A 67419-nucleotide genomic window follows, 5' to 3' on the forward strand; every position below is an offset into this window, starting at 1 on the left:
GTTTAAAAGAATTCATAGCTAAACAAATACTCATTTCGAAAGATATCCGAGTGTTGTCATTTTTCTTCTTCTTCCAAGTCTTGTTGTATGAATTGATGCCATGTTACATGTCTCTTGTACCCCTACAATCTTTATTAGTGACCTTGTTTAGTGAGCCCATTAATGTATGGAAACGTTGCAATTAATATTACCACAAAGTAAATGTGTCTTTCTCCCAATATAAAATAGTCAAAAATCAATATAGTAAAGCCTTGCAGCAATGTGGCACTACATGCATCCTAGCTTACGCTAGATCAGAATAATATTATCTAAAATGATAATATGTTTTAAAGTAAATATGCCAAAACACTTGTATATCCCTACAAGCACAACTTCCATATAATACGTGCAGACTTGATTCTTCTTATAGACTTGAGGTTCTGCCTAAAAGTGGACCTCTTTTAGGGAACGTTATCTTCGGGATTTTCTGGCCCATCTCTCATTTCCTGGTGTTGATCTGCAGCAACTTCAATCGTCGTTCTGTTTGTCATTGTCAACACATTACTTCACCTTTTGCTGTGGTCCTACCGCCTGACCTTGATGAAATTCTGCATTTGGTTATTTTGAACGACACGTAGACTTTGTCTTTTCTACTCTGCTATACTATTATTTGATCTATAATCTGAATTTTAATTGGAATAATGTGTGCGCGTTTGTCAGCGACAGTTTCCTGCGTATTTTGCCCTTTTGGCTTATTAACCCATAGTTTTTTTTTTACTTTTGGTGTTGAGTTAAAGTAATTTGATTTGCTCTTTCGGGAAAAAACAATTGCAACCTATTTGCTTTGGTTGTTGGTAAATGATGTATTTCTTACGAAGTTGTACATTCCTTGTTTTGAAGTTAGATTGCAGTGTTAGCCCTTCTTATGTATGTTTATAATTCTCAGATTAACCATTTTCCTTTGGTAATAATGGTACGATTTCCTGTATTTCAACCAGTGATGGGCATATATTTTGAATTAATTGCCATAAAAGTCTGAATGCGTTGTCCAGCGTAATAACTTTTAATTTGCCAACGTTCAGCATATACTTTCACCTCCGGTTAACTTTAATAGTTGTCTAATAAACAAATAGTCCACACAATTTTCCATCAAGATGGGACTAGGGCACTGGTGGTAGGGCCATCATTCAAGGTGGTTCTAAGATGTTTTCTGCTTCAGTGTCAAGACAATATTTGAACAACGTAGAGCATTTCTCAGTGTATAGGAAACCGAATTTAACTTTCTCTCTCAGTATTTGTTTTTAGTTTGACTATATCATGGTGACACTTTTTGACAGGTAAGATGACTTAGACCTGACATTATGTTGGCATCGCAAGTCATTCTCCATTTAATTTATATTTGCGAGAAGCGGTTTGTTTTTGATCGTAGGAAAGGATTATATTTCATTAAAATTGTACACGGGTCAGTCCATTTCCATTTAAACTTTGTTTTCCAAAATTAACATGCTTTCATATGGGTCATAAACTCATATAAATGCAATGTTTTAGGCATGGCATGTTTTATGCATCACAATATAGATATTCCCTAGTATCATGAACTACCGTCAATTAGATTGTGAATTCCATCCTCGCTGTTTTAACAATCATTTAGCTAAATTCTCTGCATTTTATTTGTGTACTGTACATAAGATTTGTACATTTGCAGCTGCAGTCCTTATCTTTTAAGCCATTGATCTGCTTCCTTATGAAGCGACTAAAATATTGTTGGCACAACATTGCACCTAAAACGATGTTTGTCCGCTTGTATCAAAGTTCTGATGGCTTCCGCAATGTCAGTTGTATACGTCTGACGGAGTTTTCTCTTTAGCTTGCTGAATGTTCAAACATCGAAGGAACCTGAAAACGTAGCTTGATATTCGAAGAAAACACCATATTAGTTATATTATTTAGTGCGTAGTCGCCTTTGATTGCAGTAGTAAATTCATATAGGCCAAGGTACCATCCTTTCTGAACATGATTACAAATACTTCATGGTAATCGTTGTTAAGTTCAAATTTTCTTTTGTTAGCATGTGTGTTTCATGTCTGCGAGATTTAGAATGCTGTACGCAGGTGTATATTCTGTTATTAATGATTTATTTTCATAAACAAGTAAAGGGTTTGTACCTTCTACTCCATTTAAGGTCTCACCAACTGCGGCTTGAAGTCCTTTCGCTGCAGGGTAAGACCTGAATATAGGCCTACGAATATTATTCGGTAGATATGCTTTATGAACCTTGTTAGATATATTGGCAGTGGATCGGTCTCGACGTAGTAATATACAGCATTTATATCGAATTTTAAGAAGACAATTGATCAATTTCGACATAGTACCACATCACAGGCAGTCAACAGTGTAGTTTTGTGTTGAAATAAATTCTGATTCATTTGCTATCTTTCGTAATAGTGCTACCATTATGTGTACTATGTGCATATACATGGAATAGGTCCCACACAGTTTTTGGTAAAGTATAATTCCTTGAAGTGTTCGTTCTCTGCTTCTCCCATTTTAAAAACCTGTAAAACGAGTTTTTGGTGCATTTGTACTGTAGGTTCAGCGTTTTCTACAGCACGTATTTAATTGCACACTTTTGAATCTTTTCAAATCGGACCGATTATTCCTCGCATAGATTTTAAATTGCACCTTTTCCTATGCTTCAATTGCTTACTGTGGGGATAATCTGCAGGACAATGGCTGTTTCATATCCTACATATTTGATGTACATAGTTCATGTCAGATAGACTATTGCTGGCACAATGGATGATTTCGAAATCAATGAAGTTGTAAAATAGGCAATATGTTTATTTTACACGGTATCTTGAGATACGGACTTTAAAGTTCTCTTATCCATGACATTGATGCTTGCTTCCTTGTCATCCAGTTTTCGTATTGTTTTAACAGTCTACTGTGACAGTGGCTTTTGGCAGCTTATTGTTTATTTATAAGTTCACGCTAAATATATACTAGTGTTTTGATATGGCGTCAAAACAATTTAGCTGAACATATTGTCTCATAGTTTTATGCACATTTCCTTTATTTATCTGCATATGATGATAGTGTGGTTCTTCCAGGTGATGCTCAGATGCATGACAGACAGGCTTCTGTGGTGGTCCCAAGTAGGCAAGTTCTCCAACGCGCTCACCGTTACGGATCACTGCTATCTCCCCTCAGTCTCAGTGGGATCTAGTCTGGGGTTCAGCCAAAGAGATTTCAACATTATAATACATCACTGCATCATCAATGTCAAAGAACACACACGTTTCAGCCACTGCGTCTGGAATGTATCTGATTTACCGATTTAATCACTGTGCACTTCCCTGGCTTGTTGGATTATATAATTCTCATTCGCTCGCTTTGTTCAACTTTGCTCAAAGTATTAATGCAGTGGTTTCACGTGTTCTTAATTTTCTTTGTTTTCTATGTCGAGCGGCGATTTGAAAATGTCATACACCTTCCTTCCAGGATAATAGTGCAATTGTGACAGTTTTGTCTTATAATCAAGCGGCTGCAATCATTACAATAATACTAACAAAATATCCCTTCAGATATATAAATTCAAACAGATCACCATCACAACGCTTAGAAATCCCAGTAAGTACAAAGCCATATAATATGAACACAAATCCCTCACCTAATAGCTTTTAAAGCGCACAAGAGTGTTTGAAACGTAGCTTTCTGCTATTCTCATCTACAGATTGTGAAAGCTAATTTAAACTGTCCGCGTTGACCTCATTATCCCACTGTACAGACAAAACGTGGAGAGATGGTGACGAAGAAGTACAGGCACATAAAATACATCGAAATGAATAGGAAACATTATACACAAGTCCCCAACATTTTATATATATGGAATGGAAATAAGAATACATCATATGATGCATCTGTAGCAATGGCTGCGCAACGAAGCTTATCCACACTGGGCATGCCTTGAACGTTGTTAATTGTAAGAACAAATAAGCATAATACAAGTCCAACACCAGGACATATACAAATAATTGCTCGTGACAAACCTACAACAGCCAAATATGGAACAGGAAAAAATAACTCCTCAAAGAATAATATATAGAGCTTGCATAATCCCAAGCGCATGTTTCCAGAATGGAGTATAAGTTGGGCTATATGTTAGACATTATTACATTTAAACTACACCATTAAACAGCACAACCGAACCAAGTTTACCCGATAAACAGCCACATGTGCACAATTTCCAACACATCGAACCCAAAATGCACAACCAACCGTATATCAGGGACACTATATTATTTTGCTAAACTGCTACTTTCCTTAGGAAACATCCACCCACATAAACAAATATTATTAGCAACTCTAAAGATTTTCATAAAACCAAAGACCATCCCACCATATATTCATCTCTTTTTATCACACAACCAATGACTACTGACGGTCAATTGTTTCAAAAAACAACTTTGTTCACCAACAGTCAGCATTTTTGTGAAAAAACAAACAAGAACAACAAACGTTAGAACAAAATCAAGATATTGTTTCTACATTGATCAAACAGAAGAAATCTAAGACGTGCTATCAAGTGACATGCCACAGTTCTACATATCAAACTGTAACAGGAACCTCAGCGTGATGGAACCTGCTTTCATTTGGGTTCGTTTTGACTTCGGTAAGCATTGACTTGGATATGTTTTAGCTTGAACACCTTTACACTGGTATACGCTTAGACCTGAGTCCAATGTGCATTGCATAACAACACTGATTTGTGGTGGTCAAATCAAACAATAATGCGGTGGAATATTCCAAAGACAATCAAATGACTTTTCACAAAGATGAGATAGATTTGAGCCACCGATCCGACAAGGATTGCTGTGAAACGTATTGTATAAGCATTATGGTTTTGGTACTTTATGATTGCTATGACGTACTTCATGATGATAATATTCACTTTCAGTGTATGTATTTGTTAGTACAACTAGTGTTCATTATCCATGTCTTAAAACCATGCAGCCAGGTTAAATTGGGTAGACGATATAACCACTATAACGGACATTAGCTGAAGCAATATTGAAACATATCTACTTTACACTCCTTAATTTTGACCTACATTTATCAGACCTGACAACACCTGAAAAAGTGTCTTCTTTCAATCTTGGTGTATCATGTAATCATTGTCTTAGATACTTTGTGCATAAATACTGATTGATCCGTTATTGCGAATATCAGGTTAATCACCACTAAGAGTGATTTGACTACATAAATCTCTAGCATAACTGCATTTCTTTTATTAATAGAGACAAAATGTCATATGTTTATGTGATATAACAGTTTAAGATGTTGGACTTTGTATGGAAATGCAAAGCTAACACGCACAGAAAGTCCAACAATGATGAGCACTAGAAAATTGAAGCAAATCTACAAGAGAAGAACTTGTACTTTTATACAACTTCAATTCTATATGACAAAGTCCAAATCATTTCAAAGGTATTTTGAAACAACACCTGTCAGTGTAATTTACAAGGAAACCAAAGCATTTGCCTATGAAATGACAATAAAGCATTCATGGAACAATAGTTTGATTTATAATTCTACAGATATTCAAAGAATAGTAATTTGTTCAAACATCAGATATTGTACTGTAACTATCAAACTATAATATATTTGAAAGTATGTCTGCAAAATGTGTTGTAAATAGTCGTATATATGTTCATAAAACCCGGTCTGTACCTTAAACTTTCATTCATGCTAGCATCCATAAAAAGTAAATTTGGACTGTAATGACCTACTTTTCTGTGCCTCAGTTTTCGATTTTGAACCAAGGAATGCAGGGACGCGTCCTATAGCATTCTAAACAAAATCATGTGTTGATTATTCCTACAAAGAGACATTTTGTACATATGAGCGTTACAGAAGAGAAAATCATTAACTGGTATATGTGGATGGAAAACACACATAATCTGATTAAACTTGAGATCTGATGGATGCTTAAACAAGATCTTCCTATGTTGACTTTTTGATTCACCCATCAAGTCTTGAATTTAAACTTGTCATTCACTTCATATTGGCACTAATGATAACTCTCATCAGCAAAAATATAACTGTATCTAGTCGCCTGCAAAATCTAAATGGACCAGACATAGTGGCAAAACCAGAAATACTGTTGTGGTTGGAGGGGGTCTTACTCACTGAATATGTAAGGGAAAATGATATGTAGCCCATCAACCAGGATCCATCCAAGAAGAACATCAAAGTTTCCCAGAACATAAACATTGTTACTACTACCCCATCTCCCTTTCGTAAACCACTTCTAATTTGTGAATGAGTAACAGCTCGTTTGCATGCAGCGTTTATATACCTGATCCATTTCTACTTTTATAATTTACCACTGTAATTCTGATGAATAAGCATATTTGCTTCATTCATGATCACTTTAAAATCTGATAATCTTATATCACAGGTGATCAAGCCAGAATTTCCAGAACAACCATCATAATTATTCCAGAAGTCTGAATTTACAGACATCACTCTCATAGTGGAAGGAAAAGAGCTGCACTTTGCCAAGCATCCATTAATGGCAGGATCTACAGTGTTTGCCAATATGATTAAAGAGAGCGAAGGCAAATCACGGCTGGTATTGGATGATGTACCTTACTATGGCATGATTATGTTCCTAGAATGTTTACATCCAAAATCTTTACGGTTCATTACACGTAATTAAATTGCATGTTACAGTAGAGATGTATAACAATTTAGAAAATCTCATCCATCACCCTGGAGGTGGGTGAATCGTGGTGGATATCTGTTATGTTTCGAAGGCACAGTAATGAAATGAGAGTGGAAACGATCTTGCTTAGATTTTATTGATGTCTCATAACATTTCTGTTAAGTAGGATGCATATAAATCTTTTGTACTACAAACATTGTGAGAGAAACTTTTAATTTTTAATGTAACCAAATACTAATAATTTAATGTGCATTTTGCAAACAATAAACATTAAGGAATAGCATCCATATTTTATGCAGATATTATATGGAATCAATAATTTGATGTAATGATATATTCAGAATATAATTAATAAATTTGTTTACATCATCAAGTAATATTCTAGGATTGTACAAATCCAAAACATTTAAGAAAGATATTGATTGCATACATTGCATCTATCCTACATAACATTGTACCTACATTCATGACGTATTAGAGCTTCCAACACTTAACACATACACACACACACACACACACACACACACACACATATATATATATATATATATATATATATATATATATATATATATATATATATATATATATATATATATATATATATATATATATATATATATATATAGACACACACACACACACATAAATATTGAATGTTTTTTCTGCAGGGCTGAAGATACCTCACTTTTTTCTAACTTGCCCTCCAGAGAAGTAAAATTAAATTTCACTGCCAAGAACAAAATAAACTTAACCATAACAAATTTAAATCGCAATGTTCTTTTTTAACAATAAAACATAATTTTAACAGCAGAGGGCTTAACAGACCAAGTGAATTGAAGGAAAGTGCGATCTCAGCATAAAAACATCCCAACAATATACTCACGCTGACAAATGCTTGATTGCATAATCTCAAATCATTTAGATAAAGTAATTGAATAAAAACAAAACTTCAGAAGAATGTGGTAAATGACAGAGCCTCAGTAGGGGGCTGCGAAGATGTGAAATTATTAATCGTGAGGAATTGGTCACGGCCCCTCTGCTGCTGTACAATTTTTAAAATATTTGATCAAAGTTATTTGTTAAAGTAAAATATTTTGTATATCATGGTTGGAGAACCACATTCAGCTATAATAGCAAGAGAACATTTAGTTGCATTAAGGAAATTAATTCCTGTTAGAGAATCTGTCAAAAAAAATACGAGCGTATCAAGATGAAAAACTTGGATTTAAGGATTTTACAACAGAATTATTCGAGCCAGTTACTAAAACCACCGAGCGAGTCGTTTTAGGAGATATTAAAGATCCTGAAGTGAGAAAAACAGGAATTCTACATGTGTTAAAGAAGATTGAAGAACAAACTATACCTCGGCTTGTTCCTGCTCCTGTAATTGCAGAAGCCGCTGAACCGGGTCGTAAATATAGAAAGGAATTTAATGATCGAGGATTAGCTGTTATAGATCTAAATCCTATTATTAATCAGCAAGATTTTGAAAATTTTGTTTTTTATACTTTTCATGCTTTTTCAGATAGAAATAGAATATTAAAACCGGATGTTGATGTTAAATCACGTTAAAAATTTGCCGAGTGGGTATATAAGGCGAGGTTAGGTGTTGATAGAATAAGAGATAAAAGTAAACCTGGTGGAAATTTTAATGTGTTTATGAGGGGATTTAATAGAGCAAGAATAGAAGCATCAGAAGAACCAGAAGAAGTAGAAGAACCAGAAAGATTAATTTTAGCTCCAAAAAAACGATAATCTGAAGAAATACCTATCTCTCCACAAAAACGAAAACCGGAATATGATATACCACCAGATGATTCAATGATGCATGGTTCAAAAAGACCCGAAAAAAATTTTAAAAAATCAGTAGTACAAAAAATTAGAAGCAGTTATGATGATATAAGAAAAATTGCCGCAAATTTTAAAAATCGCAAAAAATATCTCCAAAAAAATTATTTGAAAACTGTTAATGAAGACGATTGGATTTCTGCATTATATTTTACAAATAAAAAAACACAAGTTGATCTTAGTGACCCAAATTATAAAAATTTTAGAAGAAATATATATCAAAGGGAAATTCAACCTGAAGAAGAAGTTATTCCATAAGAACAACTCCATAGGGAAAAAATTGAAGTTCCACCAGATACATCAAAATATAATGAATCATTAATACCTAGTATGTTTTTTAAATCATCAATTACAGAAATAGTTAAAAATTATGATGATTTAAAAGAAATCGCCTCAAATTATGAAAATCTCAAGGAAAAATATCTCAAAGGGGGATATTTATATGATTTTAATGAAGATGATTGGATATCACATTTATATTTTATACATAAAGGTGATACCAGAGTTAATATTAATGACCCAGAATATATAAATTTCAGAAAAGAAATATACCAAATGAAAAGTCAACGTGAGAGAGAAGAATTTGAAACACCACGGGGTTCACCTATCCCTGGCGCTACCGGTAGCGGTTACAACACAATCTGCCCTAACAGTGTTGTTAACGACGTGTCTCGATTGGAAGTACTTATTGGAGGAAAACGAGCGGGAAATAATTCACGTGAAATAACTAATGAAGCAGCAGATATTTGCAAAAGATTATTTAGCGGCAAAATTATAGATGTTCAAACTTGCAGAAATTTAATCGATGAAATTATTGAGGGGTATAGCGATTAATTGTTAGATAAATAATATAAATAAAGATGATAGTTCATAAACATCACCGAAGGCCAGCACAAGTTCGTGTCGTTAATTCCAGATTGCCTGTGTATAAGCTCGTTCACGGTGGCGGAATTTCTAGTTTAGTTACAAGAATTGCACCTAAAGTCGGACCAATTGCCAAACAATTAGCAATGAAAGCAATTGGTTTTGTTCGCGATAAAGCTAATACTGCTATTGGTGATTTAGTTCGTAGTACTTTTAGTACCATTAAAGATAAAATTACAAAATTAATGCGAAAAAAAACCAAATTACCTAGCACCGCCGTGATGCCCAGCGATATCAGTAAAATTATTAATGGTGCGGCGAATCAGAAATTAGCTGAATTAACGAATAAAATGGAAATCGCCCAACTGGCAGACACTCAACCAACAAACACTAGCTTTATATCAGGCAGCGGTATCAAACGAAGCGTTTGACATGGATGAGTCAGTCAGCAAAGACACATCGTTGCGTGATCATCAATATTTTTCATATGACACGGTAACACCAAATAGTCAAAATCGTGTTGAAGTTCAAATTCATGACATGACAAGATATTTTCTTCCATCCGAGGCATTTATCGAGGTTGTTGGTGAAATTGTTAGGGCAGACACTAACGCTAATTATGACGCAAATGTTAAAATTGGTTTTGTAAATAACGGAATTATGGCATTATTCAAGAGTGCCACATATATGATTGATGGAAGAGAAATTGAGTCAATTACTAATGATGTTGATTTAGCTACAACAATTATAGGTCTATCGAGATATTCAGATGATTTTACTAGATCGGCTGGCCCTAGCATGATGTTTACCAAAGATAATTCTGATCATGCCGATCATGTGCAATATATTAAATTACTAACACCACAAGTTACTGGTACTAATCCACAGACTGATGATATTGAACACGAGGTCAGACCGGCTGTTGCTAATTTTGATATCATAAAAAGTATTAATCCCAATTATAATCTAGGTTTTGCCACACGAAAAGCAATGTTGACAGGAGCTAGCAGAAGTTTTTCATGCGCGATTCCCTTATCGCATATCTTTGGATTTTGCAGAAATTTCAGAAAAGTAATTTTTGGAGCGAAACACACTTTAACTCTTATTCGAAACGGTAGCAATAATGTCCTTTGGAGGGATGGTGACGCTGACGGCAAAGTTAACATAACTAAATTTACCTTATGGATGCCAGCGCTAGTTCCATCAGTAATTGAACAAGAAAAATTAATGTCATTCATGGATAGTGGTGATAAATCAATAATGTCGTGGTTGACAACATCAACTGATACAATATTAACAAATGTTAATGGCGATTACACCTGGCGTACTGCAGCTCAACAGGGCGTTTCGGCACCACGACACATTTTCATTGCTTTTCAAAACAATAACAGATACGATCAAACTCACAGTCACATGATATTTGATAACGTTGCAGCTACCAATGTGTCGTTGAGAATAAACGGACAGCAAGAACCAACTGAAGAAATATTGATAAATTTTGAAACATATTCAACAGCTCGTGCATATCATCGAATATTAAGTTATATGGGGCGAGATCAAAATATTGATACAATTGTGTTGAATACGGCCATGGTGGACTTTGGAACACTAAATACGATCACGCAAATATGATATCAGTTGATATGACGGCGTGTTATCCTGGAAGTTTTTTAGGGTTAGGAGATTGCGGTGAATATTTTGCTAACATTGGTCATCCAACAAGCGAAATGACCCGTGTTGCGATTAACGGACCGTTACCAAATTTTCCTTTAACGGGTTTTGCTCGTGTTGTATCATTTAAATTTGCCGATAATTTGCATAAAATCTGCTATATTTGGTTTGGAAAACACTTCACATGTCAACTTTGGGTTAATATAGCGCTGCTGCAATATATGTTAGATTCAGCCATGTTGACGTTATAGACGGAATGTCACCTCATGATTGGTTGAAGAATTTTGTTGATTATTATGAAGAAGTTGAAACTGACTTTAGATCCTTAGATATGTCACTAACTAATTTTAAGAAATTAATTCGACTACAACCAGATAAAATTCAATGTGACGTAATGAGAAAAATAATTAATGAAACATCAATGACAGATTTTCTAAATTTATGGCAGCCCGATCATTTAGTTGTTGTTAGCAGAAAAATTGTTCGCGATGAACTTCAACAGAAACTTTTACAACATCACAGAGAGAAATTTCCAACACCGCCAGTGCCATTATGTTATCGGCCAATTGATACGCGACGACAAACTATTGATGTTGTTTTACCAGGAGGAGAAATAAAAAAGTTAGTTTTAAATGATATTGTCACTGTTGATATTAATCTTGTCAATGACGCATTAAATGCTGAAAAATCACCGTGGAAATTAGGATACGCCATGACGATACAAGGACTAACTATTGATGGTACTGTTTGGATTGTCGATGACAGAATTATGTGGTCAAATTTGGTTTATTTAGCTGTATCACGAGTTAGAAAATTATCTCAATTGAGACGAATTGTTCTTGATGCAGCGGTAATTAACGATGAAACGTGCGAAAATATAATTAAGAAAAAAATATTTAGTTATAATCGATATGACAGAAAAAATAATTATGAATCTGACCTTGACGTGGACTTTATATTGACACTTCGACGAGAACAAAATAATAATTGCGCCATTTGTAATTGCGTGATGGCCTGGCAGTATCAAAAAATGATCCATGACATTTCACCGTCAACAGGAAAAATAATGATATCGGTCACTTGCGAAGTAATGTTAATCTTGCTTGCTTGGAATGTAACAGAAGAGTTATTATTTAAGTGATTCTGGCGGTAATTGAGTGTCAGCGGGAATTACTTCTAGTTCTTCACGAGTAAACCCACGCTGAGGTGCCAGCGAATCAAGAACATAAATTGCAGGTCTTCCTGATGACCTTGTTACGGCAGATATTTTGTGTGTTGTCACGCTCCAATTTGGGTCAGTTGCTCTTTATCGGCCTCATTCAGCTTCACCTTGCTTGTATAAATACCTAACAATAATACTACCTAATACAGGATCTTTTGAAAAATCTCGTCTAATTATCGGAATATTTAATTTTTTAATCGCTATTGCTGGCTTCATCTTTATTGTTCTAGTTTTTTCATTATTGATCGCATTAACAACTTCAGGTAACCTTGATATCCAATTACTTGATCGTTTGTCTGAGATAAATTCTTTCGCATATTGATATCCAAATAACCGCTCAGCTAATGTTTTGTTAAATCTTTCGACAATTGCTTGATTTTTGTGAATTCCAACACCACCTCGTCGTATATTTGTGTTATTTTTTTCATTAACGATAAAACAGAACCAAAACATTCCCTGCCAGGATCAACCTGAAGCAAATTTGGCTAGGTTAATGGTCCTCGTTGATAAATTCTGTTAAATGCGTCTGATACTTCAGTTGCTGTTTTGGTTGCTAACGGCATTGCTTCTTTATATCTGCTAGCGATATCAACAACAGTTAGCACATATTTGCAGGTTTACCGTCAACCGTCGTGAGGCAGAAACATTATATCAGCTTGGTGAACTTCATTTGGTACACTGACATCAAAATGTGCGTGATTGATTTTCTTAGGTGGAGGAAGATAAATTTGCCAGATTGCCTGTTTGGCTAACCAATCTGCAGCTGTTTGATATTTTACTTTAGCAGCTTTGGCAAGTTTAGCAATTGCTGCCTTTCCTCGCCGATAGCCACGGGGAGAATAATATATCAAATCCATTATTAATTACTCGCGCCGAAAACTAATTTACCTTTCATCCCTGTTTTTATTAACCACGAAGCAAGTTTTTCTTTGAAATTTTTATCGGGAATTGCATTTAGTGCGTGAATTAATTTTATGTCAGCAATATGCCGTTGCGCCAAATCTCCGCTACGATAAGCTAAATCATGAACATAACAAGCGCCATCAATTGAATTTACGGGAACTTCACCAATTTTCGGATTATTATTTTTGTCTAATCTGATATCGAGTCGAGTGCCGGGACGGCAATAATTATAACCTGGCATATGGTTTTCTCCGGGGCATTTTGCCCAGGGCAATCCTGGCAGTGATGCTAATCCTGCGGCAATATCACCTCCGTGTCTTTTTTTTTTTCGCAGTAAATTTAAACTTTTTTGTTTTGCAAATTTCACACCTGCCTGTAATAGCAGATCTGTTGTTCTTTGTAACAACCTCGTTTAATTCCAATGTTGGAGTTCGCGTGCGACATTTAACACAAAATAAATCCATGAAATATTAATATATCATGAATGTAATTGATTTTTCGGCTACAAAAAAAAACGCGAGCAAGTTAAACATCACGCGGCATTACCAAATTCAATCAGGATGATAATAATTGGTCCGTCCGGATCTGGTAAAACTCAATTATTGCTGAATTTGATAATGAGGTGGTTGAAGTGGGACAAATTATATTTAGTTGCCCCGTCTGTTGACGACCAGCGCTGTTATCAAGTTTTAAAGGAATTTAGCGATAATGCATCAGAAATTGGTGATACTATCATTGAATTTATTACAGATATTGATGAAGCGCCATCAGTTGATGATCTTGATGGAGAAATTAATAATTTAGTCGTTTATGATGACATAATGTTAGACAAACAAGCAAATCCATCTAGGATATTTTCTCGTGGGCGACATAAAAACACAGATGTTATTTACGTAACGCAGAGATACACGCAAATACCAAAGGTAATTAGAGACAATTGCAATATTTTGGCAGTATTTAACGGAGTTGACACGCACACGCTACGAAATATTAACCAAACTTGGTGTAACGGCGACATGGATTTTGTAAAATTCAAAAATTTATTTAGTCGTGCGCAATCGACGCCACATGGATTTATAACGATAAATTTGCATGATCCACGATCGAGATATAGAACTGGACTTGACCAAATATTTTAACAATTGTATAGCAGCAGAGAGGCCGTGACCAATTCTTCGTGCTAAAAACAAAACCAAAATTTATCTAAATGGGGGGGGGTAGTAAAATTTGTCTGCGTGGGTATATTTTTGTGATGTACTATGTGTATGCGGCAGATTGTCTGTCTTAATAACATCTCCCAGCAGCGTTTATTTTGACATTTGGGGCCTTCCTGGCAAATGTTTCTCGTAGGAGAGTTTTATTTGGCGAACGGCCCTGGTCTGTTAAGCCTCTCTGTTGCTTAATTTTCCATATGGACATTTCTCTGAGAGAACACTAATTAGAACATGTTTAGGCATTTTAGTCAGTGATCAGAAAAACAAAAAATGCTGTAATGGTAATAGTAAATAAAATAGTAATAGTAATACACGTAATAGTAATAACAATCATCATTATATACGAAAGCTTTGAGGTGCTCTTTTTGGAAACAAGCCAGATATTGTATCATGTTCCAACATTAGTTACCATATATTACAGTACCAACATAGCATTACAAAACCTGGGACAACAGAGATCTCAGAGATGACAAAATGCACATAAGTCGGCATGCCTTTCCTTTCTGGATGCATTCAAATGACAACAGCTCAGTCATCCATTTCTAAAAGTGAGCACTGATCTTGAACTGTGCCAGCTATTAAACAATTTCCCAGTGATCGTAATGGGATTAAAGGAAATTGAATAGGTTAGATCATAGCAACGATAATAACATGGATGTTAATCGACTGTCGATGCCAGTTTTCGATAAGTTTGATCAAAAGAATAATATCATCGTCATGCATGTGTGCTTTGACACCACTTTGATAAGCTTTAATAGGCAGCATTAATACATAATTTTAAAATTCCTTAGGTACTATTTGAAATACTTGCATGTTTTGACATATTGTATTTCAACGACGAGTGAAAGATTTGGGGATATATTTGTATGTCACAGGTGTTTGACTCACATATTGATGATTACATATCATTACAAAAGTCAGCTGTATTTTGGTATCGTGTGGAAATGTACCTTTGTTTTTTTCAAGGATTATCATGGGTACTAATCCGATGACAACTTTACATGATTTATTTTCTGCCAAGCACAAGGCTGTATATAAGCAGGATTTTTCCTAGACAAGCCAAAAGATAGTATATACATCTGTAAAATGTGTATAAAACTCATATTCAAGGTAATACATGTAAAATCCTAAAATAACATGATAAGAGTTTGTATAAATTACATTTCCTCAAACATTCTGAGATTTTCTTGGGTGTTATCATTACACAGCTTCTGTCTCAAAGGGTATAAGTCAATACACTTCACAAGAATGAGTTCTGCATGTCATGTAGTTGAGTGTCACCTTTTAAGTGGCGTACATAAGTCACAAATGTTTGTACAATATCCATTTGATACAACGACATCTCATTTCTTTGACTTATTATATATGAGGAATGCGATTGTCCAATAGTGGATTTGATGATCTGAAATTTAAAAATAGAGTTTTCATTCACAATATCTTGCCAAATATCATCAACATGCTCATTTATACAATCTATAAAGTGACATTAAAGACAGTATATGGAATCTTTTATTCGGACATGGGTGAATGCAAGGCAGCTTTTTGCTGCCTTCGGAGACTATGCATTACACTTTCTAGTAATATGACGTGGCAGATAACAACCGAATACTTTCCATAATTGTATGAGCACATTATGTGCACGGAATATGGTGCTGTAAGTTTAAGATTATGCTACAATTTTAATATGGAAATGGAATCGAAAATATGATGTAACTTGTTGTTTGAGAGAATTCTTGTAATTTAAAACGTTTTGTTTTGGATGTAACTTCTGCAGTAAAAACTTGATTGAAATATTTGGTGCTGTAATGTCAACTCCGATTTTATCTATATTTTTTCAAACTGTCGTTATGAACGGATGTACGGCCATGATATGATGCTCTAATTTTATTCAATTTGCTCTGAAAAGGGAGATTTGTTAATGACTTATTTTAACTGAGGAATGATCAAAGAAATGAAGTGACTCAGCATTGTTTTCGCCTAATTCTTCTTTGTAAGTCGAATGAGGCACTATTGATGAGCACTAGCGGCAGAGCTAAGTTTCATTGCAGCATGATTAGTATGTCAGGGATTTATTATTTGTATATTGAAGCAGGTGAAAGGGAAAATCCTAATCTGTCCAGTGGGTTCTTTAATGGAATCCTCACAGTTTCTATATTGCCCTGTTTTTATGCTTCTTTGTTTGTTTAGAAGATATTCTAAATAATACATTGCTGCGAGTTGTCCAGGCAATGTATTTATCCAGAACTGCACATTCTTGAGATCTGAAAGGCCCACTGTCCGGGCAATGTATTTTTCCAGAGTTGCAAGTTGCAAAAACACTTTCAGAAAATAATATATAAAGCTAGGCTTCTGATATTTACACATCATACTGTGTGTGTATGCATATAATTTATATATATATATATATATATATATATATATATATATATATATATATATATATATATATATATATATATATATATATATATATCATTGATATATCTTAAATGGTGAGGAATTAAAGGTAGAAAGTAACTCAGAATTTATTTATCCTACCTTGATTCAGTGATTGTTTGATATTGTTTGTTGACTTTGTTCTTAAAGAAATTCACATCCACATGTAGTCTACTAATTATCTTTCATACTGAAAATTAGTGATGTTGTCACCTTTATTTACTGAGAGATAATGCTATCATAGTGGAATTCTTACTGTTTTTAAAAGAATCCCATGTAAATATGAAAACTATCAGGTTTTGTTAGCAATGGCTTGAGCTTTTAGACAACTAAATTATTTTTTTTAATATTGTGTCCTGTTGAAAGGTAGTCAGAATTAATGATCAATACTGCATAATAAAATGCTCTTTTTTTCAGTTACAAATTTAGCACAGGTGGGAAGTATTGCTTACAGATATAAGCACGAAGGAATTCTATATAGATGTGAGGAATTTATTGTAGAAATATTCAATCGAAAGTCGCAATCTCATGGTGGAATGTACCCCAACTTTTTTTCCATCTGAAAGTTGCCGATAAATGTAAAATGAAAAAGGCAGTCCAAGCCGGAGTGCTGTCAGAGAGAGTCGAGAAAGCCTATTTCGGTGCACATCCCAAGGATGGCACAGTTAAAGGCTATGAAAATGACAAAGATTTCATGCAGTTATCATCAGAAACAAAACTTCAATTATTAAGCAGACGTTTGAAGAGCCTAGAAATCTGACCCATGAAGAGCAATTTTTTAATGTAATAACCCACATCAATCAAGCTTTCCAGACATTGTCATTATCACAATTTTCTTTTCTACTCAGTAGATTTGCATAATGGTAAAAAGTTGATATCTCATTAGTTTTAGAATTATAAATAAAATCCTCACTCGCATGACCCTCTAGGAACTGACCGTTGTTGGAGGAACAGATTTCCTATTTCAACTTAGATACAGGGTTTTGATGCTTGGGATTAAAATGTGACTCATTTCTAAAGCATGCAAATTAAAACCTGTGCATGTCATGATGCCCATTGAATGGGACTCGAACTCTTAACTAACATTGATTCACCTCTGACATAATTTCCTACTGACTGTGTGCAGTACCAAAAATAATTACTGTTAGCACAAATGATCAACATTAGCTAGACAACAGTTTACGCGTTATCAGTTAATGAAGGTCGCACCTATGTAAAAAAGAATACAAACTAGGCAGAGCTAACATTCATTTATGTCACGTTTAAATGTACATAACTGAACCTAGGGCGGATTGTTTCTAGATTATCTTTGACGATTGTGACAGAGGAAAATGAAATCAGTTGTATTTGATTGGATTAATGTATGATGAAATGTTAGCTTTTGTTTCATTGTCTATATAATTATAATCATGTTGACGAAACTGGAAAATAATGTGTCTCGCAAAAGTAACTTGTCAATGTGGTCAAACGTTCTTGTGGTTTTTTTAGCAGCTAATTTGCATCAGTTGGTGAAACTGTGAAAACTGTGAATATTTTAATTGATGTATCAGTCTGCAAGAAGTAACTGGACATTACGCTTGTTACGTGTTTAGACTCAAATAAACAGCAACAAAAGAACGTGTGAAAACAACAAGCTTTGAGAAATTTAACAAACAATATAATTCCCTGGAACATTTAGAAGTCATAATGAAATGTTATAATGAATTCAAGTTCGATTCCCGACGACGAATCCAAGACGGAAGGTGATGACGTGTGTTCTATCCAGTAAAGTGCTATTGTTTACAGTTCCTTGTAGAAATACAAAAAATAACACTCAGGTGAGAAAATAGAAGAAAACTTTTAAAAAATGTCTTTGTCCATGAATTATGTATGAGATTAAAAAGAACGAAATTACACACAGTGTACGTGAAATAATACATTGTCATATATGGGAAAATGCATCTGTCATTAAATTATATATCCTCATGATGTGCCTGATGTCAATATCATATTCCTGTTACAACGAACTCGACCTTCGTAGACTCTGATTTTTATTTTTCTTCTTGCCGATGAACGTAAAGAGGTTGATGACACGAAACTCAAGAATCAAAAAAGGAACTGAACTAATGTAACTTTCAAAATGTTGTATTGCCAATATATAAGCAAATCATTCCTTCTCGAGTGCTGAACAATTTCTTTGGCGATTCTTTAATTTCTTAGAAAAATAATACACTGGCTGATCATTTTCATCATATACAATCAAAACTGCTTCAACCCCAACATCACCTGCATCAACATACAGTTAAAAGGATTGGTTGAAATTTGGAGCTGTAAGAACAGGTGCACTTTTGAATATGGCTTTTACTTTATCAAAAGCCTTCTGACACTTTTTAGTCCAAAACTTGTCAGGGGTTCAGCAAGTATAGACAAATTGTAAACCAAATGCCCGATAGTATCCAGTCATACCTAAACATCACATCAGTTGCCTCTTACTAACAGGCACGGGAAATTCAGAGCTAGTCTTGACCTTAGCATAATTGGTTTAACTTCTCCATATGCATTGATATGTCAAAAAAAACTTACACTAGCACGGCAGAACTCACTTTAAGTTAAACTAATTGTCGAACATGCATCAGTGAGTCTGTCAAAACAAATTCCGAATTGTTGCTAAATGTTCTTTTCAGGTTTCGTTGTAGATGATGACATCACAATTTTCTAGACCAAAGGTGATCATATTCATGAGACGTTGAAATGTACTTGACGACCCTTTCAACCCAAACGGCATTATTTTATATTGCTAAAGTCCATCTGGAGTCACGAATGCCAAAAGTTCCTTTGTTTTTTCCGATAGTGGAATTTGCCAAATCTTTTCAGCAGGTAAAATTTGGTTACATATTTGGCATTTCCGATCTTATCAATACAGTCATCCATTCTCTGTAATGGAAATGAATATGAATATGTTTTTGCCTCACTGTTCACCGTTTTATTATCAGTGCACATACGGAAAGTTTTATATGGTTATGGAGTAGGTATGAATGGTGAACCAGAGTCCTTTTTACTGGGCTCTATAAAATCATTCTCCAGCAAATACTGAAATTCGTTTTTCAAGTATTCCTGTTTCAGAGGGTTCATCCTGTACGGGTGTTGTTTCACAGATTTGGAATTTACAATTTCGACGTCATTGAAAACGTTGTTCGTTCTGGTAGGAACTTCTAGAAATAAATGCTCATAATAAAATAATAACTGGTTGAGTTCATTTCTTTCTTGCACTTGCGAATGTGAAAGTTTCCAGTCCAGATCTTTCATAATTTCTGAATTCGAAGATTTGTCACTCCAACATTAATAGAACCCGATGATACTCCTCAACTTAAATATTCATTGAGTGGGACTGCTACAACTAAGTTAATTGCATGTTTAACCTGGCTCTTTTAATATGCTCTTTTAGCATGACTATGTGGCAGAGTTGCCTTTGTTTTCGCCTCCCAGGACTATTTATTGTGTAATTTAAACCATTTATTTTCCTGTCAACTGTGTAGGGATAATAATACTTGGCCTGAAGAAGATTTTGTGTTATGGGCTAGAGAGATTGGACTCTGTCACCAGTCTGAAACCTCCTTTCGTTCGAGTTTTTATCCTATCTTCACTTCATTTTTGATTGAGTAAAGTGCAGATTTGCTCTTGCAATCTCACAAACCTTTGACAACTTATACTTAAAATTAAAAACATAATCAAGAAGATAGTTTTCAGTATCTTCATTAAAAAGAAGTTTATGTTTCAATAACTTCAATGGTCCACGCACAGTGTGTCTAAGAACCAGGTCAAAGGGACTATAGCCTGAAAATGCTTGAACTGATTCCCTAACAACAAATATCAATAAAAGAATGCCTTCATCCCAATCTTTTCTCGTATAAAAACAATATGATTGATTCATATTTTTCAAAGTATGATGGGATCCTTATAATGTCCATTAGCTCTCAGGGTGATAGACAGACGATTTGAATTGCTGGATTTCTAACTTGTGCATAATTTGCTGAAAAGTTCCAGACATGAAATGTGAGCTTTGATCAGACTGGACGGATTTGGGAAGGCTAAATTGAGTAAAAAAAAAGACTTTATAAAAGATTCTGCTATAGTTTTAGATTTTATATTTATCAAAGGAATTGCCTCTGGAAACCCACACATATTGGTCAACATGTATTGGTTACCTGACTTGGTCTTAGGTAATGGACCAACACAGTCTATCATAATTCTACTAAATAGTTCGTGAAAGGCATGAATAGGTTCTAGATGAGCCTTAGGTATCTTCTGATTGGGTTTTTGTATCATTTGACAAGTATAAGGTCTACAGTATTTACTAACATCTATTTTGATTACTGGCCAATAGAAGTGAGTCAAGATCGAATAATAAGTTTTAATTATCCCTAAATGACCAGTTAAAGGAGTTTCATGGGACAGACTAAGTATTTCCAGTCTGTACGGTTTTGGAACTTCAATTTGATAGTTCACTGACAACTCATCACCAGCAGGTACCTCGAGAGGTCTCCATCTGCTCATAAGAATTCCATTTTTAATGAAATAACAGACATGAACTTCAATATATTCAGTTTCACTAATGGCCCTTTGAAACAAACAGAAGATCTCCGGATCTTTTTCCTGTTCGACGACAAGTGATTATCATTTGTCGCCATGATTAGAATGAAGATAATAAGTCGTGAAAAGAAGATCACTGTGATCAATACCTTCTGATTGATCTAAACAAGAAGCGAAATTGACCTGATCAAAAATCAGACGAATACATGTGTCAGCTAAAGGAATACTTTCTTTATCAACATCATTGGCATCCGCTTTCTTTGCCATAACTCTGGTAACTGCACAAGCTGTAAATAAATCAGGACATACTTTTTCAGTCGGATGTACTTTCTGATCCAAGCAAGGCTTGTCATTTACAAGAGGATTAACCACAATCTTGTCTCAAGCTAGGTAGCTGCCTAGTAATAAATTAATGCCCTCAACGGATAAAACATACACTGTGCCGATTGTCATGGGTAATGAGAGTACGTCTGATGACAAATTTACACAATAGAGAGGAACATTAACAATGCCGTGCTCTACTTCCCGAATCAGTACACTCTTATTAGAAGAAGACTTCTCAGAAGAAGACAAAAAGAACTTGACAATAAAATACACTGAGAAGCTCCATTGTCCCTTATAATTTTGATAGGAATGGAACTGGCCGAATCACCCAAGAGTGATATACAACGCATCGATATGAATGGTTCATAATTCACCATAATAAAATCAGACTGGGGTTTATTAGACCCAACAAATGTATTGCTTTCAATACATGACTGTGACCTTAACCTCTTAGAAATAAGAGCATTTGGAATAGGTCTGTCTTTATTATGATGCCTATTGTTCAATTTGTAGCAATCATAAATAACGTGTCTTTTTGTCTTGGAATAGGTACACGTAGGAAGAGACACTGATCTTGAATCAAGCTTATCAGAAGCTTAACTTTTAAATGTTGTGCTAGTTTGAGATTTATAAGGACTTGTATTAGGCTGAAATACTTTTCAGCTTGAAGACTGTTGAGTGGAAATCTTATTTACAAATAACCTTTATGAGTTAAAGAATATTCATCAGCGGCTCGAGGAGCATTTTCCAAGGTTTCAATCTGATATTCCTCAACATTAAGACTTAATGTCACTATGGATACAGTTTAGGATTCTTCACGTAATACAAGTTGTTTGAGATTTTCATGATCTCGTTCACCTTTCTTGCCTAAGCAACATCTATCAAATAATTGCTGTTTTTATAGCAAATTCGACATGAGTTTGTCCAGCTTCTTTTCTATAGTTTCTGAATTTTCGCTGATAAGCTTCAGGGACTAATTCATAATCCCTTAATATGCATTCCTAAACCGCATTATAGTCGCCACTTTGTTGAACTGACAGTGAACTGTAAATATCACTAGCGTTACCAGTGAGTACACATTGTAATATTTGAGTCCAATTCTCACTTGGCCATTTCAACGTTTTCAAAACGAGTAACATGTTTGCCTACTCCTTTTTCTCTGAAAGGGGGCACTAACTTAATATATTTTGCACGATCAAAACGTAAATTTGGATCGGAACCATGAGTGTGCTGTTCACTTGTCAGTTCCATTTCTTTCATTCTGCGTTGATAATCACTATCTTACTCCTTTCTTTCTTCTCTATTTGTTGTTCGTGTAAATGCAGTTGCATCTGCTTTTCTTGTAACTGCAATTGTCTTTCTTTCTCTTTTTCTTCTACTTGTAAATACATTTGTTTTTCTTTCTCTCTTTCATTTCTCTCTCTCTCTCTCTTCTCTTTCTTAAAATGTCACTTTAATTGTTCTTTTTGTAATAACTTTTCTTCGTTTTCTTTCCCCAATTTCATCTGCTCTTTCTTTTTCTCCAATTTCATTTGTTCGTTCTCTTTCTCTAATTGCAACTGCAACTGCATTTGTTTTTCTTCTTTACCTTTCTGAAGTTCCAGCTTCATCAACTCCATTTCTTATTTCTTTATGAAAATTGTTCCTAGGTAGGATATGAAAGAAATATTTCCACTTTTGATGACATTTTAGAAAAACCTTATCGATTTTACTTAGGATTTTAAAAACATGACGAACTCGAATTTCAAGAAACCAAGTTTTTTGTAATATTCAATTCAAAATTCATGAATCGAGGACGAACGCCCAATCCTTATGCTACGTGTTTGGGATCGAATAAACAGTAAGTAAATATAGAGTGACTAAAATCACTATAGACAATCGTATAAAACCTGAATACTGCGCAAAACTGATGACAGATGAGGGTCACGTGATCACATTCTAGAAAGTCGTAGAAGGAATCTACACGTCTAATTGCAAGTACATCAGAACAGTCTCAATTCCACGATTATCGTTCACACATTATGAATAAAAAAGGAGTTGTTTACATGACTCCCAATCAAGCTGAGTAACTAAGTCAGAAATAGAAACAGTGTTTATAATATTACGTATCGAAAAGATTCATGTCAAACTGAATTTCCTGGAAAATATCAAATTCCTAGTAAACAAAGTTACATTATATTCATAGGTAATGAAATTTTTTTGAAAAAAAAACAACCTTAAACTTGCAAACAATTAAACTAAATCAAATATATAAATTAAATCAAATATACTTAACACGCTAAAGGATTTATTTCCTACATTGGAAATACTCAAGACTAAATAACCAGGTGGAATACATTTGTTTAATTAGATATATTTATGAACTGTCATATCACATTGTCCATCAGTGGAAAGGATTCATGCACATAACGATAATTGTAATAAGTAAATATGGGTAGAAATGAATTCAGCTATGATGTGATACGTTATGTATTTTGATATTTTCATATTTTTTAAAAACTAAATGTTAAGACAAGCAAGCATTTGTTCTCTTCTTGGTATTGTTTCTAAACCTGTTTGATTAAAATGAATTTGTTTTTAAATATTGTAAAAATGAATGAATGAAGAATAAATACAATCTAAGTTATCATGTAAGAAAGAAATCGAGCATCTCAAGAGAAAACTCTTCCAAGCCACAGACGATTTACAAGAGGTCATTTCTTGCCACTAAAATATATCGGCATCAATGAGAAACATCTCGTTAGTAAAAATTGTAATTTAAAACAATAAATAAATGCCAATGTCAAAATGATTTCCATAATAAAACATAGCGCAATTCATTCTCTAACTAGACGATACAGGATATGTAAGTAGTAACTTCAAAGTTTCAAATATTACTATAAATTAAAGGAAAATAAAACAAGCGTTTAATGCAGAATAATAATGTGATTATTAGGTCATTAGTTCCAATCTGCAACACAAGTCACAGCTGCATACTCTTCAACTCCAGAGTAACTCTTAGAGAAGTGTAAAGAACAGACACGGTTGAAAGAGTTCAGGTCAGAAGTAATGTAAACTATTGACTGATTTTATTTGGCTGAGTTTCCATTCTGGAGTAGTAGAAATTAGAATTTTTGTTAAAATTACTGCTGTAGTGGTCATTTTGGATACATGAGCAGAAATACTTGCACTTGGGACCAAATAAATTCTGGAATGAATGTGTTAGTAAAGTTGATTTGCAATTATCCAAGTAGGTTTAGGTAAATAAGGAAAGTAAAGTGTGTCTATAGACCGATGGACCTAGGTTGATAGAAAACAGGCCATTGCAAAAGCTCATATGGTCTACTACCATTACAGAATAAAACATTTTTCTACATTTCTCGCTATTATAAAGTTCCTTTCTTTCATTTTCAAGTCTGATATATCATGATTCCTAAGAAGATGGGTGATTGACATTTGGGCTTAAGATGCCTAGAATACGAACAATATGGTGATCATATGATTTATCGCCACTATACCATGGTTTGTGAAGCCCTTAATAATTGTTTGAAAGACTTTTTCAGGACTTTGTTCTTCTTAATGTCAAGATTGTCATGATTACAGAACAATATGTTCAAAAATGAAAATTTTATTCTCGATTAAGATCCTGGAACAAACTCTATGGACTGCTTGAACTTAGTGTACCAAATAATTATCTTGATTCTGGCATCTGAAGAGCAGAAGTCACTGTCACAGTACCTCTGATAAGGACTAATGGTTTATGCGTATAAAGTTCAAGTTTACATACATTGACCAATAGTGTGTATTGCAGAGGCCCATTAGTCAGTAATCACCGGTGTCAACCAAACCCTACATATTGGACTATTGCACACTGGACGAACGTACGATGTGCAGTTCTCAGGACACTTGCTGTCTTGCAATTGAATTCAGTGTATGACAGAACCTTGTCGACACAACCAAAATGAATGAAAAGTATATCCAGGCCCACTGTTCCGTGACCAGTGGATCCTGGTTAGTGGCAAATCACGAGTCATCAGGACATGCTGTAGAATGTTATTCGATTATAAAGAGTAGCGTTCAAACACGCAGCAACAATGGAATAAGTGGTTAGACTTTCCGCCTCATACGTGGGTTGTCACGGGTTCAAACCCCGGGCGTGTCACACCAAACACTTATTAAAAAAACTACAAGAGGCTGCCTCACTAGGCACCCAGCATTAACAGATTACAGTTACGTGTGTTCGGCCAGGTGTCATGATAATGTGACTGGATGGGACATGATGCTACATGCCTGCAATATGGTACGCCAGTGCTGGTCATCACTATAATGCCACACTGTAGACATCATATCGATATGACTGAAAAAAGTTACGTTAAAAATCCAAATCACACAATCACAAGTCATAAAGCAAAATGCAACTACATATTTTTATGAATTGCGATCATTCAAATAGTGGTGATGCAGATATATAAATGAGGGACTATATTATATTGCATGATATTATGCCAGAAATTGTCACACTACAATCTTTACCAATTTTCTGTTTGATATACTACTACAGATTGGTCCAATGGACTACAGACTAGAAACACACTCGCTGGTATGATGGAAAAAGAATGCAAAACTGTTTGATGGACTAGAGACTATACACATTGTATGGTTCGATGGACTACCGAACACAGACCACAGACTGACTGTTCTGATATAATAAATACTGGAAACGCTAGCTGGTCCCATGAACTACCGACTGAAAATCACTAGACTCTAGAATGTACATATTGGCTGGTTCGATGGACTTCAAACTGGCTGACCTAAGTGTTTGCAGATGGTACAACATGCCTGTTCAGATAAACTACAGACTAAAACATATGGTAGTCCACATCTGAAATTAAATCGTCTGATACTTCAGACCTCTCTTCAGACCATGTTAACATTTGAAAACTATAGCAATCACATATAAGTGGTTAAAGAACGAAATATCCTTCAGTAAACAGCAAATTTGCAAGCCTCACAAGCATGAAATATTTCTGTTTTGGTATGAACATGTCACCAGCAATGATTATTTAAGATGAGTTATTTAAACCACTTGGCCACAAAAAAATGTATCAATACTGAATTCTCTCAATACACATATGTATATATATGTATGTATATATATATATATATATATATATATATATATATATATATATATATATATATATATATATATATATATATATATATATATATATATATATATATATGTATATATATATATATATACACATACATACATACATACATACATACATACATACATACATACATACATGCTAACATACATACATACATACATACATACATACATACATACATACATACATACATATGCATATCCAGATTACGTGGGAATAATGGAAGTGGAAAGATAGTTCCACGGGAAATGATATGAAAAATGTTTATTCCAGCGAATTGATTATATTAGCTTATTCTGAAATATGAGTTAATTAAAAATATGCAAACTATGGAAATTTAACATTAGGGCTACATTATTTGCTTTTGGGCCTATCTGTCCTCTAATGTGTACACAGGCAAATCACGACTGTTCTCTTGTAAAGTATCCATCAAAAGATTACTGCGGTCGTCCCACAAAAGGTAGATATGACGGTGAGGAAACCACCTAGTATGTTCTAGGTAAGTGGAATCGTTCTGCTTCCACTGGTGTAGTGACTTGACATTATCACCTTCGCCCTGTAGATAAATCAGTCTCTGGCTAATCATTCGGGGTAGGTCAACCCAGTTTTTCGGGCATTTTCCTTCATAGCTTTGAATGATACTGTCAAAGTCGCAGTATTCAGGAAAACAAACAGGGAACGAATATTTTCTTTTTACAGACTCAATTCGATGCGGTTAAGGTGAAACCAGCAGTAGTTCGCTCAGGTATGGATGACATCCGTAGGGTGGTAACTGCATGGTTTCACTTGGACAATGGCATAGACAATGAAAACCACTAAAGTGATAACGTGTTCTGTCAAGATGGCATCGCTTTCGCATCCGTCACGTTTGAAGCGGACAGCATCACTTTTCATGGTAGGCATGGTAGTAATAGTCATAGCAATTTCCCAGGATGTGGTATTGAATCGCTGAGGTCACAACGTACGGCATCCCTGCCATAACAGGGACAGCATCGAACTCCACTTAAAAATCAACGACCTTGAATGGTGTCTGTTGGTTAGGATTCGTCTGTCTTCTTTGGTGTTGGTAGTCAAAATGAAATATCGTTCTTGGACATATTCTATCTGTGATGATGTATCTAGCTTGTAAAGCTTTCTTTAGTATGTCTAGTTTTTGAGGTCTTTTTTTCTTCGTGGACAATGGTACCACCTTTTATAAGGTACCGTCATAGATGTACCGCAGTAGGAAAGGTGGAAAGGCTATAGAAAGGTAAGAACAATGCGGTGATCATCGCTTATATTCCAGAATAGCTAAATATTTATAGAGGCATCGATCCTTTCGCAACTTCAGACCACAATCAGACCACAACTGAAACACTGTACTTCGTATCGCAATCCTGTCTCATGTCACAAGTTAACAAGCTCTGTTCTACCTATAACATTCGGAATAGTAATCCTTCCCTAACAGTAGGCCGTTTTATAAACGTTTCCATTCGACTGGCACAATCACAATATTTAGGCAAGAAGACAGAAAAATTGTATTGTTTGAACTAGGATTTCACAGTTGGTCACTCACTCAATTCTTCCTGTGCCAAATTCGTCCTTATTGTTGGTGGCCATCGTCCTGGGACCATTTTTATTATACAGGCATGTCTGTAAGGTAAAGTGAAGTGATTGGGAAGCCGCACTTCCTTGTGGTATACGATTTGATACACTTTTTCCAAAGGCCGGGTGCCGATTTGATATATGGCTAAACGTACAATCTTGTGAGGTTCGAATGTGGTCACTTTAAAATCTAGATCCTCTCCAGATTACAAGACTTTTTTAAATGCCCCAAAGTTCATCACTTGACTGGTGCGTTAATTGAGAGTCAATCCCTTCCCTTTACACTCCTTATTCACTTATCCTTATTGGTCCGTTTATTCGCAGCCGTAATATTTGGGATTGCTTCTAGCAAGACTTAGAAACTTGTGGTCTGGGAACTCGTCCGTATAGTTTCCCTCGATGTGACGGTGACGTTGACCCAGGCAAGCGATGTAGATGCAACTGTCCGAAATAGGGCACAAGATATCTTGACTGGTTTAACGCTGCTATGGTGACATTTGAAAATTCGTCAGCGTCTACAAAGTCTCGGTCTTTTGCGTAATTGACTAAGTTAAAATCCTGTATTCTGTATTGGGTAAACACGACCCTTTTGCAGCAAGAAACAATTTACCATCACTTTAGCGAACGATCGCCTTCTTTAGTTTATCTTGATGTGGTCTAAAGTGACACTTTCCTGTTCCAAGTAAATCCGTTTGAATTTTTATTGGTCTTCGGTAGTTTGGCACCAGGAAAGATAGCCTACGGCTTCTTGTTTCAGTCTCAAAAAAGGCATTCCCGTAGACCACGAAAATGTCCTTTTGAGTCTCGTCGCCCTTGTGGTACTCTTCCGTCTTCGGAAAGTGCAAAAAATTCCACGCTGACCCACGTTCCTATCAAAGTGAGTTTTTCCTGGGTATGATGACAAGGTTTGTCTTGGTTACACGTTACTGCACAAGTACGGCAGAAAGGAAACATTAGTTTCCATTGACAATGATAAGCTAAAACGGGATGATGCAAGTTCGTGTGAGGCAAGACTTTAAATTTAATCAATATTGTGTATAGTTGAATGTTTTCCACGTCGATGTGTTCCGTTAGCAAGGATACAGCGAACACATTTCTAGGTATTTCATTTCTTCTCCTTTCTCCTCATCCGCTTGTTCCATACAAACTGTCCCGGGGGTTAAACAGGTCCACCAGCTTGTAACTTTTCACGATGCGTTTAAACTCGGAATCAGTTTTCAAACAGTGATCCTACTCGTGTTCCAACATCTCCACCACTTGGTATCCGTATTTTTTCTAACTGTAAGCGCCGTTGACAAGTGGCAGCGTACAAGTTTTCCATGGTCCGTTGTAAAAACTTATTTTTGGTTTCACGGTGAAACTAACATGTCCGACATCCGTGAAATAAGCAACCGTTAAACTCGTACACGATCTTAAGGTTTTCTAAGTCCCATCCATCCATATCTGTCAGAAGAAAAGCATTGGTCTTCAGAACCTAAAGCAAGACAACCTCAGAAGAAACGAAATTCAAGATACATTATATCATTGTCAAGAGACAGGACATTGTTCTTCAGACTGGCCTAACAGAAGCAGGAGAAAGAGAGTGATCCCTAACCGGAAGAAGACGAAGAACACAGACACGTCCAGAATGAGAAGAAAAGAAGACAAGAAGAAAGTCAGGAAAAAGAAAGAACAAACCTGTGTTATTGAAGAAATTCAAAAAGCGAAGAGAGTGAAAAGACAAAGAAGAAGCTAATGAACTTTTCAAAGCGATGTGTTGTTGCATTGGATTGTAACTCTTTATAGAGAACATAACAAAAATAGAAATGCAAGTGTCTCTTGGTTTTGATTTTTATAATTATAAGGACATACACTCATGCAATCACACACGTCCACCATGGACTTTGAGTTTTAATTCAATTTGTCAAACATTTAGTAATCCCGTTTCGATAGAGATGGGTGGCCTTGTGAAGGACTGTTGGGTGTTTGTTTTTTAAAAACAAGCTCAGGAACGTAAAGTAATGAGCTTTAACTGCCATATCCCTTTTCCAAGGCCAAGACCTACGTTTGGACCTGCTACTATTGATGTAGGCGTGTGGACGGGGTTGTACTGTTTGGCTTGGGAAGGTCTTTATCTTTTAAGTCGTATAAAAGAGGTCTGGTACATTTGATTCAGACTCCTTAACTCTGGGAAAATGTCTAAGAGTACTGTAACCGTTTTACTTGCACTGTCCTCCTTCTCTCCTAGGCTTTGTTTCTTCTCTGCTTCTTCTTCCTGTCGGTTTCTTCTTGTCTCTTCTTCTTCTCGCTGTTGCTGTTGAATGAGAAAGGCTTTATGTGCGTCCTTATGATGTTGCAAAAATTTCTTCAATTCTTCCTTCTGTCTCTGTTTAAAATAAATCCTCGACATACGGTGAAGAAAGAGAAGGTGGAGAAATTGCTGGTACCAGAACAAATTCTTGTGAAAAAGAGAGAAGTTCTACTAAATCCCGATTAAAATCGGTCTCTTCTGGATGTATGACCGTGTTAGCTTTGATACCACTGCTATGCCATCACTTCTCGTCTCCACGGCTGATGCACCCCAATTCACCGTCTTCTTAATTTTGCGTCATATTCTAACAAAAAAGCATCGATTTACTGCGCATTGACGCTAGCGCATCTATATAGGGAATGTGACGTCAGGGGCAGCTTTCTTCGGATAGGAAGACATACTCCGCATTCTGACGAAATTTCGTAACGCTTGCTTTTATTGGTGAAAGAACTCAGTTCGTTTCGATGCGCTCTTCCACTATAAATAACCGCAGTTCATTTCATTCTCTTTACCTGTTCTCGTCACAAGATTAGGATTAACGTATAATCGTCTATCTTCCTATCATCTCTGCTGTTCAACCCGGACTATTCCATGTATGTCAAATTACCACGGGCTATCACCCAGATGTTCAATTCAACTCTTGGAAACGAAGGATATATGTGGAGAGACAAGGCTGTCTGACGAGAATCTTAATCTACGGACCAGAGATCAGATGAAGTTTGAGGAAGAGAAAACGATACGTGATATGCTCTCTGTGTTAACTATGTAGTGTTAACATACAAACCAAAACCCCTTTTCAGGGCCACTTCATTGCCTGGAAAAGAATTACTCTCTGGCCTAAACATTCGTGTTGCGTGTTTGTGTATTTGTTTCTTTGTCTATGGCTATAAGCAGATATGTCCTGCCCCGCCAAGTGTAATATAAACTTATATATCCACAACGTTATAGCTTTTTATTCCACTGTCCCTGTTTCTCCCGAGGTCAGCCACTTGCAACATTGTTGCCAGTGTCCAGTACCATGACGTCACATATGTTTCATTTCCCTTTTCGCAACACAGTCCAAATACTTTTTGTCGTTCTATAGTCCCACCCATGTTAAAATTCACCATGTTAAGTTCCCCTTGTCGCCAAATTACAAAAACTATATTTTAACATTATAATTCAATTGTCGATAAAGTATCCCACTATACTACTGTCAACTCGTAGAAGACAAGGTAAACTTATGAAGTACGTGGAAATCCAACATGAAGATTTAATTTGGTGAATAACGAAACAATCTCTGATTTAGTACCATCTAGTACAATTAGAAACGACATAATAGCACATTATGTGTCTGAAAATGACCTTCAAAAACTGATTAGTGTCTTGGAAGGTTTAGATTATGGAGACCTTTAGTTTCAAAACTATTGGTTGTATGAGCATACATTGCTGCTAAAGCGATCAACCAGCAAATTATTGATTAAGAACGTTTAATAGTATAGAGAGACTAACATGCAGATCATAATATTGCAAGTTTTATAGAAAACAATGCCTCTATCTCCTCTAGCGCCAAACATTTATTAATTTACAGTTTCTTTTAGGAATTCTAAGGATGTCTGGAAGACATTAGAAGTGAATTTGTAATTTGTTTCTGTTATTTAATCAAACTATAACATAAAGTTTCTCGATAAAAGATGAAATACAATGATACAGACATATGTGACGTTTTGGGAAATCATTTCCGACGGTTACAATAACTTGTTTTTTTGTGTGTCAGAATTATGTTCTGTATTTTGTAATTGTGTCATAAGGAAATGTATGTAATACATTCACTTATAATACTGTAATTTTGTCCCAGTTTCCGATTATATGAATCGCTGATCTTTAAAGTGTCCACATATAATGAATTTCTTAATTGCCATTCACGTATTATTTTTCATCGGCTGGTAACAGGGTATTGTTTCCTTCACTGGTCAATATAAATGCCATTTCATTCGAATACATATATTCAAAGTTCTAGTCGGCATCATAGTGACGATAATAAGAAGCAATCGATCAAAGATATAAAGAATACAATACAAGAAGGTATTACTCATGTTACGTTTAGGCTGTTACAAAACGCAACAATCACAAGAGTGAAGACAACAAGCTTTGTAAAATTTAGCAAATAATTTATTTCCATAGAAAAACAAATTAAAAATGAGACAAAGAACTTACAGTTTTACGAATCAAATCCACAAATAATCCACAAATAATCCAAGAATTGAAACGTAGAGGTCCTAGTAATAAAAAGTCCTAATGAAACTATAAATAAAAGACTATGAGAAGTTCCTGTGTCCCTTAAATGTATAATATGGGATTGGCTGAAACACCCAAGAGTGATATAGAACCTTTCAACATGAATGGTTCATAATTGACCTTAATAAAATCACACTGGAGTTCATAAGACGCAACAAATGTATTGCTTTCAATACACGACCGTGACGTTGACCTCTTAGAAATAAGAGCTTATGTAATTGGTCTGTCTTGCTTCTGATGCTTATACTTCAATTTGTAGCTATCATAAATAAACAGAAAGAACGTGTGCTTTCTTCTTGCAACACGTACACGTAGGAATAGATAAGGACTTTTTTATTATTCGAAGCTTGATTTCTAAAAGAGATTTCGAATGGTTTGTATTAGGCTGAAATACTTTTCTGCCAGAAGACTGTTAAGACACCATATGAGCTAATACTCGTCAGCTGCATGTGCAACATTATCCAACGTTTCGACCTTATGTTCAGCAAGATTAGCTTTAAAGTCACTATGTTCTTGAACTCTTAAAGTAATACAATTAGTCTAAGACTTTCAAAATCTTGATCAACGTTCTTGGCTAAATATCGTCTGTCAAATAACTGCTTTCTTTCTCTTGAAAATTTGATATGAGTTTGTCCAGTTTTTTTATAATTTCTGAACTTTTGCCTATAAGCCTCAGGGACTAACTCATAGCACTTTAAGATGCATTCTGTCATGACATTATAGTCAGCACTCTACTGTGCTGACAGAGATGGATAGATATCTCATGCTTTGCCAAAAATGCACACTATAATAAACGAGAACAATGCTTCTATGTCTATTTCAAATTTTTAGCAACTATTATTTTTCAAAATAAGCTCTAGAAGGGGCAACAACATAATATTTTCACTGACATCACAACATGAATTTTCATGTGAAGTGGGAGTGTGTATTTCACTTAAAAGTTCTATTTATTTTATTCTAAAATGATATACCCTCTCTTCTCTCTCTCTCTTTGTATTTGCATTTCCATCTTGTTACATGTCTGCACATCACAATAACACTGAGCTGGGGTGGTCCCTTCAAACACTAGTGCGGTTTAGTATTCCGAAGACAATAAAAGGACTTTTCATAAAGATGAAATAGTTTTGAGACACTTACCCAGCAGGAATTACTGTGAAAAGCAATGTATAAGCATTTTGGTTTTAGTATTTTATGATTGTTATGACGTAGTTCATGATGTTAGAGATTCACGTTCAGTGTATGCATGTGTTAGTACAACTCGTGTTAAATCTCCATGTCTTAAATTCGATGATCCCGGTTCTATTGGGTAGACAATATCACCACTATAACGGACATTAACTGAAGCGATATTGAAACCTATCTACTTGACGCTCCGTGAATTTGGCATACATTTTGTAGTCCTCCGACTAACCACTTATTGCTGAGCGCCTAGCGATTCAGCTGTTATCACCACTTCTATAAGTCTAACCACCGGAGCGGTCATCATTTACCTTCAAATGGATATACTTATGTATTTGCGATTGCGCGCGCGCGTGTGTGTGTGTATGTATGTGTGTGTGTGTGTGTGTGTGTGTGTGTGAGAGAGAGAGAGAGAGAGAGAGAGAGAGAGAGAGAGAGAGAGATTTGTATTTATATGATTAGTTTGTGTGATTCGAACCAGAGACCTTGCTCTTAGCACTTAGGCCACCGGAGCGGTTGATATTCTTATATCAACATTGACACTTAAGAGTAAACATATTTCATATATCATACACTGTTAACTTCATTGTGTAGCAAATAAACTATGTGAATTCACAAAACTACTTGCTGATCTTTTGTGGACCCCACATATTAGTATAGGAAAGGAAAATCACACACAGTGCTGGAGAAAAGGAGAGTTACTATCCACAAATTACTAACATTAATCTGTGGTTGAGATTTTACTATTTTATATCAATATTCTGTTTTCTATTACCATCACATTCCTTGGTTTAAAGGATTGTCATTCCGCTAGATGATACAAATTAAGGCTAATAAAGCTTTCAAATAAGCTGATGTTATGAGGATAAGCTGCATTTTGAAATATGGTTAAATGATTGATAACCGATGTTCTGAAATTAAACTGATAGAAAAATAGCTACCAGTGTCTAAAGAAAACAGAATTGGTAATAGTAAAACAAGGCCGATTATACTACTATGCCAATAAAAAGGCTGTAGGTTACTCCATTTTAAGTAGAACAGTTATATGGAAGGTACATTAGTATAAGAATCTTATTAATTGGCAATCCGCCAATTCGGTACTTCATTAATCCCTATTAAAGATTACAGTTTTTCAATATGCACGTAACCTATGGTTTGGATGCTAATAATTCAAACTTGACCTATTTCGGAGACTTAGAAATTTCAACTTGTGTATTTTTGACGCATTAATTTAGGTTGTAGCCTCAGTATGAATTACTTTTATTTCGCCTTAGTGTACGTTCTTAGTAACTGTGCGCTCTCCGTAACAAATGTATTGTAAGTTCCAGTTATCGATATATACTACACTACTGTTTACACTTTATCGGCAAATATTATTAGATCGGAGTAAGGTAAGTATGAACGGGGCATAATTGGATCAAGATTATATTGATTTTAGACTATATTTGACGTTTACGATAGAGGAAGAGAAAATCTGTTACGACTTGGATAGACTCCATATCACATATCAGTGTTTGCTTGAGTAACCAATAGACTAGAATCGATTAGACGAAAGTTGAAAATATGGCAACTTGCACAGCAAAGGTAAGTGGACAGACTTTAATTGTTTTATTAGCAATTTCTTTGCTGCAATCATTGAAAAGTTTAATAATTTGGATGTTAATTAATCATGTACCATTCAGTAAGACCTTACCAGGCAGTATGCTCAGTGGTTTATTTCATGCTTTGGAATTATTTAAATTAAATAGCCAGATCGATAAACTTTGTAGTATAATATTAATTTGGGAAATGTTAAATCATAATTCCTCGGTGTAGTATATTTCCGTTTCTTACTTCGACTCGGAAACTACCTATCAGTCATACATAATTGGAAAGCGAAACACTTATACCAAAATCGATGATGAACAAATTTGTCTCACTGGTTGCTTGAAAGTATGATACAACTTACATAAAAACTAAACCAAACCAGCAACAAAAGCAAAAAATCTTAAACATCAGATCGCTCAACGAATAACGAACAGTTCCAGCTCAAACGTAAATAACTCTTGTGATTTAACTTTTGAAACTTCAGATTGTCCCTTTGGTTCCTGAGACACTGCAGTCAAAGGTCATATGACTTCAGTTTTATATTCTCATGAACCCTGTTGTTTTCACCACCCCACACTTTCGTCAACAACCCAAACCTAAGTTTATCATAACCCCTTCCTTATGACTCATACTGAAATCATTTTTTTAAACGTCTCGCTTCGCCTTCAGTCAAATAATTGCAATAGTGCTCACGTTTCAAGCGTGTATACAGCATGCTCACAATAAACTTGGTTACCCACGTGTTAAAAATGTATGGTCTTAACATAAGTAAGCGAAAAAGATAAATTAACTAGTTTAGAAAACATTCAACATATAATGTATTTCACTAGAATACAGATAGATAACTTAATTAAAAAAATTCCATTATTGTGAACTCAGTAGCAAATAATCCTGTAAGTTCTAGTTCAAGCCAAAAGTATAGTTTTCATTACAATTTTAAATATTAAATGAACAGATGTGCCAACAGCCATTACTTTTTGCGTTGAACAATCCAAAATGTCCTTGAAGAAATTCACAATAATAGAAAACTAGTGATTTATTCCGAATGGCAATAAACATTTTCTAATTCCAATAAATATTTTAAATAAATGATATCTCCCAAAGTATGTCTACATCCAACTGAACTTTAGAATAAAATAATTATGTTTACTATAAAATGATATAAAATCCTAAGACTCAATAGGATGACCAAGATTTGGTACATGCTTCCATCACATTAGACAACACCTTCTCTTCTGAAACGACCGCTCCGGTGGCATATTGGTTAGAGCGTCCTCATCGGAAGCGGAAGGTAGTGGGTTTGATCCCCGGCCGAGTCATACCAAAGACTTATAAAAATGGTACTAACAGCTGCCTCGCTTGGCGCTCAGCATTAAGAGGTTAGTGCTATGACCGATCGGCCTGGTGACAGGATAATCGGACCGGGTGGGACATCCTGCTCCATGTCTGCGACATGATTCCCCAGTGCTAAACATCACTATAAACTGTCACACTGCAGACATCGAAGCAATATAAAAACTTGTTAAAGCTACGTTAAAAATACAATTTGCACAACACACACTCTTCTGGAACATTCTGAGGTACGACCTCAAGCTAAAATAATATGTAATAAGTTGTTTAAAAATGACAAGTAAAATCTGCAAGCATGGACAAAAATTCAACAAACAACTTAGATATAAATAAGGCAAGTAAACTGTGCTAGTGAAAGACTGAAATTTAAAAGTCCAAATGACAAGTGTGTGTTATAAGAAGAGTTCAAGATTTGTGTGTGGTGTTGCAGCAGTAGATATAAACCTTGTACTTAAGACTCATATTGTTGTTTTACTGAGCTGGAAAATGAATATTTCAGGACACTTATTGTGTATTAATTTAGCGACAAAATTCAATTTGTATTAATTTAGTAAATTAACACACTATTTATATATAAATAGTGTAATATATAAACATATCCTGTATTAATTTAGCAAATGAGTACACTTTCAAAGGCAAAAACCATTGAGAATATGACATGTTTTATATGCTTACAGATATTAAACGTTTAGTGCATATCTGATGAGGGATATTAGTGAAGTTAAGTACAATAATACTAAATTTAATTAGATAATTGTTCAATAATATTATATCAACGTTTGGGCATACCATATCTTTTGTGATCACTACTGTTGCAGGACATAGTTAACATGAAGCTCCCTCTTTTGAAGTTTGCATTGATTATGGACATGCAAAATAATGGTAAGAACGTGAGAAACTGATTCATATAGAAATCTGTCTGTCTGAATATTGTAGGAATGAAGGGAATGCATACCGTATTATGGCACAAATGGACTTGTTTTCCTTTCATGCAAAATGTATATCGATGCAATCTACTAATCAGAATATTTAAGTCGACTCTTTCGGCGTTTTTATTCTGTCACATGTATGTACTTATTGGAAGGAAAGAGAACATGTGAAATGTAGTATTTTGCATCTTTGTTTTAATCCGCAACTATTAATGGCAGGCTTTTTTAAAAACTGATTAAGCCAGAGATCACGATTGTGCGCAGATGTGCTCATTGCATCGTTGAGTAATGAGTATTCTTAAAAACGGAGTCTATGATGTTGTGTAAAAACTTAGTCATGTCAAAACGTTGGTTGCGAAGCAATGTGTGCAGTTTTACTCAGACCGTAGTAGGGACTGATTGGGATAGTGTTATGGGCTGACGGGGATAGCGTTATGGGTTGATTGGTATATTACTATGGGCTTATTGAGATGTTGTTACGGGCTGATTGGGATGGTGTTATGGGATGATTGGGATGGTGTTATGGGATGATTGGGATGCTATTATAATCTGATTTGGATAATGGTATGGGCTGATTGGGATAGTGATATGTGATGATTGAGATGTTGTTACGTGCAGATTGGGATAGTGTTATGAGCTAATTGGGATGTTGTTATGGGTTGATTGGGATAGTGTTATGGGCTAATTGGGATGGTGTTATGGGCTGATTGGGATGGTGTAAGGGCTGATTGGGATGCTATTGGGGTCTGATTAGGATAATGTTAAGGGTTGATTGGGATAGTGATATGGGCTGATTGGGATGTTGTTATGAGTTGATTGGGATAGTGTTATCGGCTGATAATGATACAATTATGGGCTAAGAGCACACTTAGAGCATGTACATCTATAACAGGCATATAGTATAGCACATACGTTTACCTCTGACCACCCCAAAACAAATATAATAAATAAACACAAATAACAAATAGAGTTTTCGTTCGGATAAAAGAAAGGCCTCCTTAGGATAATACTTCTTTGGCTCAGAATGGTCACAATTAGCTTCAGTTACAAACTCACGGCATTGATACACCCGAAAAAGAGATAGCAAATATCAACGCCTGATGTAAGCCAAAACGGTTTGGCAAATCTACCGGGAAAATACAAAACCGTTAAGAACACGACAATAAGAAAATAATACATAGTAGAAAAATACACCCACAAGGAGAAAGACAAGTTTTGAAGCAGGCAATATCCATTATCCCCAACAATGAAGGCCTTTACTTGCTCGGAGACTTCAATGCTATTTTGGGAGCTGACCGTGAGGCCTGGTCCACCTATCTCGGCTTTTACGAGAATGGTCAGCGACTGCTAGAGATGTGCTGCTCCCACAGCCTATGTGTGACAAACACTTTCTTCAAATGCAAGGAGATCCACCAGGTGTCATGGAGACACCCACGTTCACGCCACTGGCACCAGATAGACCTCGTCACCACCAGACGTGCGGAACTGGCCATTGTCCTAATTTTCCGCAGCTACCACAGTGCCGACTGCGACACGCACCATTCCCTCGTGGCCAGAAAGGTGCGAATATTACACAAGAAGCTGCACCACGCCAAGAAGATGGGTCACCCACGCATCAACACCTGCTGTGAAAGCAGCCCAGAGAAAACACGGCAGTTCATCAGCAAACTGCAGAAAGCCCTCACCAAAGGGACACCTAATGACACCATTGACTCCAAGTGGTCCCATCTCCGTGACTCTGTGCACAATTCAGCCATCACAGCTTACTGGTATGTCGACTGGTATGAGGCAAACTGGGAGGAGATAGAACCCGTGACAGAGGCAAAGAGGAAAGCCCTCCTGGTATACAAGGCTGCACCTAGCCCCAGAACACTAAAAGCCCTTAGGATAGCACGGAAGAACGCTGAGAAGACCGCCTGACGCTGTGCCAACACCTACTGGCTGAACATTTGCAACAGTATACAGACAGCTGCCGACACCGGGGATGCAAGAGGAATGTGTGATGGTATCAAAAAGGCGACAGGCCCCCCACCCGCATCTACAAGAAAGTCACACTCAAGTGCAAGACGGGCGAAGTCATCACAGACCAGGGGAAAAAACTGCAGCGTTGGGTTGAGCACTATCGCGAGCTATGTGCAACCCAAAAACAATGTCACTAACACTGCCCTGGAGGCCATTCTAGACCTGCCTGTCATGGAGGAGCTAGACACACAGCCCACACTGGAACAGCTCGGAAAAGCCATATATTGCCTTGCCTGTCGAAAGGCTCCTGGAAGCGACGATATTCCGCCTGAATGGCTCAAGAGCGGGAAACCAACACTGATCCAGACGCTACATATACTCCTCTGCCTCTGCTGGGAACAGGGATACATCCCACAGGACATGCGTGACGCGAACATCGTCCATTTGTACAAAAACAAAGGAGACCGTAGAGACTGCAACAACTACCGCGACATCTCCCTCCTCAGCATCGTCGGAAAGGCTTTCGCCCGTGTTGCCTTGGCGCGCTTGCAGATCCTAGCCTCCCGCGTCTATCCAGAGTCCCAGATTATATTTAAAACGGGCAGTTCAACTGTATACATTATCTTCTCCCTACGTCAGCTGCATGAGAAGTGTAGCGAGCAGCAGATGCCCCTCTACATTGCATTCATAGACCTGACGAAGGCGTTTGACCTGGTTAGCCGGAGTGAACTCTTCAGACTCCTGCAGAAGATCGGGTGCCCCCTCCCCCCCCCCGTCCGCATCTGCATGCTGTCCTCATGTCATTTAACGAGAACATGCACAGTACAGTGTGCTTTAATGGCGTAACATCGGAAGCCTTCCCAGTCATCAGCGGAATCAAACACGGTTGTGTCCTGGCGCCGACGCTCTTTGCCATTTCTTCTCCATGCTTCTCCACTACGCCTTCATGGACTTCAGCGAGGGAGTGTACATCCATACCAGGGCTGACGGCAAGCTGTTCAAGATCGGCCGTCTCCGTGCTAAGACTAAAGTCACAGAGGTACTCATCCGTGAATTGCTCTTCGCCGACGATGCAGCCTTGACATCACACACGAAAGATGGACTACAGCAGCTGGTATGCTGCCTCTCCCACTCTTGTAAGGCATTTGGACTGACAATCAGTTTGAAGAAAACGAACGTTATGGAGCAGGACGCAGACTCCCCTCCCTCTGTCACCATCGAGGGGTACAACTTGGAAGTTCTCGAGAACTTCACATACATCGGGTCCAACATCTAGAGCACACTCTCACTTGATTCAGAGGTGAACGGCAGGATTGCCAAGGCAGCAGCAGTGATGGCCAGACATAACCAGAGGGTCTGGAACAACTCCAGCCTCACCTAGAAGACCACACTGCGTGTCTACCAAGCCTGTGTGCTCAGCTAACTCCTCTACAGCAGCGAAACTTGGACCACCTACGCAAGACACGAGAGGAAACTCAACAACTTCCACCTGAGATGTCTGCGGAGCATTATGCACAACCAGTGGCAGGACAAAGTACCCAACACAGAGGTTTTAGAACGCGCCAATATGAACAGCATGTTCTCCATTCTCAGCGAGAGGCGCCTTCTCTGGCTCCGCCATGTCAAGAAAATGGACCCGCATTCCTAAGGATCTGTTATATTGGGAGTTAGCAGAAGGTGCACGACGCACTTGACGACCACATCTGTGCTACAAAGACGTTTGCAAGAAGGATATGAAGACAGCAAACATCAATGTCAACGACTGGGAGAGCTGTGCAAACAACCGATCCAGCTAGCGTCTGTAAGGCACGGAGTTCAAAAAGCAGAGGAAGACAGAAAAATAAAACAACTGAAACTACAGCTAGAAAGAAGGATAAACAAAAGCTTACTCTGGAGCTACACCATCGTCTCCCGTAGACGGAAGGATGCCAAGAAAACCAAGGAAACGACGTCAATTATAGATGACAAAGTCCAAATCATTTCAACGGTATTTTGAAACAACATCTGTTAGTGTAATGTACAAGTTAACACAAGCATTTGCCTATGAAATGACAACAAAGCATTGGTGGAACAATGGTTTGTATATAATAATACAGACATTCAAAGAAAGGTGATTTGTTCAAACATACATATTGTTCTGTAACTATAGAACAATTATATTTTTGAAAGTATGTCAGCAAAATGTGTTGTAAATAGTCGCATAGATGTTCATAAATCCTGTTCTGTACCTTGACCCTTTAACCCTTTCATTCATGCTAGCATTCATAGAAAGTAAATTTGGATTGTAATTTCTTACTTTTATGTGCCTCAGTTTTAGATTTTGAACCAGTGAATACAGAAAGGAGTGCTATAGCATTCTAAAAAAGAAATCCTGTGCTGATTAATCCCAAAAAGAGACTTTCTAATTGTTTGCACATATGAGCGTTACAGAAGAGAAAATCATTAATTGATATTTGTGGATGGGAAACACAGCAATCTGATAAAACTTGAGATCTGATGGATGTTTAAACAAGGTCATGCTATGTTGACTTTTTGATTCACTCATAGAGTCTTGAATTGAAACTTGTCATTCACTTCAAATTGGCACTAATGATAACTCTTATCAACAATAATACAGTGTGATGTGATGTCATTTGGATTTTTAACGTAGCTTTAACAATTTTTCAGTCATATCGCTACGATGTCTGCTATGTGGCAGTTTATAGTGATGTCTAGCACTGGGCCATCATGCCGCAGACATGTAGCATGATGTCCCACCCAGTCACATTATCCTGACACCGGGCCGACCAGTCCTAACACTATCCTCTTAATGCTGACAGCCAACCGAGGCAGCTTTTAGTACCGTTTTTGTAAGTCTTTGGTATGACTCGGCCGGGGATCGAACCCACGACCTCCCGCATCCAAACAAAAATACAAACTTTATCTGGTGGCCTGCAATTTCTAAATGGACCAGGCATAGTGGCAAAACCAGAAATACCGTTGTGGTTGGAGTGGGTCAAAAACATTGAATATGTAAGGTAAATTGATATGTAGCCCAACCAGGATCCACCCAACAAAAATTTGAAAGTTCCCCAATACATAAACATTGTTACTACTTCCAGATCTCCATTTCATTAGCTTTTTCTAAGAAGTGAATGGGTAACAGCTCTTTTTCAGGCAAGTTTTACATGTCTGATCCATTTCTACTTTATAATTTACCACTGTCATTCTTGTTAATAAGTACATTATGTTTGCTTCATTCATGGTCACTGTAAAATCTGCATATCTCATATCACAGGTGATCAAGCCAGAACTACCAGAACAACCACCAGAATTATTCCAGAAATCTGAATTTACAGACATCACTCTCATAGTGGAAGGAAAAGAGCTGCACTTTGCCAAACATCCATTAATGGCAGGATCTACAGTGTTTGCCAATATGATTAAAGGCAGCGAAGACAAATCAAGACTGGTATTGGAGGATGTACCTTACTATGACATGATTATGTTCCTAGAATGTCATCATCCAAAAACGTTACGGTTCATTACAGGTAATTAAATTGCATGTTACAGTAGGGATGCATGAGAATTTAGAAAATATCATCCATCACCCTGGAGGTGGGTGAATGGTGGTGGATATGTGCTATGTTTTGATGGCACAGTAATGAAAGGAGAGTGGAGAGAATCTTGCTTCGCTTTCATTGAAGTGTCATAACATTTCTGTTAAGTAGGATGCATACAAATCATTTTGTACTACAAATATTATGAGAGAAAATTTGAATTTTTAATGTAACAAAATACCAAGTAATGTAATGTGCACTGTGCAAGCATGAAATGTTCGGGAATAACATCCATATTTATGCAGATATTATATGGGAGCAATACTTTGATGTAAGGATTTATTCAGAATATAATCAATAAATTCGTTTACATTATCAAGTAATATTCTAGGATTGTACAAATCAGAAAAATTAAAGAAAGATATTCATTGCATACATTGTCTGTACCCCACATAACATTGAACATACATTCATGGTGTCTTAGAGCTTTTAACACTTAACATACACAAACACACACAACACACACATATGAATATTGAATGTTTTATGGAGGGCTGAAGATATTCCACTTTTTTCTTACTTGATCACCAGAGAAGTAAAATTAAATTTCACTTCCCAGAACAAAATAAACTTAACCGAAGAAAAGTTTAAATCGCAAAGTTCTTTTTTAACAGTAAAACATAAGTTTCCACAAGTGATCAGAAAGACAGAAAAATACATGAATAGTAATAGTAATAAAATAGTAATAGTAATAAATATAATGGTAATAACAATCATCATTATATACCAATCTTTGAGGTGTTCTTATTGGAAACAAGCCAGAGATTGTATCATGTTCCAACATCAGATTACCATATATTGCAGTACCAACATAGCATTACAAAACCTGGGACAACAGGGATCTCAGAGATGGCAAAATGCACATAAGTGGGCATGCCTTTTATTTATGGATGCATTAAAATGACAACAGCTCGGTCATCCATTTCTAAACGTGAGCAGCAATCTTGAAGTGTGCCAGCTATTGAATAATGTGATTTTAATGGGATTAAAGGACGTTAGAATAGGTTTGATCTTAGCAATGATAATATAATGAATGTTAATCGACTGTCGATGCCAGTTTACGATACGTTTGATCAAAAGAATGATTACATCGTCATGCATGTGTGCTTTGACATCGCTTTGATAAGTTTTGCTTGGCAGCTTTAATCTGTCATATTGAAAATCCTTACTCACCCTTTTAACACGTTCTTGCTATCGCATACTGTATTTCAATGTATAGTGCAAAGATTTGGCAATATATTTTGTATGTAAGATGTGTTTGACTCACGTAATAATGATCATATATCATTACAAAAGTCAGCTGTTATTCAGTATAATGTGGAAATGTACCTTTGATATCAAGGACTATCATGTGTACTGATCCGATGGCAACTATACATAATTGCTTTTCTGCCAAGCAAAAGGCTGTAGATAAACCACCCTAATATAATAGATGCATCTGTAAAATGTGTATAAAATTCAAATTCAAGGTGATAAATGTTATTGTTGTAGTTGTAGGGTTTAACGCCATTTTTCAGCACACTATAGGCTATACATGGCGGCTAATATTAATGGTGCAGGAAGAACCCGGGGAATCAACGGGAAGAACCACCTACCCTCGAGAGGCTACTGGCAAGCTTTCTCACATTCCCACTTTGGCCGCATCCGAGACTCGAACCTACGCAGACAGAGCTGAGATGGCAGTGATCCGTAACGGAGAACGCTTTAGACCAATCGGCCACTTGGGGCCTCAGTAATAAATGCAAAATCCTAAACGAACTCGGTAAGTGTTTGCATTAATTCCATTCCCGCAAACATTCTGGGATCTTCTTGGGTGATATCCTTACACAGCTTCTGTCTCATAGGGTTTAAGTCGATACATTTCACAAGAATGAATTCCGCAAGTCATGTGGTTACGGGTCGCCTTTCAAGTGGCGCAAATGAGTCAGAAATTGTTGCCCAATATGCATTTAGTACAATTACTTCTCCTTTCTTTGACTTGTTATATATGAGGAACGGAACTGTCCAATGGTGGGTTTGATGTTCTAAAGTGTATTTGTAGATTTTTCATTTCAAATATCTTGCCAAATATCATCTAATTGGTCATGTAAACAATATGTAATGTGACTGTAAATTCAGCATATGGAATCTTCCATTCGGACATGGGTGAATGCATGACAGCTTTTGGCTCTCTTAGAAGCCGTTCCATTGCACTTTACAGTAATGTGACCTGGCAAATAACAACCGAATAATGTCCATATTTGTATGAGCACATTGTATGTTTATGTAATATATTGCTATGAGGTTTAAGATTATGCTACCATTTTTATATGGAAAAAGAAATCCACAACATGATGTAATTTGTTGTCTGAGAGCTTTCGTGTAATTTAAAACTTCTTGTTTGGCTTTGTCTGCTAACTAGCTCAAGATAGTGATAGTGGTGTTGCAATGTCAGCTCCGATTTAATCTATATTTTTCAAAATGTCATTATCCAAGGATGTACGGTCATGATATGAAACTCTGATTTCCTTCAATTTGCTCTGAAAACGGGAGATTTGTTAATGACTTATTATAACTGTGGAAAGATCAAAGAAATGATGTGACTCAGTATTGTTCGCCTAATTCGTCTTTGTAAATCGAATGAGGCACAATTGATCAGCACTAGCGGCAGAGCTAAGTTTCATTGCAGAATGGTTAGTATGTCAGGGATTTATTATTTTTCTATTGAAGCGGAAACTCCTAATCTGCCCAGTGGGTTCTTTAATGGAATCTTCACAGTTTCTATATTGCCCTGTTTTTTGCTTCTTTTTTTCTTTTGAAGATATTTGAAATACTACATTCTTGAGATTCGTCCAGATAAGGTATCTTTCCAGAACTGTGCATTCTTGAGATTCGAAAGACCCACTGTCCAGACAATGTGTTTTTCTAGATCAGCAAGCTGCTAAATCGCTTTCTGCAAATAATATATAAAGCTACTTTGTGTGTATGAATATCTTTGACATGTCATATATATGTATATATGATATGTCATGTATACACTTGACATGTATATTTAATGATGACGAATTAAAGGTAGAAAGCATCTCGGAACTTACTTATCCTAACTTGATTCCGTCAAAGAAATTCACAACCACATGTACTCTACTAAATCTCTTTCATTCTGAAAATTATTGATGTTGTCAACTTTATTTACTGAGAGATAATGTTATCATAGTAGAGTTCTTACGTTTTTTTTACGAGTCCCATGTAAATATGAAAACTACCAGGTTTTGTTAGCAATGGCTTTATCTCTACGCAACTAATTTATTTTTGTTATTATTGTGTCCTGGTGAAAGTTACTCAGAAGTAATGATCAATACTGATGACTAAAATGCTGTATGAGTTTGTTTTTGTTTTTCAGATGAAAACTTGGAACAGGAGGGAAGGATTGCTCACAGATTTAAGCACGAAGGAATTCTGTATCAATGTGAGGAATATATTGTAGAACGGTTCAATCAAAAATCGTATTTTAATGATGGAATGTACCCCAATTTTTTTTTCCATCTGAAAGTTGCAGATAAATGTAAAGTGAAAAAGGCAGCCCAAGCCGGAGTGTTGTCAGAGAGTGTCGAAAAAACCTGTTTTAGCGCGAACAACAAGGATGGCACAAATAAAGGCTATGAAAATGACAAAGATTTCATGGAGTTATCATCAGATACAAAATTTCAATTACTAAGCAGACGTGTGAAGAGCATAGAATTCAGACCCATTAAGAGATACTTTCTACTGCAATAATCCACATCAAGTTTTCCGGGCATTGTCGTTATCAAAATGTTTTTTCCCCTCAGTAGACTTGCATGATGGTAAAAGGTTGAGATCTCATTAGTTTTAGATTTATAAATAAAATCCTCACTTGCATGACCCTTTAGGAACTGACCATCGTTGGAGGAGCAGATTTCCTATTTCAACTTAGATACAGGGTTTTGATGCTTGGGATTTAATTGTGACTCATTTCTGAAGCATGTAAATTAAAACCTGTGCATTTCATGATGTCCAGTGATTGGGACTCGAACTTCAGTCTTAATTAACATTGATTCACCTCTGATATAATTTCCTACTGAGTGTATGCAGTACCAAAAATAATTATTTTTTGTATAAATGATCAACATTAGCTAGATAACAGTTTATGCTTTGTCAGTTAATGAATGTCACACCTATGTAAAAAAAGAATACAAACTTGGCGTAGCTAACAGTCTCTTATGTAACGTTTATATGTGCATAACTGAACCTGGGTTGCATTGTTTCTAGATTATCTTTGACGATTGTGATGGAGGAAAAGGAAATCGGATTTATTTGATTGGATTAATTTATGATGCATCTAGGAACTATCATGTCACATTGTCCATCAGTCGAAAGCTTTGATGCACATAAAGGTTTTTGTAATGAGTAAACAAATAGGTGAAAATAAATAAATGACATACCTACATGGTATACAAAGTCACCAAATGTGATGTTTACAAAACTGGATATACATTTGTCATATTATTTGATGAATTATTTTGACGCATGACGGTCAGATTGATTTGGCATGGCATACGAATGAGTCATTTCAATCAAATGTATCTTCCATAGCTGTATTGGTCCACGTTTGTATTTAAAATGATGTTAGAAGTAAATACAATTTGTTGAAATAATAACAATATAATACAAGTGACAAGAGTCAAATTGTACTTTGGTATACAAATATGTTGTGAACTATGAGATACGTTTTCCGAGTTGTATGATATATAGAATTAAACCTCCTTTTTACAACATCGAAGGAATAACATTTTCTTCCATTTGGTAGCCTTACTGTTTTAATCCCTTTCTCACCGTTACTTTGGGCATATTTAAATCATCTGTAAATACGTACCCGGTGGCCAGAATGACTCGAAAACGAATTGAGTTATGAAGCGATACATTATGTATCATGATATTTTGCTTCATACATTTCAAAGCAAAGGTTAAGTCATACAAGCAGTTGTTCTCTTCTTGGCATTGGTTCTAAGTCTGTAATTGAAATGATTTTATTTTTAAATGTTGTAAAATTGAATGAATAAGAACAATATTTTAAGAAAGAAATGAGGCATATATAGAGAAACCTCTTGCAAGACATAGACGATTTCCTAGAGGTCTAGACTTGTCACTACAATATCCCAGCATCAATGCGAAACATCTGGTAATGACAATTGTATGTTAAACCAATCAATAAAAGCCTATGTCAAATGATTTCCATAATGAAATATAGTGGAATTCATTCTCTGGTTACTGAATAGACAATGCAGGATATGTAAGTAATAACTTCAAAATATCAAATTTAACTATCACCTAATCAAAGGAAAATAAAACAAGTGTTTGATACAGAATAATAATGTGATTATTAGATCATTATTTCATTAGTTCCAATCTGAAACACAAGTCATATCTGTATGATCCTCAACTCCAAACTAGCTCTTAGAGAATGGCATGAAACAAACACGGTTGAAAGAGGTCACGTCAGAAGTAATGTAAACGTCAGACTGACGTTTAATTGGCTGATTTCATTAGGAGTTCGATGGATATTTATTTTATCTTCCAAATCATTTCAGCAATATTAGGTTGACCAGATCCAGTTGTCATAATAGGGTGATTTTGGGGGCATATATTTATTACATACAAAGTATGGTTAAGGACAACTCTGCATTCTTTGCATATTTGGTTTGTGTTGTTGTTGTTTTGTTTTTTGTTGTATTTAAACTTGTTTTCGGATTGCATTATGAAAATATACTGGGTCTTCGAATTAGTCCAACATAGACGATGCTGATCCTGAAAATACTGACAGTCTACCTCATCACTTATGTGTAAACTGTTACGTTTGCATTGTAGGCAATATACACCTGTAAGAGATCACCTTTCCAGTCATTTTACATTCCATACATATTAATAAACATATTATAATAATATTCACATCTTTAACCAGTTTAATACCTTGCTACCATTCAATTGATACATTATGTTATCATCCTGTCAATAAGCAAAGACCCTCAACTTAACTGATACTCTATCCATAAGAACGTTTGTCAGAGTTGCCCATAATGAATTTTCTCAGACTTAAGGATAAGTCCATTGATTGTACCTGTATCATTATTTTTTGGAGTTTTGAGTGATTAAACCATCTCTGCTATTCTTCAGTGATACAATTGTCAAATTAGCTATAGTACCACCCCTATTGGAAATAAGTTCGTCAATATTTTCATTTAGGACAAATTACATATTGCAATTTTTCTGGTGAAATCCAAATTATTGTGACATTCCATTTTAGAAGGAGTAGCAATAACAAAAATTTCATGACGGCTGCGCTGGTGGACATATTTGATGACAAATTTGCACCATTTTCATTTAGTACAATGTATGAATACTATAATAATATATAAAGTTTCCTGCTTTGTATAATGGACATCAAGGCAGGACACGTTCCATTTTAGGCCCGCTAGACGTCATCTCTTGTCTAGTATTACAATTTCTATGTTGATATCATTTTGCACTCATAAGGAGTAGCAAGAACAAGATTCTCAAGATGATTGCCGTGACGGGCATATTGAATGCCAGATCGGACAACACCATTTTCATTTAAACCAACTAGACTTCATAAGAAGTGTTTTATTCAAGCCGCATATTGACATGCCCATCCAATCAGGAGGAGGAGAAGTGATACATTTTTTAAAGTTTCTACTGTAGTGGTCATTTTTGATACCTGGTCAAAAAGATACAGGGATGAATGTGTATGTAAAGTTTTATTGCAATTATCCCAGTAGGTTTAGAGACTTAGCGAAAATAAATTGTGCTAATAGACCGATGGACGTAAGTTGATAGAAAGAGAGACATTGCAAAAGCGCATCTGGTCTACAACCATTAGAGAAAAAACTGTATTCTACAAGTTTTGCTATTATAAAGTTCCTTTCATTCATTTTCAAGTCTGAGACATAATGATTCCTGAGAATATGGGTGAATTACATTTGGGTTTAAGATTCCTAGAATAAGAAAAATATGGTGATCATATGATTTATCATCACTCTACCAAGGTTTGTAAAGCCCTTAATAATTGTTTTAAAGACTTTTTAAGAACTTTTTTCTTCTTAATGTCAAGATTGCCATGATTCAAATAACAACAGGTTCACAAATAGAATTTTTATTCTTGATAAAGATCTTGGACCAAAGTTTATGGACTGCTTGCACTTAGTGTACCAAATAATTATCTTGATTCTGCCATCTGAAGGTCAGCGGTCACTGTCACAGTACCTTTGATATAGACTAATGCTTTATGTGCATAACGTTTAGTTCAAATTTACATACTTTGACCAAGAGTGTGTAATGCAGAGGTCCATTAGTCAGTAATCTCCGGTGTCACCCAAACCATTTTAGGATCTACATATTGGATCGTACTCCGTGACCAGTGGATCCTGGTTAGTGGCAAATAACGAGTCAGCAGGACATATTGTGGCATGTTATTCGAATATAGCGAGTGGCGTTGAAACACGCAGCAACAGTGGCAAAAGGGGTTAGACGTTCCGCCTCGGATGTGGGATGTGGGTGGTCAAGGTTCCTAACCCCGTGCGAGTCACACCAAAGACATATAAAAAATGTACAAGCAGCTGCCTCACTAGGCACTCAGCATTACAAGATTAGAGTTAGGACTGGTCGACATGGTGTCTTGATAATGTGACTGGATGGGACATGAAGCTACATGTCTGCAACATGGTGCGCCTGTGCTGGTCATCACAAAACTGCCACACTGCAGACATCCTAGCGATTTTTACTGAAAAGATTTTTACGTTAAAAATCCAAATCACAAAAACACATGTATAAAGCAAAAAACAACTACATATTATTATGCATTGTGGTCATTAAAATAGTGGTGATGCTAATATATAAATGAGGGACTATATTACATTGCATGATATTATGCCATAAATTATCACACTACAATCTTTCCCAAATGGCTGTTTGATAGACTACTACAGATTGGTTAAATGGACTACAGACTGGAAACAAACTAGCTGGTCTGATGGAAAAAGATTGCAAAACTGTTTGATGGACGACTCTAGACTGTACACATTGTCTGGTTCGATGGAATTTAAACTGGCTATTGTTACTACAGTCTGGGACAACTGGGTTATGTAAGTGTTTGCAGATGGTACAATATTCCTGCTCAGATAAACTACAGACCAGAAAATATGGTGGTCCACATCGGAAATTATATCGTCTGATACTTTAGACATTTAGGAGAATGTCTTCTGACCATTTTAACATTTTGAAGCTAATCAGTGTTTATACAATCACATGTCAGTGGGTAAAGAACTAAACAGCATATCTGCAAGCCTCACATGCATGACATATGTATGTTTTGGTATGAGCATCTTACCAACAAGCTCTGTTATCAGGCATATTCTCCTACCAAAAGGTAATTTGTAAAGAGAACGTTAAATCATTACAATGTGCTGTTGTTGTTCTATTGGAGTTGAACGTCATTTCTCAGCACAAGATAGGTTATGCACGATGGTAAGTATAAATTGTGGAGGAACGACACTGGAAAAACGATGTTAGAATCACCAAGACACGGCATATTGCTGGCAAGATATCTTACACCAACATCGACAAAGTCTGAGACTCAAGCCCACGATAACACCGGTGAAATGGCAATGTTCATTTAAGATGAGTTATTTAAATTACATGTCCACAAAATATATATCAATACTAAACTCCCGCTACACACACACACAAACACACACACACACACACATATATATATATATACTGGTCACAACATAAAATATTGGACATATACAGCGTTAAGGCCCCTAAAGACTATTCGTTCTAAAAACATCCATATTAAGTCAAAGTAAGATGCAAAACAGATTCCCGGATAAGGGTGATATGTTCATGTTTCAAGATATAAGACCTTTACGTGCCTACATTCACTTACTCCCAGTATGTCCTCGATTGTACTTTTTGAATCTTACTGTGAGAAATAATTTTAAAATATTTATATCGTTGTTTACTTCAACTCTCACTGATTTCTAAATAAAGGTCAGGAACTATGTCAGCGTTACATACAAAGTTTATAGTATTATTTGTATACGAAAAACAGGTCAAATTGAACTGAATTTCTGGACAATGTCAAAACTAGTAAATAAGGTTTCATTGCAATAGCATGTACTATAATAATAAAAATATTAAACTTCCAAACAAACAATTAAATTAAATTAAATATAAACTAAATCAAATATTCACAACACTCAAAATACGGATACCTTCATTTAAAGTGATATTAGTGGGTACAATTAATTAATAATTCATCAGAATATTATCAGTTGCTTCTTTTGCCCCATTAGAGGCTTAAGTGTAGTTTTATTTGAATATTGTGCCAGTCGTAACATGAAACAAAGCTCTTAAATGTATGCAATTAATATCACAATCATATTCTAAAAGTTCATCTTAATCCTTTCATAATATGGACCAGCATTGTATCATCTCTACCCGTGATGAATGTTGGGAATTGCGGGATACATATACAGGTGTTGCAAGCAAAACTGTTTAACTCTCCAATACCTCCCGGCCGACCACTAATCACATACCCTTGCCCTCTACGAATGCATGTGAAGGCCTATGTAGCAAGTCGTCTAAGTCTGACAACAATTACAAATGTGCATGAGTATAATCTGCATGATGTATTGTGACACTTGCAATATTAACAGAGATAACTTCAAAAAATGTTATTACAGGGAGATAACGATTAACATGTTTAATCCAGATAGGTGTCCCGTATCATCAGTGGTCAAACCGCCATTTATTTTCCTATCCAAGCTGAACTCAGACAGCCATTCCAAAGACAGTACGGTTCGTACGGGTTATAGTGATAGTAGATTAAAATACACTAATATGTGTTAGGTATTACACAGCAGTTGCTTGAACGACAGTTGGGCAACGCCTACTGTGGTCACGAATCCAACTCAAAATCATAGTTTTTGACCAGATTTCATCCTTATTTTACCTGTGAACATTCATCACACTCTTTTCACAACCACAACAAATGCACATATGAAATATTCCATTTTAAAAATCAGTCCCTGTCATGAATATAAATCCTGGACTCCACACCACTTATGGAACATTACCAATGTGAAATAATAGATGATATTGTCATTAAAGTCAGTCTATAAATGCCGAAACGGCAGCTATCCACGTGAAATTACAGTTTTGCAAATTGCAGTTGAAAGGAAACGATAACGATTTTCCATCCTAAATTAATTATACTTGCCAAATCTTTTGACAAATGCAAAAATTTGTGTCATTTAAAGTTCTCATACATGTCAGTTTATATTTGTATATTCTTTCCCATCTATACGAATAGCACTTTGTTTTCGTCCATAAGCATTCGAAGCCAATAAGGCTCATTTAGAAAGATATTTGTGTGTTGTACATTCTACTTCTTCATCTTCAAAGTATTGTTCTAAGAACTTAAGCCATGTTTTATGTCTCTTGTACCCTACAATTTTTATTATCTACCTTGTTTGGTGAGCCCATTAATGTAAGGACACGATACAATTAACATTAGCACAAAGTAAATGAAATGTGTCTTTATCCAAATACAAAAAATATAAAATAATAAAAGAATCGTTATAGTAAAGCCATGCAGCAATGTGGCACTACATGCATCCTGGCTTACGCTAGATCAGAATAATATTAGCAAACATGATAACGATATGTTCTAAAGTAAATATGCCAAAACACTTGTATATCCCTACAAGCACAACTTCCCTATAATACGTACGTGTAGACTTGGTTCTTCTTATAGACTAGAGGTCTTCAGTTCTGCATAAAAGCTGGCTTCTTTTCCGGAATGCTATCCTCGGGATTTTCTGTCTCTATCATTTTCCTGGTGTTCATCTGCAAGTTCATTCATGGTTGTTTGTCATTATTAACACAATACTTAACGTTTTGCGGTGGTCCTAGCGCCTGTCCTTGATGAAATTATGCATTTGGCTATTTTAAAGGGTTTGTAGAGTTTGCTTTTTTGACTCTGCTTTATCACTATTTGATCTCTGATCTGAATTGTAATTGGCGTGGTGACTGTGTGTTTGTTATCGCCTGTGTTATTTTGCTCGCTTGGTTTTTTAACCCATTTTTGTTTTGCTAATGGTGTTAAGTTCAAGTAATTTGTTTTTGCTCTTTCGGGGAAAACACTTTCAATATATTTGCATTGGTTCTTGGTACATGAGGTATTTCTTACGACCTTTTACTATCCTTGTTTTGAGGTTAGCTGGCAGTTTTCTCCGTTCTTATGGACGTTTTTTAAAGTTCATACCACATCTCAGATCCACCATTTTCCTTTGGCCTCATCTGTTAAGCCATTGATCTTCTTCCATATGAAGCGACTAAAATATTGTTGCACAAATTGCACCTAAAGCGATGTTTGTGCGCTTGTATCAAAGTAAGCCACAAGAATGTCCCTCTTCAAACCATAGTTAATTTTTCAACTTGATTGTGCTGATGGCAACAGCAATGTCAGTTGTACATATCTGATGGGGGTTTTCTCTATGTCTTGCTGAATGCTTAATGATCAAACGATCCTGGAAACGTTTTTTGATATTCCAACAAAACACCATATCAATTATATTATTTGGGGCGTATTCGCCATTGAATGCAATAGTAAATTCATGTAGGCCAAGCGACCATCATTTTTGAACAGGATTACAAATATTACTTGATAATGGCTAAATACCAATTTTCTTTTGTTAATCGGTTGTGTTTCATTTCTGCGAGACTTGGAAGTGTTGTACGCAGTTGTATATCGTGTTCGTCATGACTTTTATTCATAAACGCGTGTGTCATCAGTCAAAGGTTTGTGCCATCAACTCTATATAAGGTATATTTAATTGCGGCTTGAAGTGGTTTTATATAATTAGGTCGTACATGTGATGTGAAGCTTTTTAGATATCTAGGCTGTAAATCGGTTTCGCCGTTGTAAAATACAGCATTTATATCGAGTTTTGAAAAGGAAATTGATCAATTTCGACATAATATCGCATCGTAGGCAGTCAACAGTGTGTGCCTTTGAATTCTTATTCCCTTATTTGTAGTTTGGTGTTTGAATAAATTCTGATTCGTCTGGTATCCTTCGTAATAGTGCTAATACTATGTGTACTATGTGCATATACATGAATAGGTCAATAGGTCCGACAGAGGTTTTGGAAATGTATAATTCCTCAAAGTGTTCGTTTTCTGCTTCTCCCATTTTAAAAACCTGCAAAACGATTTTTTTGGTGCGATTGTACTAGAGGTTCTGCATTTTAGACAGCACATATATAATTGCACACTTGTGAATCCAAGATTTTCAAATCTGCCCGATTATTCCTCGCCTAGTTTTTAAATTGCACCTTTTCATTTATTTAAATTGCTTATTGTCTGGATCATCTGCCGGACAGTGACAGTTTCATATCCTAAATATTTGCTATACGTAGTTCGTGTCACATAGAATATTATTGGCAGAATGGATGATTTCGAATTCATTGAAGTTGTAAACTCTCAAATCTTCTCAGATTTGGTTTTGTTTCCATACGCAATATGTTGCTTTGCATGGGTTCTTGTTCTCTTATCTGTGACATTTACGCTTGATTCCGTTTCATACAGTTTTCATATTGTCAAAACAATTCTGCTGAACCAATCATCCCATAGTTTTCAGCACATTTCCTTTATTTGTCTGCATATGATGGCAGTGTGGTTCTTCCATATGATGCTCATATGCATGACAGAAAGACTCATGTGGGAGTCCTGAATAGGCCAGTAGCTTTTCGTGGGTCGGTGGTAAAATAGCGGTTTTCCCTGGCTCTTCCTCTACCATTTATACTGGCTGTCATGTATAGCCTATCTTGTACTGCACAATGGCTTAAACTCTATAACAACAAACACAACAAAAACAGACTCGTGTGGGTATTTACAAAACAAAAGAAGGAATTTGCTAATGGTGTGTCCTCGTCTTCTCTTTGGGCGTTATATTATGTCTTCTCTTGTGATATTAAAATGACAATGAGAGTATGTGTTTTCGACCTCTCTATGCCAGTGGTATATTTCTCTGAACGTTCGATAGGTCTCTTTAGTTTTGTTAGCTTTGTGGGATTAGGTTAAATGTCTCTTCCTTAGTATCGTACTTGAAGAGATTTCAACAGTATGAGACTTCATTGAATCTTCAGTGTCAAAGAACTCACAAGTTGCAGCCACTGCATCTGGAATGTGTTTCAGTTACCGGTTTAATCCCTGTGCATTTCCCTGGATTGTTGGAATATTTAATTTTCATCCGTTTTGTTCAGCTTTGATCAAAGTATTAATGCAGTGGCTACACGGGTTCGTAATTTTCTTTGTTTTCTATGTCAAGCGGCAATTTATATATGTCATACACCTTCCTTCCAGAACAATAGTAAAATAGCGACAGTTCTGATCCTTACATGATATATGTTCAAAGATGTAATCAATTTCTTCATTCGTTTCCCCATTTATTCCGCCATATATCGAATGCTTTTTACACTTTCAAAAACGGAAAGATCAGTGAAGGTCCAACAATGAGAATAGCTGACACTACGAAATGTTAAATTAAAGAACTTATTCTAAATATGGGAGTAAAAGGCTGAGTTGAAGTTAATCTCATCCTTGTTACCAGCTAAGTTTTAAAGAAAATATGTGATGTGATGTGATGTGATTTTTTATTTTTAACGCAGCTTTAACACTTTTTCAGTCATATCGCTACGATGTCTGCAATGTGTCAGTTTATAATGATGTCTAGCACTGGGGCATCATACCGCAAACATGTAGCATGATGTCCCACCCAGTCATATTATCCTGACACCAGGCCGACCAGTCCTAACACTAACCTCTTAATGCTGAACGCCAAGCGAGGCAGCTGTTAGTACCAATTTTTAAGTCTTTTAGAGAAAATAAACAAAGTTTCTAGTTTTTATTCTCTGTTACTGATTAACCATCTTTAGGTAGCAAACACTTTTTCAATAGAATGGTAGTTGATAAATGACAATTTATTCTGGGACAACCACAAACTTTTCCTTTGTTAATATTTAGAAATTTTACTCTCGAACTGCTCAGTTTTACACTCTGTTTTAAGGAAAAACCATACTCTCTCAGCCATGTATCATTTCATTTTAAAACCAAAAATACAATACTCACTGCACGATAAAATCAAATTTACCAAAGACATTGGAGACACACACTCCTATCACGAAACTCTCCTTCATATCCCCTGTGTATGTCCCAATAAAAATAATAAGATGCACCTCCCTATGTAGTAGATAGCTTGTTTTCTTTGATTTAACCTTTCATCAATATCTTCTCATCAAGCGAATGATATCATTATGTTAATGTAATGCGATTGCGTATCACATTCGAATGCAAAAGAAACTGTATTAACTAAAGTATGTTTCTACAGGGAAACTTACCAAATGAGGTGACTTAAGCGTCCTCCTAACCATCCCACCATACAAGCGCTCATGAATATTTCTCTCAGCTAAAACCTAGCTGCACCGGACGGTGTCAAGGTGAGGTAATGGGTAACGGTTATTGCCATTTGTATATTGATATAGACAGAGAAAGACGATTTTTCGTCATTTAGTAGGGCTGGATTTGCGATGTTGCAGGATAATGTTCCAAAATTAATATGATTGGGAAAGTATTCTGGGCCTAATACAATTTACCCCAACATTTGATTTCTTTATACCGATCATTCCCTTTTCGATTACATCCTCATCATATTGACATTGACATTGACACCATAATGTGTTTGATGGCAAAATGCATTTGGTACAGCTACATAAAACGTACAAAATCTGTCCTGCATGTGATAAAAGTTGCATGGTTAATGTTAATTTAATTTATTTAGTTAAACTAATATGCCCCATAAATATATGTTGCACCTCGTCGACTACACATTGCATTGAGGGGAAGTATATAATTGGCTCAGTACAAAAATCAACCAATGTCCACAGGGGCACAGGGTGAGCATGATACAATGTTTCCAGAGTTAGGAATTTGCATCAGGTAAGCTTTGAAACAATTCTTTTAAAGGACAATGTTATGCAATTCAAGGCATTGCTTCATTATTTGGTTTAAGCATAACGTATAGACTGTTTAAAATTGCGATATTAATGAAATATACTTGGATAACTAAGGCCTAAATATTAAACTTCAATATTTTTACACGCCTTTGTGTACATTGGACAAATGTTAAATCTGTGGCAATATATTAATTACCTGTTGAAGTTTTATGAGCCCATATTAATTGAATATCGCTACGATGTCTGCAATGTTGCAGTTCATAGAGATGTCTAGCACTGGGGCATCATGCTGCAGACATGTAACATTATGTCCCACCCAGCCATTTCATTCAGACACCAGGCCGAGCCGTCCTAACACTAAACTCTTAATGCTGAGCGCCATGCGAGGCACCTATTAGTTCCATTTGTGTAAGTCTTCGGTATGTCTCGGTCGGGGAGGAATCTCACGACCTCCCGCATCCGGCGTACGCTCTAACCACTAGGCCACCGGAGCGGTTATGGATGCAGGTGGATGATCTATTAATTTATATTATGATGAAGAAGAAGGTCCCACTTGAACTGTTTCCCTTTTTTTTTCACGAAAAAGCGTCTGGAATTATTATTGCATAATAATAATAATAATTTTGTTATGACTATATGTATTACAATTTTCAGATAAATTTATTTTGTCTAATTGAATTTTAACTTGAATTGAAAGCAACAATATAATTAATCAAATTTATGTTTTCACAGAAACCTTTTAATTTGATACAGATATTTAAGAGGTTTGGGTAGATTAATGAACACAGAAATTAATGTAGGAGCTGAACAATTGATTCGTGAATGAACGATTACTTTACAAGAGTTCATTTTATAAATCCAGTTAGGAAGAATGCTTAACATGACTTACAAAATAGGCTCCATAGTCACATTAATTATGCAGGATGATGGAGAAAGTGTTATGAATCAATATGTTATGTGGTATTTCATTTTCAAAGTGTTTGCAAGATATATAATTTCACCAAGTATAATTCCTGCACGTACTATAATAAATGCCTTGTTTCGACCTATAAGGGGATCGAAGATCATTTATAAAGTGGAAGCTTTTGAAATTGATCCGAGATTACACAAGCTATGGTCAGGGGTGCTATAGATGTGGCAAACGTATTGACTACTTTTGAAGTTATTCCGAGATTGGAGGAGATAAACTACGTTGATAACATGAACATGTACTATTGACCACAATGGACATCTGAAGTATTATGCGAAAACAATAGCGACTAAACAACGCAATAATCGATTTAAAACTATTTAATAAAAGAAAGGTATGCGCGTTTCTTGGGAAACGATTGATAAGTATGCCGGCTGTCGGTTATTATTTAATTATGTCTTCCTTACCTGAATGGCCGCATATTACTTGTGATCGTAGTATCATTACCGAGAGAGAGAGAGAGAGAAAGAGAGAGAGAGAGAGAGAAAGCAGAATAGAACGGATAAATATATCATCATGACTGAATGGATGGTTTACTCGCTATCACTTTAGACTGAAGATTAGTTTGGGTAATTCTTATAACCTCTCAATAATACTATCGGAGATAAATATAAACAGCCTGCGTTTAAGTTATTTTTATCAATCTATGATTTACTGTCAATATATATGTTGAGGCATCATCAATCACGTGTATGCATGCACCATTTGAGAACATTGTAATATTTAACACTCTAATCATTGCCGACACCAGACTATTACACGAGTTTGGATGAGAGAGGTGAGTTCTTCATTTTCTCGGTACATTTTATCTTCCCTTTACACTTACATTTTCCTAAGCTGAAGAATGTTTTGTTCATAATTGTTCTATGCTAGGTACATATCATTATTGTAGAACAGGAAGACGTCATATTCGATCGCAATATAACAAGCCCAAATAAACACTCATTATTAATAACAGAGGATCCTTATATGTGACCAATCTGCAGAAGTATACGTTTTATTAGAAACTAATATATGGCTGCATTATAGAGGACTTAAGTAAAATATGTCTGCAGAGAAGGGGTGCAGCTAGTGGATCTATATAACTACATTGGGATGGTCAAGAATGTATTAACCTGGAATATTTCCATTACACATCATGAAGATCAACATACTATTTCGTCGACGCAGTTTACATATTGGAACAGGCGAATAAAAGGCTCAGTAGTAATTATAAATGAGTTTTCTGCCTCTGTAAGCCCAATATTACTCCAAACAAAAACAAAGCCACTATCATGCCACCACCCCTAGGATACCCCCGGGTAACGGTTTTCCCAATAGGTATATATCGTCGTGACTGAAATTATGCCATTCAGGGGAATGTATTTGTTTGGAGTAAAATTAAAATTACTTCGCCAGAATCACCACTTTTTCCTTACTGCAATACTTGTTATCACCGAATAACTTTTTTTCTCTCAGACATTTATAAAATTTAGATAAAATTAAAATTAGATGAAACTTTGATTTGATTAAAATGTATATTTCTTCACCAATCTGATTGTCGATATCAGAAATATTTCATTATCAGGCTGGTAAAGACAAAAACTATTTTCCCACTCACTCATCCTCGACTTTGCCTTTGCAAGTGATGGCAATAACGCTATTATTAAATTCTCAGTTCACGCTATTAAGATGCTGAAATTATCATTTTAGAGTCTATAGTTACAAACGTTTACTGAAAGAAAGGCATGCGTATTCTTCGAAAATCATTATCTATCGATCTGTCTCTCTATCTATCTATCTATCTATCTATCTATCTATATATATATATATATATATATATATATATATATATATATATATATATATATATATATATATATAATTGATAAACTATACTTGATATAATTAAAATGTATTTTCCTTGCTGGAATATGAATATATTTTGTGTTTTCGGATCCTATCAAACACATTATATATATATATATATATATATATATATATATATATATATATATATATATATATATATATATATATATATATATATATATATATATATATATATATATATATATATATATATATTTATATATATATTTCAATATTGGTATTCATATATATACATATATTATACTAATATTAAAAATGAAACAGTTGCATTAATTAACGCACTATCAGCATTTCACTATATACATGGTTTGAAAGAACGAAGCAAGTGCTTCATTTTGTAACGATTTTACGCTCTGAACATAAGTAACTGAAAGCGTGTAAAAGCAACTAACGTTGTAAAATTCAGCAAATAATGTATTTCCCTAAAATAAAAGAGAAAGTGGATAATATAGGATAATAAAACAAACACTTTAATGTATATTTACCTTTCAAATTTGAATTGTACGTAATACACTTGTTTTCATTCATACGCTATACCACACAGAGAGATACAGCGAGAGGGAGAGAGAACAATTAAGTAAATACAAGTTAGTAACATTTATAAAAGCATCTCCTTTTTCACGAAAAATGTTCAGGATGTTTTTATTTTTATAAGCATAACGGTCTTTGTTTTGTTATGACTATATATATATTACAATTTCCTGACAATCTATATTTTGTCATCGAATTTTAACTTGCATTGACAACTACCATCTAATTAAGTAAGTTTCGGTATTCGCAGGCACCTTTTAAGTTAATATAGATATTTAAGAAGTCTGAGAAGATTCATGAATTAACAAATTGATGTGTGAACTGTGTAACAGAACAAGTATATCAATACCAATACCAATAAACGGTTACTTTAGTCTATAAGATTAAATAACAAATATAAATGAAAATGAGTTATACAAATGAGCGTTACAAGAGTTTAAGACTATATTATCAAAACAATTGACTAGTAGTATCTTCTCGCATGCGGACATTTTAAACATGCAAATAAAAGGAGAAATACAATTATCTTGGTTTGATTACCTGAACGTTATGTGTTGATATTTAATATTCAATGAATTGACTAGACGGATTAAGTAAACAGGTGTCCGTTCTGTAGATAGCCCTCAACATAAATTACTATAAATCAATCTCCACACTTAAAAAATATAATTTCGTCATGCATTAAAACTGGCATTTTCTAATTTCGGATATAAAGTTGTCATATTTGTTTTAACGATTCCGTGGTGAATATAAAGTTGCATGAACCAGCGATCTTGAGTTGAACATTAATAAATTTAACGTCTATCGGTGGAAGATATTGCTGCATGTATTTCACGTCCAGCAATATAGAGTTTGGCATCGTTTTACAACCAAGCACACTCCAATTGACCATAGTATGGAACAGTTACTCGGACAAGGAATACACTGGATAATTGACAAGAATGACAAGAGTGACAGAGCCATGAAAGAGTTGTATTATTCATTTACTGCTAAAACATGAACTCTGTATATTTGCAGTCACGGCGAAAATGTCAGAACAATGATATCTGAGGGCAATCGCTGAATATGTTTTGTTTCAATCGTTTCCTTCCTTGACAGTGATCACTGGCAAAACGTCTTGTTAGTTCATGCCACATTTTGACTGATATTTTCTCCTCCATGTTAAACTTGTTTAGAACATGCTAACAGTTCAAACCAAGCTTTATTACTTGACAGCAATACCTACCTGCCTAGACTGCGTATGCAAAGACAACTTACATCTATCAGTCACGTTTAGAAGATACGTCGTGGTTTGAGCGGTGTCGATGTGAATAGGGAATGATTGATGTTTCTCTTTCGAATCCGTTCCAGGATCACATTTAATTGCCTGCTACCATGAGAATATGACCCTACTAAACGTCTATAAAACGTCTTTGTGGTTTCATCGATCTACGAATTATTTACGATTTCAGCTAATTGTTTAATTACTTTATCACCTTTCTGGACCTAGTCTATTAAAATGACCATCTCTCCACGCTATCGTTGAACTCGTGCAAGGTCGTTATGAGTTAGCGTACCTTTGACCTTGTCCGCTTCTTCCGTACGTTACAGAGCTCATATTAACGCAATTCTGAAGAGTTCCGTCATAGATAGATTTCCTTACGTTATTCATATTTCACTCTCTTTCGATTTAATTGTGTAGTAATTTATAACTACGCTTTGGGAGCATGATCATATCAGGGCCTTTAGTTTCTGATACGACGCATTCACTGCTCTCTTTGTATCCAGCTCTTAATACGTATGTAACGTTACCATCACAGGCCGTCCCGACATCTCCAAACGTCCAACCGACAACATCAGTCCAGCCATTTGAGTATGGGGGAAATTTCGTTGAAATGGTCCTGCCAAATAGTTTATACGACGATCTTAGAGATAAATCCTTCTGTCTAGGGGTCATAGACAAATTATAATCAATATAGTGGAGATTTCATTGAGAATCTCTCCGTTTCGACAGTCCTTTTCATCGGCCGGTACCTGAGGTTGACAGACTGTCATCTACACCGCCATAATCTGGGTCGACCACCGCCGTTCACACCGCATTCATCAGATCGAATGCATATTAAAACTGCACTGTCCTCTGACGTCGATCAGTTCCAACATGGGGACTTTACCATTATATCGGTCCAGCCAATCATGACCTCCACAGTTTCCTCTACTCTAAAGAATTGGTTAATCGCAATGAGGAGAAAGAGACGGATTTTAGACGAAAGACACCATGAGAACTAATCTCACGGCACTTGACAAGAATGTACGCTCGTTTGTTTTATGAGGCGGACAAATCATCATATGTCCGTCAGAGCGGGTTCTGATTATCGTTGCAAACATCTGACAATAGCCAATCTTGGGAGACTGATACATCATGGCCAATACTTTGACAGTTTCAGCCATTCTAATTTTAATAAGAAGTATGGTATACATGCGATCCACGTTTCTCCAATATAATCATATCATTTCTTTCCAGATCGCCGTTGCTTTATAGGAAGAATATAGGAGGCTTGTAGTCAGGCAGCTCAGGATCTGTCTAATTAGACTGCTGCTTAAGCCACACGGGCATTTGGAACCACTTAATCACCGTCAGTATGAAGAGATGTTAAAGGGACAAGGGATCTTCTCAATCGCATGAGTACCAACATTGATCCCTAGAAAGGAGACATCGAGACAAGATAAGTTTCCGATTTTGAAGCTGTCTGAATATCCTTATTCCCTCTGGACAGGGGGATCAATGTCATTCAAAAGGGCTTCGGGTTTCTTTCATCAATAATCCCGTACTCTCCCCTCTTCACGAATACACCGGCAGATCAGGAGCTTCAAGCTTTTCTAAAATAGAAGATAATGTCGTCATAAAGAGCGGTGGGGATTTTATATATGGACACAATCCCAAGGGCTTCACTGCAGGGTGATTCTATTTAGGAAGCTGAGACCCACCATTACTTGTCTTTTTAATGAAATTTCATTTTTAAACGTATTGGAAGGAAACAGCACGTTTTTAACTAAATTATATTTATGTTTGGTCACTTACCCAATCACATTACTTAAAAACCTTTTCAACCATGCCACCATGCGAACGTACTCGTGCGTATATAGCACATCTAAAAGCTAGCGCAATCGGGCGATGAAAAGGAGATGTAATGGACAACGGTTTTATCCCTTTGTCTATTGATATAGACAGAGATGGACGATTTTCCGTCTTTTAGCAAGACTGGATTCGCCAGGTAGCAGGATGATGTTCCAACGTAATGTAATTGGCTAAGTATTCTGAGATAAACATAACGTATCTCATCATTTGATTTATTTACACCATGCATTCCCGTTTCTATTACATTCCCAGATAATGCGGATTATGCCAAAGTGCATTTTGCACAACTAAATAACTCTTACAAAATTCGCCCTGAATGTTATGAATTTTGCGTGTCTAATGTTAATCTAATGTTTTTAGCCAACAAGCGCTGCCTAGCGCAGTGAATTAACTTAGGTCGCCTTGTTTACATTTAGCTGCGTTTTGTCCCTGGTCCATTGATCGACTACACATTGCATAGAGCTGAAGCTTATAATTGGCTCAGCACCAGAATCGACCCTAGTCCACATGGGTAGACGGTGAGCATGATACAATGTCTCCGGACTCATTCTGTATGTTCCATATATTATGCCAGTTACAAGGAAACATTGTAAGAGTTATCACATGAAGACAAAAGTACTCAAAATGAAAAAAAATCAGCCAGCGGTGCACCACTTTAGGATCAAAATGAGGATTTTTGAAAACCTCCAAATAATGTTATCAGTCCGAATTAATTATATTATTCACTGTCCTTCTGCTAATACGTATACATGCATTAATCAAGCAAGACATTATAAATAACTCTTAAGTCTATTATAGCATGTTGCAGTCCAATTAATGCCAACTTCAAATTGTTGCATGAGCGTGGATGAGAGAGGTGCAGTTTTCGTTGCCTCTGTAAAAACAAATAACATTAATGTTGGCTGAAATTTACCCAAGCTGGACATTGTCGTGCTCCTAAATGTTTCCAACGTTCAGAGGTATCAACATTTTACAATTCTACCAGGCTATAATATGTCACAATATTGCTAGTTTGATGAAATAACAGATCCATACATGGGACTACATATATATATATATATATATATATATATATATATATATATATATATATATATATATATATATATATATATATATATATATATATATATAATATACCATGTGACAAGACAATAAATAATCACATTGGAGAGGACCAAAATAAGTAACCGGTCATCTAAAGTTTACAATTCTACCACGTTATATTATGTCACAAGAAAACAAATTTGAAGAAATAACCTCATAACAGATATGTGTGACAACTCTGCAAAGCTATACACTTTTAAGCCAATCTAACATTACAATATAATAAATAAGCACATGCCAGAGGACAAACATAAGTAACCAGTCTTCAGAATGGACCAAGATACCGACGACTCAAATCATAACGCCGCAGAAATAATCGTTTCATGGAGGAATCTAATATACAACCAGCTTGCAAAATAGGCTAATTACAAAGATGCCTAATTGGTTCTATTTCATGTATCTACTCAAATTTTGACAGTATTCTGAGATTATTGTTTTATGTTTATTGAAAAGAACTGTAAGGCTCTCGCGCATTTTATTCAGATAGTGGAAGTAATGCAAAGTTGAACAAAACACACAATATAGCGATGACTATGCAATTATATTTTAATGAAGATCAAAGATATCTCAAAAGGCTTGCAATCATGTGAAAGATAGGTTTCTGTTCAACAGATTCATTTGTAAAAGGTGAAAACTATCCAAGTATGATGCTCATTTCCTTCGAAAAGGAAGAAGTGATAACTTTAGCACACTTATGTTAATTGTAATGCAAAGAACTAATGAAATTTCTATGTTCAGTAAAACTTATTAGTGTCTATAAATGTACGTAATTTGCTTAACTTTTAAAGGTAGGAAATTTTGCTGATCACGGAATTATGCTTTATTATCTATCGGACTTGGGTGCAGGTTGAAGATCTATTTCTTAATATTGTGATTAAGAAGGTCCCCACCTAACTTGTTTCCCTTTCTTAGCATAAAGATCAACACACCAAGTTTGAAGGAGTAACTTAATTATATGAACATCCGCAGAAAACTCTTTTCCATAGTATTCATAAATCTTACTGTTGTACAGATTACATAAAGTACAAGGTATCTCAAATAAAACATCCTGCACAATTG

At 35.7% G+C, this 67419-nt stretch overlaps 1 protein-coding gene across 1 annotated transcript; it reads left to right on the forward strand.

Annotated features, from left to right (window-relative positions):
• The first annotated feature begins 35617 nt into the window (after window positions 1-35617).
• On the forward strand, window positions 35618-48765 carry LOC149783992 (uncharacterized). The gene is made up of 3 exons (XM_089933187.1): window positions 35618-35830; window positions 43352-43604; window positions 47053-48765. Exons 1-3 carry the CDS (start codon window positions 35810-35812, stop codon window positions 47424-47426), a joined length of 648 nt encoding a protein of 215 aa, XP_089789313.1. The 5' UTR covers window positions 35618-35809; the 3' UTR covers window positions 47427-48765.
• The last annotated feature ends 18654 nt before the right edge of the window (window positions 48766-67419 follow it).

Source organism: Sinohyriopsis cumingii, chromosome 14 (genome assembly GCF_028554795.1).
Source record: "Sinohyriopsis cumingii isolate HCF-2022 chromosome 14, ASM2855479v2, whole genome shotgun sequence".
Lineage (NCBI taxonomy): Eukaryota > Metazoa > Mollusca > Bivalvia > Unionida > Unionidae > Sinohyriopsis > Sinohyriopsis cumingii.

Coding starts and splice junctions, on each gene's coding strand:
- LOC149783992 (XM_089933187.1), top strand. CDS start 35,810: ATGGCAACTTGCACAGCAAAG. Junction 35,831..43,351: donor TGGCAACTTGCACAGCAAAG/GTAAGTGGACAG, acceptor CTCATATCACAG/GTGATCAAGCCAGAACTACC. Junction 43,605..47,052: donor AACGTTACGGTTCATTACAG/GTAATTAAATTG, acceptor TTTGTTTTTCAG/ATGAAAACTTGGAACAGGAG.